General features: G+C 39.2%; 1 long non-coding RNA gene across 1 annotated transcript; it reads right to left on the bottom strand.

Moving 5' to 3' along the window:
* Positions 1–5,662: 5,662 nt before the first annotated feature.
* Positions 5,663–36,849, bottom strand: LOC123478967 (uncharacterized). Its single transcript, XR_008426981.1, has 5 exons — positions 36,711–36,849; positions 26,047–26,148; positions 7,661–7,759; positions 5,921–6,051; positions 5,663–5,811 (listed from the first exon to the last, which is right to left on the bottom strand). It is a non-coding gene; the product is annotated as an uncharacterized lncRNA (long non-coding RNA).
* Between the last annotated feature and the right edge of the window lie 35,240 nt (positions 36,850–72,089).

The raw sequence follows: 72,089 nt of genomic DNA on the forward strand, positions 1-72,089 counted from the left end.
GTGTGTACTCAACCATTTAAAAAAAACTCTCTTACCCTCTTGAACTGCATTCATTTTCTTACCTATTGAAAAAGAAGAATTTCCTACCGTGTTTGAAAAACTGTCACCAAGAATTAGAATGGTGAATTTTTTAATGTTTGAAAAATGGTTATTTCAACCAGCAGGAAGACATAGATGGCATTTGGAAAGTTTCAGTGGCTTTAAAAGGGCGTAATGCTAACCCTGAGAATTAATATGAAGCCCTCTTGTTACCATAGGTAAGTTATTTTTTGGCTTATAGTTTAGTATTTATCCTGTTAGTCTGGGAATAACTAGTTCTCAAACCGACTTCCTACTACCCAACATCAATTTCTGGCATGAAAACCTAATCATATTATACTAATCTGCCTCAATGGAAAAATGTAGTTTAATCAGATAGAAACATAGGCTTCTTGTTTTCCTGAAGATACTCGAGAAGCTATGTGCCATTCAAGATCTTTGAAATAGCATCTTTAATAATTTTTGTTGTTAAACTTACATGTAATTATAAGTTTGCGCCATCTAATCTGTTTTGTGCTGTTGGGTAAATGAAGAAGAGAACAGGCCTTGATTTTTTTACCCCAAGGAATTACATTTGTTCTCCTTGTTTTTGCCCAATACAGTTTCCTGCTCCTGTTTCCAGGAGCCACCAGGAATTAGAACTAGGTAGAGCTCAAGTCTGTGGCGACCTTAGCTTGAGCCAGAGTTGATTCTAAATTTCAATATCAATGAGGGCAGTTGAAATGGAAACACTCACAGAAGCAGTAAGGAAGAGCCATTCCATGTGATGCGCTGGGCAGTTGAAGTTTGAGGAGGGCCTGTCAGGAGATCATCCTCCTTTGGATTGCTTGGAATTTAACCTAGTAGCACCCACAAAAAATGTGGGAGAAGCTTTCAGAAGGAAAGCATTTTAAGTTCAGCTTCCAACACTTAAGCTCCCTTGGTTACAATTTTTAAAAAACCAAGTAGCATTGAAGGAGCACTTTAAATCGCATGTGAATCCAATAAAGGCAAATTAATTCCCAAGACTGGTTGCCTTTCCAGTATAACAGGACTTCAGAAAAAGACTTTAGTAAGATCAAAAGAGGTCAAGCATGAAACAATAGCAGCTTTTTTCCTCCTTGGTCATGAAACAAATATTTGATACTCTAATTTTGGTGGCCATGCAAGTCTTTTGATCCATTAGGACAAGGAAATTGCTCTGTTTAGCATAATCCCAGAGACCACTGTGGGGATTGTATGAACATCTCACAGTTGCCAGCTGAGATTAAGCCAACTCACAGCCGTCCAGGTTAGACCTGCAAGAAGAAAAGCATTCGAGAGGGGGCGCACGAGTGTCTTGGTCAGAAGCGTGTTGCTCACTGAGTGCACCAGCTGAAGACCTGACATCCAAGTACTGGGAGACATGATCACGCTATGCCTTGTGCTGAATTAAAACCTTGTTTTCACACATTTCTGGCACATACATCACTGCATGTAATGTAAAAGTATAATTTTTGCATTTAGAAAGGATTCTTTCTGTTTGATCTTTACATAATAAGAAACGTCATCAGGTAGGAGTATATGTAAATATAAAAGCAATTACTTGAAAACCATTTTAAAACATACATTATGAAGAATTTAGGAATACTAAAGCCAAACACTCTAAAATACTTCCAATTGCAAGAAAACCAACAGTTATATAAGTAAAAAAGTAATGGCCATACACTCACCGAAGAAGCAGGTGTGACAACAGGGTCCAGGCCTCCACCTTGTTTTAGAAGGTAGCTTCCATGTCCTTCCTTTTGCTTCAGGCTGTTTTTTCACACCTACGTGGAATTGAGCCATGAGTCTCCGCCCCTTCCGTCCACTGGGTGTGGCTAGTCAGTGGCAGGAACAAAGATCAAGAAAGGAGAGAGGAGAAGATGCCTGCAGAGGTTCTCCATCATCTGCTGCAGGGATTCAGCTTCACTGAGCATGAGAAGCACCAGGAGCACTTGTTACAGATGCAGATCCCCAGGACCCATGTTTGGGTTGTCATTCAGTAGGTCTGGTTTAGGGGCCAGGATTGGAACTTTACCAGGGATTTCCTCTGCCTTTCTAGCTTCATTTCACACTAGACCACTTCTTTCCCTACATCGTACGTTCTAGCTAACTTGAAGTTGCAAGAATCCAGTGAGCTGCATTATGCCTTTGCTCAAACTTGGAATGGTTTCTGCCCCCTCTCTCCGTCCTCTAACACACACATGTGCACAGTCACTCATACACACCTGTGTGACTGACACACATGCTGAGTCTAAGATAATATCAGATACTAGGTCCACTCTTCAGTCCCCCCTCTCTGTGATTATTCAGCTTGTACTCCCTCTGTTTTGGCACCTGTTATACATATGCTATGTTCTTGCTTACATGTTGTTTCCCTCATTAGATCATGAACTTCTACATGTAAGGACCATGTCTATTCGTCTTTATAGTCTCAGCTATTAAATTCTCAGCATAGCATCTGGTATTTAATAAGTACTAATAAAAATTTTTGAACTAAATCAAATATTTGTTGATGCAAAGAATTATGTATTCCAGTTCATAACTTGTCCTTAAATAACTGAGACTTGACTGAATTAGGTTAGTGATAATTTGCTGAGTTAGAAAAATGTCTTTTCATGAAAAAAAAACTCAGGCAAATATAAAGTTATAGAACAATTGAGAAAGAACTAGTGGATATAATCTTGTTTTCCATATAAGCTCCTAAGTAAAAGGCTGCTTTTTGAAAAATAAAACTGTCCGTTCACTGGAATTTAACATTTAAACTATACTTCTAAGTTTATTTCTGGAGTCAAATTGCTCAGGATCAAAAATAAATAGATTTCATCCTAATTAAAAAAAAAACAACAAAGGCTTGTCGTTTCTCATGTCTTTTTCTCTCAGGGGGTTAGTATGAATCAAACCCCACCTCAAATGCACGATGGTTCATTTTTTCTTTTCTCTTAACCTTAGATATGATTCTTCTTTCTCCCTAGAAGGTTTAATACTGAAAAGTAATTATAAAGAGATAGGGAGAAAAAGGATGTAGTTCTTCTTCCCTCTACTGGAAACAGTAGAAAAAGATAAAAAATGGAAACACTGTGTGTTGATGGGGAAGATGAGACAGCTGTGGGTGAACCAAGACACGGGGTGTGCCACGCCCACGGCCGCAGTGGGGGGCTCTGAGGGGTGAGCATAGACACTTGCTTTGCTGCCTTGCCTACCTCACTGGGTTGTGTGATGGGCATTTAAGAAGAAAAAGGAGGAAACTGGTATGAAGTGGTTTGGGTAACAATGCTACTGTGCTAGACAGCATGGGCCAGATAAACTGAAAAAAATAGTAGTGGAGTGAAGCATCAAGGAGTAAGCTATTTCTAACATTATCTATACATCTGTATAAATATTTTCAGCATTTTGCCAAAGGAGAGAAACTTCTAAATCCATAATAGGATGTTTCTGCAGTCATATTTGGGGACATGGTGATGTATGCATTTGTGATCTTGATTCTATTAGAGACTTTCTATAGATTTGTGTTTGAATGTAACAAAAACAGGCCATCGGATTTGTCTAGATTGTGGCAATTTGTAGTATTTCCCTGAAAACCAGTGTTACTTATTCAAAGCTTGAATTATCTAGGTACCTTCTGAAAATTTGGAAGGATTATCCTTCCTGCTGCAAACTTGACTGTGGACATAGCACATGAGCTTTGGAGAAAGGTAGACATGATGTGATTCTTGTTTCTACCACTTACTAGCTGTGGGCTTTATAGCAAACTTATTTTGTTTACTGGGCCCTCAGTTTCTGCATTGTTAATACTTGTGCATGAGATTGTTAAGAACTAAATATGATAATATTTCTTAGTATAGAATCAGATAGATACTTAATACACTCTAATTTTAATTTTACTACCATCTGCTTTGGTTAATTCAATTATGTTTCCTTTTCTTCAAATTTTCAACCTCTAGATTTTAGAAAAGATACCCAAATTCTACTCTTATTTTTTATGCTTATGTCTTCTTTATTATTTTTCTCCTTCCTAGAAGTTTTTCACATCTACTTCTGTACCTAGCTTGAGTTACTGATTTTTTTTTTTTTATTCATGTACCTGGGTATACTAGGCATAGGTCAAGAAGTGTCTCTGTTTCTACATTATGGGCTTGAGTTTACATGACATTTATGGTTTCTCAGAACTACACGGTGCCTTGAGTTGATATAGCTATATTTATAATTCAGTTTTCTCTTTATGGATATGAGCACTATCATTTGAGACATGTTGTTTAGAAATGATGTCTTCTCTTAGAGTTAAAGTCTAAATTCTGAAACATCTCAGATCTTTGGGTATTTAAACTCACACAGGTACTTGAATAGTACTAATTTTGTCACATATGTTTGTCTTTTGCAGTCCCCTTTTGGAAATTAACTCAAAACAGAGACAGCAAATCTACAAAAGCCAACTGAAAAGGTAGGTGGGTGAGGGTGAGAAGACCTATGAGAACCTAGTTAACACAACTGTCCCCTATATCCTGATTTCTTAGCAGTTGGGGTGTTGACCTGAAGGTTCCCCAGAACAAACTTCTGTCTTTGATTTCAGAGTGGGAGTCACTCTCCACGCAGTAACTTTTGTCAAGTCTGCCTCCTTGTACCTTGTCTTTCTGTTCTTTCAGAACTGGGACTCTGAATCCCCCATGGTGTGAAAGCCAAACATTATTTATTATTTTTGTTGCTTTGTAGGCATTCGGAAAATGTTTGCCTTTGAATTGGTTTCAATAAAATAGTTGGCTGGAGTTTCAAATGAGCCTTTTGGCTGGAATTTTGTTACATACCAGTTTGAAGCTGAATTTTGGTAAAGCTGCCCTGGATGCATCTATCTTTGTCAATGGGTTTGTTTGTTTATTAAGTGCATATTTTCTGAATTTTTGTGGGAAGGGAAGGTCAGACAGAGGAGCATGAGGGTTACAAGGATTACGAATAGAGAAAGGGATTCATGGAGTGTGGTGTCTAGAGATAAGGCGTCCCAAGAAGGGAGTCTGAGTCATACTGTGCATTAGTGGTGTCCAGCCTGAGGCCAAAGCCAGGCTGCCATTGAGCTGAGCTTCCCAATGGCATGTTTTCCACATTCTGAATGGTGGAGACATTCCTGACTAGGTAGTCACAACTCGTGACAGAGCAGAAGTGAAATTGATATAAAGGATGGTTCCCATAAAAAAGGCTTTATCCTTCTCTGTTCAAGTTTTTCCAAAGCCTTAAAAAGAAGCCAGCTCTATTTCCAGAGACATTGTGCGTCCTTTGTAACTAGAGCCAAGTACATGAATAAATAACATTTTCAAGGAAAGCCATTAACAGGTTGGATAATAATATTGATATGATTAACCAAAGAGAAATACATGAAGTAGTCGCTATGACAACAGTCATTAGAGGTTGCTGGTGTGTAACTGACTTACAATCCCTAAAACTTGGTTTACGCCACATTCCCTTTCTTAAAATAAAAGAATATTTTGAGAAATATTATTTTCTCAACAGACATCAGAGACTTAGCACCAAGTAGTTCCCATGACATAAAGCATCGATCATGGCCGACGGGGTTGTCCTTACAGCGGCCGAGTCAGCTTAAACCTACCTTCTTTTGTGAGTACACCTGCAGCAAGAGGAGGAAAGTTTATCCTGGAAATTTTTAGGAGAACGGGTCTAGAATCCCAGACCTCTGAAGATTCTTGCGCTGGAGAATAAACTTCAGTCTGTATGTTTGTCACAGTTTTTTAAGAAGATACTTGGTTTGGGATGATGGAGGAGATGCTAAAAGCAACAAACATAAAACAGTGGAAGATAATCAGGTACTTGAAGCTTGCAAACTTTAAGTCTTAATGACAAAATGTTGGGCAAGGTTGCAACAGGGCTGACTTACCCACTGTCAGCTTCTTGGAGGCAGGGCCCGGTTTGAGATTTCTTCTGTAACTCTCACAGTGCCCAGTGGGGGCCCAGCAGCTTCTTCCTGAGGGGTAGAGTGCCATGCCACAGTCTGGCAGGACGCACATCCTGCAAGAAGGTGGTTATCTCAGAAGAAAATGCCTCCCCATGGTTCATTTAATTAACTAGTGACCCAGCAAAATGGCTTAGCCCTTACAAGTGCGTGGGTTTCTCACTTTAAAATGGTATCCCAATTTCTATTTCCTGGGACTGGTAGGGGCTTAAATAGGCTATTGATGTACAAAGTAGCTGATGATGCCTGAGATAGAAGACTTAATAAATAATAGCTGCTATTTGATTATTCTCTCAACATTATAATAATTTGCATAAGTTAAAATTTTGAGTGGATTCTATTGGCAAACAGATGAACTTAGCTAATCATACTACTGCTAATAATAATAACAGCTGCTATTTAAAGAGTGATTACTATGTGCCCAGCCTTGTACTAAGTACTTGATATAGATTATTTCACTTCAGCTTGACAACAACCCTACTAAGAAGGGTCTTACAGATATCAAACTAAAATGGAAAAATGTTCAATAGCAGTAATTTTTCATGCAGTTACTAAGCAACTTGGGACTCATTTTCTAGAAATATAAATTCCAGAAATACAGTGAGAAAGGAAGGGAAGGAGGAAGAGAGACAAAGAGAGAGAGAGAGAGAGAGAGAGAGAGAGAGAGAAGGAGGCATAGTCATTTTCTAATCCTATGAACCTCTCTTGAAAAGGAACCTGAGAAAGCTACCTAGCCCACACCCGTGAAAAGACACCTAAAGCTTTGTGGGCAGCAGCAAGGGAAGCTAGAGATAGTACTGTGAGAAAAAAGGAAGGAAACACCTTTTACATTGTTTTTGAGATATTAATAAAAGATTGGGACCTATTAGAGAAGATAGGGCCCCATGCTATAGAAGAAAGCCCATGGTGGGGGGAGGGGTAGCCTAAAGAGAGAATATCTGATGAGAGGGAGGCTCTAAAAACAATCTCTTAGGATTGAGGTTGAAGAATGAAAGTCCCTAGGACAAGAAATAAGGGCTCTGGGAGAGGGAGAATAAACATTCACTCCTGAAATCAATTATTCTGTTGTGGGTTTGCATGTGTTTGGGGAGGGGATGTTGAGACTCCATAAATACAAACTTTTACATCATTTTATTGAGGTAAGTACACTTACATAAAAATGCACAAATCATAAGTGTACAGCTTAGTGAATTATCACAAAGTGAACACACCCATGTAACCACCACCCATGTCAAGAGAGAGAACATTACCATCTTTGTAAATACTACACATAGCTTTCACATGATTAGTTTCTTAAATTAATTTGTGTCCTTCTAATATAAATATTTGAAATCAAATGTGGACAGTTAGGATGTATTCTATATAAAGTGAGAGAAGAGAGCTTGTTCTAAAAAATGAGTTGGAGAAAACACTTAAAATTCTGTAAAAGTGAGATATTAAAATATGAATAAATTATAATTAAATCCTGAAAAAAGGGATAATTTAATGCATTTCTAAACCCATTAGGGCATTGAAAATTAAGGTTCAGAGGGGAATCCCCACTAAAAAAGGAATACCTTGTCTTCATTGCCTAGCACCCTAAAGAACATATAGCATTTGGCCCTGTTCCAAGCCCGTGGTGTGCTCTGCAAATAGTTGTCAGTAACAATAATGGTGATAAGTTACCTTTTTTGTAGAATACACGGAGATCCCTGGTTTCCCTAAAGCAATAACCTGCGCACAAAAATAATGAGTTTTTGTTCTTCAGAAGCTCCTGGTTGGGGCCTGAGGGAGAGAGAATAATCTATATGAATGACTGGTGATGTGTTTTATGCATTAGTTGAAATTATTTTGCCTTTCACCTCTTCCCCTTCCACAACCAAACACAGCTTTGAGTTTTGCAGAGATGAGGGAGAGGGAAGAAGGAGGGAAAGAAAATGAGAGGAAAGGTGAGGAACAGGAGTATGGGAAGGGAAAACAAATGTGAGTTACAGCCACTCAGAAAAGGTACCTTTGTACTTTCTTTTAAGTTATTAATATGACAATTTACCATAGCAAGTAACCACAACTTTTATTAGATTGGATTTCATTATGTGCTATGTTACTTTTGCAGATAATCATTTGTAAGCTGAAGGAAGTTCTCCATAGCAGCCACCATGGTGGGTGACCACGAAGACAGAAAATTAAAAGCCATTTATCAAATGGAAAGATGATCTACTTTTTACAGGCTGTAATATCCTTAATGGGCCCTTCAGTTGAAACTTTACAGAAGACAGAGTAGACAAGTGATGTGTAAATATGACCATGAGTAATGAGTTTGGTAACTTTTACCTGTTCTAAGTGCTAATCCAAGCCTGGCTTTACAAAAATCCCCAAATAGTCCCTGCTGTGCTACAAATATATTAATGATTTGTTTTGCCTTGATATTTAGGTTGCCCCGGAAGTTAGGAAAGGATGAGGCACCTATTTTATAAGAATGTATGAATGTGATGGTTTGTTGTGTTCTCAGCTATAGAAAGGTTCAATTTTAGCATTTACTTGTTGTGGGGGGGAGGTTAAAGTATAAATAAATGCAGAATTTATATGAACCTTTCTTCCTTGGTGTCCACTCTAGCCAGTAGATTATAAGTTATCGGTTTTGCTTTTGAGTCAGCCATTTCGGTTATATGACAAACTGAATATTCTTTAAGGTGCTGTTACAGGAATGTAGACTATTCAAGTAAATTATTACAAATAAGTGTCATATGGTTTAAGGAAAACTGAGGTCTCCTTTCAGGTTTATCACTAACAAGTTGTATAACCTGTGACAGATCACTCAACTTCTAGATCCTAAAACTGGATGGTGTTTAAGAAGATGGACTTTGGAATCAAACAGATCTGGTTCAAGACCCTTATTAAACCTCTAGCAGCTTCAGTTTTCTCACGTGCAAAGTGGGGCCATTAATAGTCCCACTTCACAGAAGGTTGTGAGAGGATCCAATGGGACAGTGTGTGTACAATGATGCCCAGCATACAGTCACTGCTCTATAAATAATCGAGCCTGTTTAAGCAGTCACTCTCTTCCTTCGCAGATTTGAAATGTTACGATTCTGTGAATGACAGAGCTTCTGAAGTGCCTGTCAGGAGTGTGTCCATTTAGGAATTTCAGTTTGCTGAGGTGTGGCACATGGTTGCCAAGCTCCACTTGGGCATAGGCCCTTGGGCATTGGTGTACTTCAGTTACACATTTATTGAAAACCCCGTTTGCCTGCTTCAAGGAAGAGCGAGTGGCCTTGGGGTCACCAAGCTGGGACAAAGGAGCATGGCTAGACCTGGGAAGGAGGATGAACAAAGAGAGAAGGCCCATGTCCTTGGGTGGGGCTAATGACAGGGGCAAATTAATCCTTCCATCGGGGTCCTCTCTCTTGCATTTTCCATAGCAGTGAATGCGGTTCTTTTTTGGGGGGAGGGGGAAGGTATAACAGAAGACCAGGCCATCCCTAAAGCTTGCTCATTTCATCCCAAGCTTAATAATGGCATCCTCTATCTTCCCAGTTCTTTAACACTGGTGAGTGCTTTCCCAGCCATGGCAATTAAACAGGAAACTAAACATCTTTGCTTGGTTTAAAGATGAGGAAATTGAGACCCAGGGCGTCTTGGGTAAGGGAATTGAATATTCAAAACACAGGTTTCCTATATTCCATGCTTCTTCCTCCATATCATTTTGTCTCAGATGTATAGTTGAGCAGACTCAGATAATGCCTTTCCTTCCTATTTATATATTTCTGAGCTTTAGTCTCTTCATTCGTAAAATGGAACTAATTGTTAGTAATACCTCCCTTACCCGTTTTGTGCAAGGACTAAATGAGATAAATGTGTATATAGTGTTTCATGCAGTAGTAGCTATTAGTTGTTGCTATCAGATAGTTATAGCTCCCTTACTTCCCGGGAGGATGCTAAATTGCTACAATTACTTTTTATTGTTTCCTCCAATGAAGTCCATGTTTTGAAAGATTTTGTATATCAAATTGCATATATTGGTTAATAATTTTTTTGTTATTATCAAAAGATTTAAGGCTGCCAGTGGAAGCTTCTGGTCAACAATTGCATCAATACTGACTTGATTTAATTGCAATAAAAGCAAAGAAACCTGATATTTAGAGAGGCTCTTCTGAGTAAATATACTTCCTTCAGGTTGTTTGAAGTTTCTGAAACATCTTGCTGATCTCTAGCACTGTCATTGCAGAATCTGGACGTAGTGGAGCTCTCACTTTTCAGCAAAGAAGCCAAATCTTATTATTATAATCTGAGTGAGTTGACATTTTGTGTGTGATCTAATTCAATTTATGAATGTTACAATTTTTTTCCATCACATCATGGGAAATTGGTGTGGTCCAGAAATAATAAAAATAAATTCATTAAGAATGAAACTGAAGATGAATTTATAACATGCTACCAGAAGTTATTAATTAACAAGCATACCAACATTTCAGATACTACTATAGAAGAACTTAATTGTGTATTTTATGCATTGTCACTGAAGGCCAAGTTAAATTATAATTTTTAATAATTTTTATTTTTTAACCCTCCATCCATGCAATTTTTATAATATCAGAGAGGAAAATAAAATGAATTTTTAGTATTATATACAGAAATGAGACCTTTCATTTCCAAATTTAACTGTCAAGAGGGAAAATTATAAAAGGTGTTGAAAAAGACAAATTTATATAAACTCTTATTTTGAGATGATATGTTACATAGAGAACAAGTTGTGAGTTTTTCAAATATTACTGGGTCAGGCTAAAATAATTTCATTGTGAGAGCATTTTCTTTCTCCGTGTGCAGTCTCAGTACATATTTTGTGCTCTTAGGAATAACTTTCCAAAGCTGTGTGAAGAATGTAGCAATAAAATCTAATAAGAATTATGGCTCATGACTTGAATGACGTCAGTGCCCTTTTAATCCTCCCAAACATGAAAACGTTTTCTCCTCCTAAATTAGATTTCTTAACTCTTTGTTTCTGAGGAAATAAGTAAAGCTCTGCAAATCCTTTGGCAAAGTAAGAGTTAAAGGAATAGGTTTCATTTCCTTATTAATTTTTATGCTTATTATTAAGATAATCACTTTAGAAAAGTAATGTATACTAGGCAATGTTTTTCAGAATACATATTATTTTGTCTGATCTCTGAGCTCTGTGTTCCAGCAATAATTTTTTGTATTCTGTAAATCAGTGACTCTTAAATGCGAGTGTAGTCAGAATCACCTGGGAAGCTTGTTAAAACACAGATTGCTGGGGCTCATTCTCAGAGATTCTGATTCGGGAGACCTGGGGTGAGCGTGAGAATCTGCATGTCTAATAGGTTCCCTGGTGATGCTGATGATGCTAAATGGGGATCACCTTGGATAACAACTGCTGTTAGCCATTTTAACCTTCGTATTTTACAATTTAATTTGGCAGGGTTCAATCATTAGGAGGTGCATCTGTCACCTGGGTTTAGACGTTCACTATATTAGCTATAGCTTGGTTATTTGGCCAATCCAGATTTATTTCGAGTCCAAGAACTGCATGCAGAAAAGCATGGCTGATGAAACGGCTCGATGCTGGAAGATGTCAGACTGTAGAATCTCTACGGGTAAGTGTGTGGTTTCTTTAGTGACATCACATTTGCCTGCAGAGATTTTCCAGTCTGCCACTTTGAAGTTGTGTTTAAGATGGAAAAACGCTGTCTTCTTTCTGCAGTGATCTTTCCAGGACTGCTAAGTTTTAAAACCTTATTTATCGAAGGTTAAGACTGAATGGGAAAAAGGAGTTAGAGTTGGAGTTCAGATAGGAGACTCAAAGAATGGATATTCTCTAATTCTGCCACCCATCCCATGGACAATAAAGGAAAAATGGGAAAAGTGAAACTCCCCCAAACCACAACCAATTTCATTTGGAACGGTGAAAGCTTTAGTCAATTCAAATAAATATCCTTGAGTTTCAAGCAATTTCATCTAAATGTCAGACTTTGCAATTGGGTTTCTCAGTTTCTCTCTTATTTTGCAGTTACGCCCAACTAATCACAAGAAAGACGAGTGAGGAGGTGTGCTTGTCCACGCGCCTCTCTTCTACCTAGTTGCTGTCTTATGATATATAACATCACCTGTCACTAATATTTGATGTGCTGGAATAATGAAAAATCAGCATCTTTATTTCAGAAGCTCAAGAATAGTCTAATTCATGAGTATTGTGATATCATTAACTGTATACTGGATTTTTTTTGTTCATTTGCCAGAACATATTTTTTCCCTAGCATTAACTGTAAATTTTTTTCAACATTTGACTACAGCAAAGACTTTGTATATTTTCTTATTTGTGTATTCCAACACAGAGAACAGTTCCTGGTACATAACAGGTGCAGTAAATAACATTTATTTACTGAATGGACATTAATTTACTTAGGATTTATTGTTTTGCAAATGCTTTTTTACCATTAGAATGGCAATATATACACATCGAAGTCACATTTTATTGATATATATTTAATTTAATTAATTTTTTCCTAGCAAATTTCTAGATTAGTTTTTAAATGGTAATATACTACAATTGACATCTGCTAATCCTTAAGCATTACCAAGAAGATTTCTGAAATTTATTTTACAAATAAACTTTATGGATATCAACATAAACACCTCCGAACATTTTAACACTTATTTAGAGTAGATTTTATAACGGGACTATGATAAACTATGGCTAATAGTGGTGACCATTTAATAATAATGATATATATTTAATTTTAGAGAGATAAAAACAAAGTATTTAAATATGAAAAACCCATCTGGTAATGAAGAATATTCGTATATGAAAATACATTGTAATGAGCCCCGGCGGGTGTGGCTCAGTTGGTTGGAGCATCTTCCCATACACCAAAAGTTTGTGGGTTCGATTCGCAGTCAGGTCACATGCCTAGGTTGTGGGTTCGATCTCAGTCTGGGAGCCTAGTCTACGGAGAGGCAGCCAACCGATGATTTTCTCTGGCATCCATACTTCTCTCTCTCTCTCATATTGATGCCTCTCTGTCTCGTCCTTTTCATCTCCCTCTCCCTCTCTCTCTCTCCCACTTCCTCTCTCTCTCTAAAAGCAATGGAAAATGTCCTTGGGTGATGATTAAAAACATAAAGAAGAAGAAAATACATTGTAATGGAACTTTAAAAAATAATTTCCTTATAGTCTTACAGTGTTATATTATGCCTTTCTTGCATGTAGTCTTATTTCAGATGAGGAGTTTTTTAGTCCTGGAATATATCCAAATTTATGTAATAATGAATAACAAAATTAGGTTTGATTATGTTTACACTACACAATACAGTGTCTTGATTATCTGTTAATCTGCCATATACACATCCTTTGACCGCAAGATGACTTTAAAAGCATTCTCTCGATTGCATTCTGACTGTACTACAAATCCAAACTTAGCATTAAATCTCTCATAAGTGTGTGGAGGATATAACAGGTGGCCCTGATCTGATGTGAGTGGAGCTAAATAATGTGTTGAAATAATTGGAGCTTAGAAAGATAGGAAACATCTGGGCTTCAAGGGAGAACATTTTCATCCTTTTTACTGCTTTTTAAATAGACAGCTGCATCATTGTGGGCTACGCAGAAAAAAAGGGCTAGTGTTGGGAACTCCATGATCCTCATTTCGTTCCTCTAAACTCCAAAGGGTGGGACTAGTATACTTTGGTTATGGGAGAAATGAAGGCTTCTTATTCCATTTTTCATTTCCCCCTTTCCAATCGTGATTGTTGTTTTATATGTGCTTTGCAGGCAGGGCTGTGTTAATAGCATTATGTGTTCTTTTGAAGGAAAATTAAACTAGTGATTGAGGGAATCGTATTTGCTACGTCCTTGACTGTTGATACCTTGTTTGTTCCCTTGCTCCATGGGAAGGAATGAATGGAACAGAGCTTTGGAACAGCATTGTCATTTTAGTTCTACGACTAGGCTCTTGTGGACAGCCAGCCTGTAGTACAGGGCTCTTGCTAGTGGAAGCACTTATGTACAGCAGTGACTTTCAACCCTTTTTACCTCATGGCACACACATAAACTAATTATTAAAATTCTGTGGCACACCAAAAAGTATGTTTTTTGCTGATCTGACAAAAATAGGTATAATTTTGATTCATTCATGCTGGATGGCTATTCTGTGTTGGCTGTTGTCATTTTTTTAATTTGACAATCTAAGGGAAGAGAGGTCAGTGCCCCTGACTAAATAGTTAGGCATTGCATGTTTTAAAATTTTATTGCAGCACACCTGTTGAAAATCGCTGGTGTAGAGAGAAAGAGACTCCTTTATAAATATTTGCAAATATTTGATATATAAGTATTATTTGACATTAACATATGAGTACAGATAAATTTATAAGACTGCACAGAAGACAGGAAAGGTCTTAAAAAACTGAACAGTACAGTTACATTTTGAAAGATCCGGAGTCCGAGATCTGCCCAGTCATTCCTGACCCTCCTAGCCACACATCAGAATAATCTTGGAATTGATAGAACAGGTGGGTTCTCTTGCTCCAACCAAGACCTCCTGAATCTGAACTTCCAAGATGTAAATTTTAGAAGTCTCTATTTAAAAAAAATTAATACACTTTATTTTTTTGGAGAAGTTGTAGGTTCACAGCAAAATTGAATTAAAGTGTAGAGAGTTTCCATGTACTGTAAGTCTGCACTTGATGTTGACAGGTTCTGTGACTTTAAGCAGAATGTGTAAGGAAACCAATTTCACCATAGGCTGATTGATGTAAACAAGAGTTAAGTTCCTATGTATCTCATCCACGTTGTATTGAAGCACTGTTGTTGGAGGGACCTGCTGTACTCCCTATTCCTACATCCCCACAATGTCGCCCACTATGGACGTCATGCATCATAGTGATACATTTGTTACATTCTATGAACTTACATTGGCACATCATTACCACTCAAAGTCCATAGTTCACGTCCAGGTTATTCTTAGTGTTGGATGGGTTTGGCAAGTATATGATGACATGCATCTGCCATTGGGGTATTACACAGAAAAGTTTTACTACCCTAAAAATTGTCTGTCCTCCACCTACTCATCCATCCCTCCTCAACCCCTGATCTTTTTACTGTTTTCATAATTTTGTCTTTTCCAAAAAGTCATAAGGTTGTAACCATACAGTATTACTGCCTTTTCAGATTGGCTTCTTTCATTTAGTAATGTGCATTAACATGTTTGTTCATAGCTTAACTCATTTTTTTCTGGCACTGGATAATATTCCACTGTCTGGAGGTACCACAGTTTATTTATCCATTTATCTACTGATAAATGTATATAAATGGATAAATCGTGATTGCTTCCAAGTTTTGGCAATTATGAATAAAGCTGCTATAACCATGTGCAGGATTTTGTATGAACAGAACCTTTTGATTTATTTTGGTAAATATCAAAGAGCATGATTGCTGGATTATATGGTAGGAGCATAGTCAGTTTTCTAAGAAATTGCTAAACTGTCTTCCCAAGTAGATGTACATTTTGCATTCCCTCCAGCAATGAGCAAGAATTTGGGTTGCTATAAATCTTTGCCAGCATTTAGGGTTGTCAGTGTTTTGGATTGTGGTCATTTTAATAGATGTGTAGTGGCCTCCCATTGTTTTAATATGCAACTCCCTAATGTCATATGATGTTGAATATATTTTCATATGCTTACTTGCCATCTGTATCTCTTCTTTGGTGAAGTGTCTTTGATGAGATTAAAACCAGTGCATTCTTTGAAATCCAGACATTTTCTTATTGTTGAGTTTTAGGAGTTCTTTGCATATTTTGGTTATCGGAGCTTTATCAGATGTGTCTTTTGCAAGTATTTTCTCCTGGTCTGTGGCTTGTCTTCTTATTCTTTTGACATTATCTTTTAAAGAGCAGAGGTTTTTAATTTTAATGGAGCTCACTTATTTATTTCATGGATTGTACTTTTGGTATTGTGTCTTAAAAGTCATAGCCAAAGTCATCTAGGCTTTCTCCTGTTACCTTGTAGGAGTTTTTATATTTGTATATTTTACATTTACATCTGTGATTCATTTTCAGTTAGTTTTTGTGAGGGGTGTAGGTTTGTATATAGATTATTTGTTTCATGTGGATGTTGAATTCCAGCATCAGTTGTGCAAATGACTATTTTTGCTCTATTGTATTGCCTTTGCTTCTTTGTTAAAGATCAGTTGACTATATTTATGTGGATCTATTTATGGGCTCTGTGTTTCATTCCATTTTTCTCTTTGTCTTTTCTTTCATCAGTACCACCTGTCTTCATTACTGTAGCTTAATGGTAAGTCAAAGTTGAGTAGTGTTAGTCCGCTGACTTTGTTCTTCTTCAATATTGATTTGGCTATTTTGGGTATTTTGCCTTTACAGATAAACTTTAGAATCTGTCAATATCCATGAAATAACTTGCTGGGATTTTGATTGGGATTACATTAAATCTGTAGATCAAGTTGGTAAGAACTAAAATCTTGACAATATTGAGTCTTTTTATCCTGGAACATGGAACATCTCTCCATTTATTTAGTTCTATCTAGATCTCTTTCATCAGAGCTTTTTAGTTTTCCCCATATAGATCTTGTATGTCTTTTGTTGATTTATACTTAAGTATTTCACTGTTTGGGATTTTATTGTAAGTGGCAATGTGTTTTTAATTTCAAATTCCACTTGGTCATTGCTGGTATATAGGAAAGTGATTGACTTTTGCATGTTAACCTAGTATCCTTCAACCTTGCTATTATTGCTTATTAGTTCCAAAGGTTATTTTGTTTGTTCTTCCAGGCTGCCCACATAGACAGTCAGGGAATGTGAAAACAAAGGCAGCTTTATTTCTCCCCTCCTCTGTAGACTTTCATTTCCTCTCCTTGTCTTACCGCACAACACTCCAACGAGTGGTGAGAGGGGACATCTTTGCCTTGTGTCTGATCTTAGAAGGAAAGCTTCAAGTTTCTCATCAATACGCATGATATTAGCTGTAGATTTTTTAATAGAGTTGGGGGAGTTCCTCTCTATTCCTGTTTGCTAAGTGTTTTTTTATCATGAGTAACTATTAAATTCTTTCAAATGTTTTTCTGCATCAACTGATATGATCATGTGATTTCCCCCCTTAGTCTGTTGATGTGATGAATGACATTAATTGATGTTTTGAATGTTGAACCAGCCTTGAATTCCTGGGGTAAATCTCAGTGATTATCGTGTTTAATTCTTTTTATACATTGTTCATTCAATTTGCTGATGTTTTGATGACTATTTTAGCATCTGTGTTCATGAGAGATATTGGTTTATTGTTTTATTTTCTTGTGAGTCTTTGTCTGCTTTTGGTATTAGGATAATGCTGACCTTGTGGAATAAGTTAGAAAGTATTCCTTCTTCTATTTTCTGGAAGAGATTGTAGAGAATTGGTATAATTCCTTCCTTAGATGTTCTGTAGAATTTACCAGTGAACCTGTCAATGTCTGGTGCATCCTGTTTGGAAAGTTTTTAATTACTGATTTAATTTCTTTAATAGTTATAGGTCATTCAGGTTATCTATTTCCTCTTTTTTAAGTTTTGGAAGTTAAGTCCATTTTGTCTGAGCTATCCAATTTGTGGGCATGGAGTTGTTAAAAACATTCCTTTGGATCTGTAATGATGTCCTTCCTGTCATTTCTGTTATTAGTAATTTGTGTCTTCTTTTTTTGTTCACAAGTCTCACTAGAGGCTTGTTGATTTTATTGATATTTTCAATGAACCAGCTTTTTGGTTTTGTTGATTTTCTGTATTGAGTTCCTGTTTTCAATTTCATTGATTTCTGCTCTAATTTTTATTTCTTTTCTTTTTCCTGCTTACTTTGGATTTATTTTTCTTTATCTAGTTTCCTATGGTGGAAGCTGAGATGACTGGTTTTGGAATTTCTTTGCTAATACAGTTGACTCTTGCACAACATGGGTTTGAACTGTCCCACACTGTTCAAGCGTGGGTTATTCAAGGGGCAACTTAATTTTTGACTTGAGGTTGGGAATTCCCATATGTGAAGGGCCAACTTAGGCTACACTTGGATTTTCAATTGTTTAGGCTGGGGTTAGCACCCTGAGCCCCCTGTTGTTCAAGGGTCAACTGAATATGCATTCAATGCTCTAAGCACTGCTTTCACTGCCTCCTAAAAGTTTTGGTAAGTTGTATTTTCATTTTAAGTTCAAAATATTTTTAGATTTCTTGTGAGATTTCTTCTTTGGCCCATGTGTTATTAAGAAATATGTTATTTCATCTCCATGTATTTTGTGATTTTTCCAATTATCTTTCTGTTATTGATTTCTAGTTTAATTCCATTGTGGTCCAAGAGTACATTTCTATTACTTTATGTTTGATAAGATGTGTTTTATGGCCCACAATGTGGTCTACCTTGGTGAATAATCCATGTGAGCTTGAGAAGAATGTGTGATTTGCTGTTTTTGGATGAAGTGGTATTCAGATGTCAATTATTTACAGTTGATTGGTGGTGATGTTGTGTTCAACTATGCTTACTGATTCTGGCTGCTGAATCTCTCCCTTTCTTATAGAGCATTGATGTCTCCAACTACAATAGTGTAGAGCTCTATTTTCTCCTTGCATTTCTATTAGATTTTCCCTCGTGTATTTTAATGCTTTGTTGTTAGATGTATAGAAATTAAGGATTGTTATGACTTCACCCCTTTGTCCCACTTTACCCATGATAACTTTCTTTGCTCTGAAGTCCACTCTGTCTAAAATTAAAATAACTACTCCTGCTTTCTTTTAATTGGTGTTGGCATGGTATATATCTTTCTCCATCCTTTTACTTTTAATCTATATGTATTTCTATATTTAAAGTGAATTTCTTGTAGACAATATATATTTGGGTCTTATTTATGATACGCTCTGATAGTCTGTCTTTTAATTGATGTATTTAAACTATTTATATTTAAAGTCGTTATCTGTATAGTTGGAATAATATCTACCATATTTGCTATTGTTTTCTTTTTATTTCTTGCCCTTTTTGGTTCCTATTTTTTCTTCTACTCTTTTCCTGCTCTTTGTAGTTTTAATTGAGTATCGTGTATGATCCATTTTCTCTCCTTTATTAGTATATCAATTATACTTCTTTTAAAACTCTTTTTATGGTTCCCCTAGGGTTTGCAATGTATATTTACAACCAATTCAAGTCTACTTTTAAATAATACTGTGCTATCTTAAGGTAATATAAGTACTTTATAATTACAAAATATACCTAATTCCTCCATGCTATCCCTTATATCATTGTTGTAATTCATTTCACTTATACATAAACATACATAATAGTATATCCCTATATAAGACACACACATATATATATCACACATAAGCATATACAATTTAATACATTGTTGCTGTTATTATGTTGAACAACTGTTATCTTTTAGGTTAATTAAGAAAAAATAAAATTTTTATTTTAATTTCACTTATCCATTTTCTGGTGCTCTCCTTTTCTTTATTTAGATCCAAGTTTCCATCTTACACATATGGTAATATCCTTTTCTCTGAAGAAGTTTTAACATCTCTTGGAAACAAAAGCAGTTTGTTTGCAGTAAATTTCCTCAATATTTTTGTCTGAGGAAATCTTATTTCTCCTTAATGGCTGAAGGAAGGATAATTTTACAGGTACAGAATTCTAAGGTTTTTTTTTTCCTCACGACACTTTAAACATTTTACTCCACTCTCTTCTTGCATGTATGGTTTCTGAGAACAAGCCTAATGTAATTATTATCCTTGCTTCTTTACAGGTAAGGAAGTTTTTTCCTTCCTTTTTGGAGATATTCTTCTAATTGATTTTCTGAATTTTGAATATGATATGCCTAGGTATAGTTTTTTGTCTTTCATTTATCCTGCTGGTATTCTCTAAGCTTCTGGTTTTGTGGTGGAATGTCTGACATTAATTTTAGAGAAATACTCCATTATTGATTCAAATATTGCTTTTATTCTTTTCTTTCTTCTACATCTGGTATTCCTATTGCATGTACGTTATACTTTTTGTAGTTATCCCACAGTTCTTGGATATTCTGTTCTGTTTATCTTTTCAGTCATTTTCCTCTTTGCTTTTCATTTTTGGAAATCTCTATTGTCATGCCTTCAAGCTCAGAGATGCTTTCCTCTGCTGTGGCCAGTCACTAATGAACCCAGCAAAGGCTATAGTGGTTTTTTTTAACTCTAGTATTTCTTCTTAATTTTTTTTCTTAAAATTTCCATCTCTCTACTTACATTACCCATATGTTCTTGCATGTTGTCTGTTTTTTCCAGTAAAGCCCTTATCATAGATTATTTGCTTCTTTGTTTTTTAATTCCTGGTCGGACAATTCCAACATTATTGCTATATCTGACTTTTAAGTTTGTTTCATCTCCTCAAACTGTGTATTTTAGTATTTTGCCATTTTTTGTTGCTGCTGTGGAATGGCAGGCATGATGTACTGGGTAAAAGGAACTGGTAAATAGGCCTTTAGTAATATGGCAGTAAGGTGTGGGGAGAGAGACTGTGTTCCGCAGTCTGAACCGAACGGCCTCAGTCATTTGCTGAGCCTGTCTCCCTGGACTGTGAACTTCACCAGCGCTCTTCAGCGGGCTCACTCCTGCACGTTATGTGGGACAGTGGGCTAGAGGGAGCTGGAGCTGAGTATTTCCCTTCCTGCAGTTCAGCTGGGCTTTGATAAAATCCCAGTTGCTTAGACCTCCGGTAAAATAATTTTACGTGAGGGTAGGCCTTGTTAAGAAAAACAGTGCTCTGGAGTATTTGAGAAGTTCCTTCCCCCTGCCTTGCTGGGAGCATGGGGATATTTTTCTCTGATATACACTGTGAAGATCTGGCTGAGCTCCCAGAGGTAAAACTCACAAGTGTGGGGTCCCCTCTACGACTGGAGTTTTTAATTCTCAGACTTGTTCACACTGAGCCTCCAGTGATTCACCCGTTGCAGTTCAGGTTTTCCTCCCCCGGCAGCTTCCTGCGGAGGTTTCTGCTCGTGGGTTTCTATGCTAGTAAGTTGTGGTTCTCCGCATTTGCTGGGCTCTCCAATTTGGGGGCAGTGTCTCATCCCGTGAACTCATTTCTCTGATGAATCCAAGATGAGTTTTCAGTTTATTCATCTTATTACTTATCGTTAAGATGAAATAGTGACCTCTAAGCTCCTTATGTGCCACGTGGGAAACCGGAAGTTTAGAAATCTCTTTATTGAAATGAGTCGGATGATTGGATGGATTTGCAGCTCATCCCCTTTTAAACTTTAAAAAAGCGATACCATCTTGTTTCAAAGAAAAATCTATGAATTTATAAATTACAAAAGAAAATAAAATATAAAATTGGTAAAAGTGGTGTTGTTCTGGTTGAAGTATGTGTGTTGGTAAGGGGGAGACCCAGAGTTTCATCTCAGCTCCAGATTGCCTCCGCGGAGTCCTTCATTAGCGTGGGGCAAACCAATGATCTCTGAAAGCTGTTGGGGTGGGGGAGGGGGAGCTGTGTCCAAATGGCCAATCAAAGCAAGGGGTACTGACTTCAGATATTTGCTCTGTAATCCCAGTGGAAAGTGAAGGGAGCAGGAGGGTGATGCAATTGGAATCCAAGTTAGATTCCTGTTTGCTGCACAAAAAGACCATTTTGCAACTGGCCTCCTTTAAACGATCCTGCTGGTATAGGGTGTTATTCAGTTAACCCAGCCTAAGGGGGATGTTTTAAAGATGCGGGATTGCCCTGGTGATGAACAAATATGAGAAATAAATTTCCAGTGGGGCTGGGTTGCCTGCTGACTGTGATTTCCTGATGATCTATAACAATGGCTATTCACTAACAGCTGGCGTATGTCTCCCTCGGACAAAGCCTGTGGAAGCGCAGGCGCTCAGATTGGTGAACCAGAACCGTTTCCTTGGTAACAGCTAACTAGCACGTGTTTTATTGTTTCCAACTGCTCTTCCTGGGGTGTTTGCAGGTGGTGGGAGATGATTTCTTAAAGAGGGGTCATAACCTCATGAACTTTCAGATGTTGCAACAAATTGGGGAACAAAACATTTTTTCCCTTTCAAATATATTAAGTAAATCTTATTACATAGCATTTTCAAGACAGATGCAGCCCAACCGTTTTCAATTTTGCCATTATTTCCAGATGTTATCAATTTTAAAGTGAGAGCTCCATTCATGATCAGGAGGAAATACTAGTAACATGTATGGCAGAAGAATATTGTTGTGGCCTTTTTGGGAATGTGTTTCAGCTCTCTATTTTGGTATAAACCATGAGATCAAATCATAAAATATGATTATTTTTAATTGGCCCTTTAATGTTTTGTATATTTTGCCTCTTCTTAATTTAGTTCAATGTTTTTGCCTTTGCTGGTAGTTTTTTTCTTGTTTTTGTGTACCAGAAAATTTATAGTGTTGCTATAAAATACAAGACCAAACAAGACAAGACTTGAGATCATATTAGAATTTTCTTCTGTATTTATTTGATATGTATTTGAAAGGATCAGTTAATTTCCAGATGGATAGCTCCCTCTTCTGTCTGGTTTAGAGAATTTGCACCTTCTGAAACCACACATGCGAGGTATAGTTAGTATTATCAACAGAATTCTCTAGCTTGGCTGACGGATGAATGTAGGTAGTTACTGTCTGTCGAATAGCAATTCATGAATTGGAATATGGAGGATGCTTCCATTGTAATAATTTTGTTTAAAATGAAATCACCAACCCTGTTGTAAATTCTGGCTACAAGTAAATGACATTTTTTAAAAGTTAGTATTGTATTTTATCTGGAGATATCACTTAAAAAACGGAGATCTGATTGATTGCTCATCTGAACTCTATCTGAAATACGTGGACTTTGGTTAAGTAAGCATTTGTTTCTTGATTTGCTCAGAATTCCAATAACTCAAGGCTTCTGATTTGCAAGGCCTTTTCTAGTAAGTGTTCTTCGTGAGTTTTCAAACATGCACCTACTTTTAAAAAATTAGAAAAGTGGCATTCAGGTGCCCTTTTTTAGGACCTTAGAATTTTTACAAGGCTCTAAATTTTTTTCTTTAGAAATGCCTTTCCCTTGTTTCCTTGGGTCCGATTTAATCACTACAGCAAGAATTAGGGTTGTGCTCTGCAAATGAACACAGAAAGATCTATAACCTAAACTCATAACCATAGAACCAAAAGAGCCTATGGAACTGCTTATGGTGGTGAAGATACTTATATACAGTCTTTGTTTTGGAGACATGTTGAAGGGATAAATTTTGACCATGAAGAGGGAAACGTGGATTCATTCAGATTCTCCCCTCAGTGGCAGGCTGTTGGGGATTATATGACCCTAATTAGGTGAATATGTATCAAATGAGCACTGTTCACAGTTCTCTACTTTGCTTTTGTTGGGGTAGACACACCTGGGGACCCTCTGAAAGACAAACCTCATACATTGCTGTTGGTACCCTGTCACTGTATTCTTACTTTTTAGTTTCGTGAGAGGGGTACAAGGAACAACTTGGATATAGTGGAATGAGAATCAGAAAACTATTCATTATCAAACCTTAGAGACTTAAGCACATGTTTAAAAATATAAAATTACATCCTTATCTACTAGTAGGTGAAATAATACTCCAAGTAATAAAGTATTACATAGTGAGTCTCATTTGGAATGGAGGGTTGTTGGAAACTGCAGACTACAGGACCCCCTTTCACCTTCCCTTTCACAGCACTGAGCCCAGAGAGAGTAGCTGTCTTGTTAGGTGGTGGTGATAGAAATGCTTTCTCTGGCTCCTACTTGAGTGCTCTTTTGGCCAGGCCATACCCTTTGCAGTGGTCAAGGAGTTCCTCATTGTTTGACTGTGATTTCTTTCCTACTCTAAGTGGACAGACTTTTGCCTCCCATCTCTCAGATTTGCATCCCAGTGACTTGCTAGCTGAGTGACTTTGGACTAGTTAACCAACCACCCTGTGCTTCAGTTTTCAGTTCTATGGAATAAAGATAATGATAGTACATCTTTCAAAGAGTTAATACCACTGATGGGCGTGGCTCAGTGCCTGCCACTTAGTGAGCACCTGGTAAACATTGGATATTGTTTTTATTATTGTAATTTCAGGCTATTTTTTCTCCAGCATGTGCTGCGACCTTCGTTTACTCTGTACCATGCAATAATTACCTTTTCAAACAACCGAAGTTTGTGTCCCTGGGTTCATAGCAGCATTATTTACAATTGCCAAAAGGTGGAAGCAACCCAAGTGCCCATCTGCGGACGCATGGATAAATAAAATGCAATATGTACATATACTGGAATACTATTTAGCCTTAAAAAGAAGGAAATTCTGACACATATCACAACATGGATAAAGCTTGAGGACATTATGCTAAGTGAAATAAGCTGTCACAAAAAAGCAAAGACTGCATGATTTCACTTGTATGGGAGAGCTAGGGTAGTCAAATTCAGAGAGACAGAAGTAGAATGGTGGCTGACAGGGTATGGGGAGGGAGACAGTGGGAGGTTGTGTAATGAGTTCGGAGTTTCAGTCTTGCAAGATGAAAAGAGTTCTGGAGACTGGCTGTCCGATGTTAGGAATGTATGTAACACAACCGACCTGTATGTTTAAAAGGGTTTAGGTGGTAAATTTTAGGCTATGTGTATTTTACCACAATTAAAAACTTTTAAAAGTGAAATAGAAATAACTGAAGGGTCTAGGTAATTAGAGCTTTGCAGTTCCTTAATTAATGCACGTTTTGACTTCTTGGCCCCAGAGTCGTGGGCCAGTGCTGTGGGTTAGAACCCAAGTGGTTTTGATGGGTGGGTAAGGGTACGATATCAGTTCTCAAACATCATGTCTGTTTGAGTTCTGTTTCCTTTCTCTAAGATTGCTGACTTTCTGCCAAGCATGGACTTAATTTCCAGGGCCTTATTGTTTATAAATTCAAATGAAATTACACAAGCATAGTTCCCCCTGAGACACATGAAGAAACCCCGCAGAGACTTCAAAAAATGCAAACACATGAAAAGCAAGTATGATTCAACAAGTCTACCGTTAACAAAAACTCCTTTGGGGAGATCGCGTAGCCTGTTAGAAAGAAGGCTAGAACTTCTTTATGGAACAAAGCAAGCAAAGAGGTAGAGAATGAAAAAGAGAGAAGACAATTTGATCTTGATTTAGTACTTTTCTTTTTTCAAATTTCTGTTTAATTATCATTCTTGTCTACAGAGATGATGAAAAGCATCACACATTTCCAAGGTAAAAAGCACCCTGGAAAAGAGTTCACACTCAATTGGCATTTGATAATTTCTTATAATAATCTGATGGAAAAGTACCCTTTTCTTTCAATTCCAGAATTCTTCTTTTTCAAAATTTAATATCCTATTTATTTCAATTTAGTAACATTTACTGAATATCTGCTATGTAGTGTCTCAGAGAGGAGACTGCTAGGTTGGAATTTTTTTTCAAAAGTTTTAAAAGAAGGTAAAAACTTCAAAACTTAAAAAAAAAACCCTTCAAAGTAACTAACTACACTGGGAATAATAACAAATAGTCGTCCTTTCAAATAACCTTCCCATTATCGCCATGGGGCTTATATAAACTAAGTATTCGAAGAGGAAAATTCTTCAGCTATAGTGAGACAACAGCTGAAGAACGGGGACAGCAAGAATGTCTCCTCTTAGCCATGCTGCGGGGAGCAATCGCCACATGAGTGGACCTGTCTTCTCACGCCAGCATCAAAAAACAGACAGGATAGGTACTTTTATCAGCTTGTCCAACATTGCAACGTATGTGCTTAGTAACAGGCTAAGCTCAAAGTGTGGCCAACTCTCTCCCTTTCAAATGGCCACATTTTAATTTTAGTTTGTTTTTTTTTTTGACATAACAATCAGGAGTTTTTGCTTTAAATGTTATATTACAAGTTAAACATTGAAATATAATTAGTAGCTTAATTGGGGGCATTGCCACTATCCTAATTTTAGCATCATCTTAATAAAAAGCCTGAGTTTATGAATCCACCAAAAGGCCTTTTATTAGAATCCCGGGAGGTCAATTACAATCTTGAAATCACAAAATGTGCATTAAAAAACAAAACAAAACAGACTTACCAAGAAAAATAGCTGTAACCGCACAAGGCAAAAGGCAAGTTTTGGTGACATGACTCAGTTTTCTCTGTTTCAGCATCAGACACTTCTCTGATCATCTGAAGACTTTCAACATAGGTAAAGAAAGGGAGAGGGCGGTGTTAATATTAAGAGCTATGAAAGGGGAAAAACGAGCTCTAACACATCTAAACACATCAATGTATTTCAAATAGAAACACTTTCCTTTTCATTGTCAGTATTTCCAGTTGAATGACCACCCCAAGGATTCTTAATAACAACATTTTGCCCTTTTGAGAAGGAGTCGTCATTAAGTCCCTTTTGAAAGTTTCACATTTAGCTTTTAGCCAAAAGTGAACCTTTGGTGGCTTTTGAATCCTTTTCAAGCTGTGAAATCTTAGAAACTAAAGAGAAAGAAATGGGATCTGAGCCTACCTCTTTCAGCCCTTGAGAATTCCCTTTCCAAGTAGTTTCTTAAATAGTGAGTCTGCATCAGAACTCTCAGTTCTTCTCCTTGCAAGTTATTAAATCAGCAGAAAGACCGACAGTGATGGCACATGAAATCTAAGTTTTGTATAGGAAACAGACGGGCAGTCTACACTTTGTTATTCACTTGATAGACAGAGCCATTTTGACAGCCCTAACCTTGGAAACCACAGGTCCTGCTGAGCTCAGCAGGAGTCAAACGCTGAGTACCATCTGTCAAAGCTTTGCTTCCCCCTCCTTCTCATCCACCCCGTTACTATAAGATGGTGAAAAGAGCGCTGAATGAAAGTCGCTAACTACAGTTAAACTCCTGTGGAACACTAATGTTGGGGTAAGAAATTCACTCTGCGATCTATCAAATATGAGTAAGCTGAGTGAGGTATTCCTGGGTCAACAGAAGAAAGTGTGGGTTGTGGAACTCTATAATTATAATCCAAACAACTCATCCTACAAAATGAGGAAATTGCATGTCATGTGGTACAGTTTTGTCAACTTTACATAGCTAAAATGCTGAATGTTTTGGCAAGTTCTCAACTTCAGAACTTTTTTAAAATGTGGTTTAATTAAACAAATATAAAAACAACAAATTTACCTCTTTCCCCCAAATAGAGATTTTAATGAGTTAAACTCTTGCTTTATAAAAAGAAATCTCATTCAGAACACACTCTTTCTCCCCTCTCTATAGCATAATCAGTTCTAAAAAATGAACAAGCCTAATCATAATAAAATCAATGAAATTAAGTGGAATAGTGAGCTCACTCTGCACTTGTACAGAAGACAGAATATCAATTGGTGATAGAAGGAGCTGGAAATGACATTGCTTTTGAGTAAGTGCTATCAGAATGCTACATGTTTTTAGAAGTATGAATTTATTTTGTGTTACATTTAAACTTTTAGGTATGTATTTAAAATCTTATATTTGAATATGATTTCTAGTATACACAGTTCATTCTGAAACTTAGAAGTTTCATAAACACAGAATTATAATAATAGTTTAGAATTTAAAAGTTGAAAAAAATAAAGCCTCTTATAGTAAAATTATTACAAGTTTTAACTTTCAGTTAAATTTTGTGCTTTTTTCTGACTTATTCTTTATTTTACCTATTTTTTCTCCCAATTTTCCCAAATGCTGAAATATAGTTATTTAAGATACTAGATGTCAAGATAATGCAATATATACTATGTGTACTGAATATACTATATTATAGCATATTATTATTTAATTATAACATTATAATTATTTCTTGTCTAATGGATAATATCATTGTTAAGAAGATACCATAAAGTATTTTAAGTAATTGATGATTTTATTTATGTAACTCTGCTTTTTTACATTTCATTTTGCTAAATGTAAATGTACATTTTGCAGAGATTTGAGAGCCCTCCATGTAAATGCTTAAAATATTTTATGTAAAATAATTTAAATAAATTGTATACCCAGAAGGTGATTTTATTGTTTAAAGTGACCAAGAAATTATTTATTTTTGCAATGTCAATTTGAGTTAATTAATAACAAACAGTTTCTAATATTACAAGAATGTATTGTTGTGCCTTAGTTTTGGGAGAGATTTTAGCCATATAGACTTTTGTGAACATATGCATGAATGAATTTGATTGAACTCAGAAGGGGTAATATTTGAATTGGGGCTTTGCACCTTCTCTGAGCTTCTTGCCTCACCTGCACTTTGTCCTAAGAGGTGCTGATCTCATTTAGAAGCTGAGGAAGGAAGCAGGCTTTGTTGGCAGACAGGGTCCCTGCTCTGCAAACACTTCTTCCACCAGTGTGTTAATGCCTGAAATCTTTTCTCCTAAGGTCAGGAAAGAACGTTCACCACATTGAAAAAGAAGATTCAAAGGCAAATACTCAAGGGAGAAGGAGCACATGGACTTAAATTAACCATGCTGCCAATTATTCAGAGAGCAAAAAGAGGCAGAGGTGAGCAGGAGGGAGGCACCTGCAGATGGAGAAGGGGTGTAGACCAGGGAGACAACCTTGGGTTTCCTCAGGGTTTTACTGAGGGCTGGTCCGCGTCCATGGACTAGACTTGCTTTGCATCGTGCATGTGTAGACTTTCTGGATTTTCAGTGTTATGCTTTCCATTGCCATGACCTCAGAGTCTCAGAGTTTGAGGGATGTTAAGGATTTTTCCTGGATCCTTTCATTAGCGATGAAGAAACTGAGACTCAGACAAGTCTACTCTATAGTTATCCAAACCTTGGTTGAAAAAAAAAAAAGTCATATTTCAATGGGATTTGACTGTGTTTAGATCCTTCCAGAGAATTTAACTTACTAATTTTCTCTATAGTCTGCCAGTAACAATTACACTCTGTATTTTGTATCTTCTGTATATATTTATACTGTAGCTGTTTCTAAAAAGGGTGGAGGTGGATCCTTATATTTACACTGTAATTTAGAATTTACAAAATATTCTTTTGTATTGACTTTCTTACTTTCTTAGTTGATCTGGCATAATAACTTTTCTTTTTTGGGGTGCGGGAAAGGATCTAAATGTCATATTTATTGTTATGTTTGCAGTCAACTCAAGTCCACTGGATTCATTGAGCATCTGCTAGTTACACGGCTCTGTGGTAATCTGGGGATGGGAGAGGGTGGATAGTGTTCATTCAGTCATTCAACAAAGATTTCTCAAGGCCCTGTCATGTGCTAACAATTGGGGAGACTAAAAAAAAGCCCTTGCATTCGTGGAGGCTGCATTTTAGTAGGTTGGGGGACATAACAGAGACATTAGTTGCAGAATCACAGAAATACAAAATTATAACTTCTGTAAGAAGCCTGAGGAATAAAGACATGAAACTATGAAATGTGCGCTTTTCTGCCGGACAGGTCTGCTAGGTGCTCTGGGGAAGTTATGACTGAACTGAGGGGCGCTGGGGAAGGGCAGAGAGGAGAGAGATCCCGGGGCAGAGGGAGTGGCTTGGGCGAAGCCAAAGGGCTCACAGGCTAGTGTGAGGGCCGCGTGCAATGTGCAGTGGAGAGTGACGGGAGGGCCGGACCTTGCAAGGCAGTGAGGACTGTGCGAGGGACAATTGGGCTTTATCCTAAGAGCCTTGAGAAACAAAAGGATTATTTGAAGCAGCACGGTAATGTGGTGACATGATTTAATTGGATTTTGAGATGACCACTTTAGCAGGAATGTGGGAAAAGGATTGGCTGGAAGAGAGTAGCTCCTTGGCTGGGAGGAGCTGACCTGCTCGTTGGGTGAGCAGTACTAACACACGGCCCCTTTATACTGATGGGGCAGCTGAGGCCCGAGAAGTGACAGGATCGGGTCCAGTTTCTACTTCTCCTGGTCCCTAGACCTTCAATGTGACACAGATTTCTCTTGCTTAGCACGTGTGTCCTGAAAAACATACTGCTTCAGGGTTGTTGGGGGGTGCCACCTGAATTTGTACCATTGCGTAAGGCGGGCAGCCTTGTGTGGTGACGGCGTGTAAAGGCCACCATCATCGGGGAGTTGTTTTTGTCCCCATCTTGACAGAAAAGTGGAGTGTCCCCCTGCTCCCCCGCTTTAGTTTCTATCTCTCTTTGTGACCTTTGCATGGAACCATACAGGTGAACAAGCCAATTAAACATAAGAAATTGTTTATTTTTGTTATTATTATCCATGGAATTCAAAGCCAGATTTAATATATATTTGCTATGTTAGGTCTCATGGCTATTACATTTGTTTTAATTTTAGTTTCATAATATTTACTTTTTAAAAATAATTAAAAAATAATAACTATTGAAAGTTTGGAAAACAATCATATATAACCAATTTATCTTGACAGACTATGATTAGTTTTCACAAATGTTTTCTATTTTTTTTTGAGAAGTGTACCTATCTTTACATAGTTGGAATCATAATGTATTATAATTTTGTAACCTGAATTTTCTCTTAACATTATACCAGAATTTTTCATGTTGTTGCCAAGTCTTGATGAATATCATTTAAAATAGCTAAATATTTCATAATTAGCCATATTCTCAGCATAGAGCATTTTGGTTGTTTTTCAGTTTTTCTCTAGTTTACATATAACATCCAATGGTCATTTTTGTGCATACAATATTTTCTTTCTTGGCAGTATTTTCTTAGAATATATTTTCAGAAATTAGATTATAAATTAAATGCAAATTTGAATGTTTTTGTAGTATCATTACTTATTAGTAAACCATGGCCTTGCTTTTCTATTTTTAGTTTACTCACCTTATTTTATAAATATCTTTTGTTTTCTTTGGCTGACAACCTATTTTTTAAAAAAGTTGATGTGTTCAAGGTCATGGGGTGAGCAATGCAGAATGAAGATTGGAAGTTTTCTTTCTACTATACGAATAATGCCGGTGGGAAGAAAAGATCTCACGGCCAGATGTGTAGGAGCCAGCCATTCCTTAGGGACCAACTGAGGCAGCAGAAAGGATAGAGTGTAGGATTCAGGAGTTCTGAGTTTGAGTCCTCCTACCACCAATCATCTGCCGCGTGACTTTGGTGTTCTCAGCTATAATATTGATTCTTGCCCATATTTGGGAGGAGTCTGAAGCTTAGAGAATGCACCCAAATGCTCTCAGAGCAGTGAATCACTTCACTGGTGTAGGGCAGCATCTTCCTCGCTGAACCCTGAGCACGGAGCTGCTGTCAGAAGCAGTAGTGTAGTGCTTCTCAGACTTGAATCTGCATGTGAATCACCTGCGCGGCTCCTTAAATTCTGTGCAGTAGGTCTGGGGTAGACCTGGGATTTTGCATTGTAACAAGCTCCCAGGTGACACCTGCTGCTGCTGGCTCATGGGCCACACTTTGAGAAATAGGCCATAGCAGCCATCTGTGTGGTTGTTCACTTGCACAGGTGACTGTCTCCATGGTGCAGAGTGCCCTGACCACAAAGTGAGTTTAATAAATGAAAAGATTAAGGATTAATAGTAGTGGGCCAGATTTTCCTGACATGGGGTCTAATATGCTGGAGCACGTGACTATTCCTGTCCTGTTTGTGCAGGAAGTGTTATCTGGTACGTCTCTGTCCAGTGCTGGAGATCCCCTGAACTTAGCAATGTCCACTTTCCTGAGCTATGGTAGGAAGTGGAAAGCAGTAACCCAGAATCATGGAGTACCAGGGAAAGGTTCTAGCCTTTCATTATTACCACTGCCCTTATCCGAACAGAAACCAGTGACTAACCTTTTCCATCCTTTTTATATATTGTTGGAGATTCCACCAAAGCCACCAAAAGCTGCCCAAGAAAATTTAGCAGCAGCAACTTAGCAGCCATAATGCATCGTCACAAATCTTTCCAAACCTGTGCTGCATGAAAAGACGCATGATCCTGCAATGGCAGAGGGCAAGAGGGCATCTCTGAAGTGGGATGTTCCAGGGATGCCCCGAGGAAGGCCTTTCTCTGCATGCAGGCTTCCCCTGGGGGGCTCTAGCACCTGTTCTTACATGTTCCTGCTGGCATATGTTGTTTGCAATTGCTGTCAAAGGCTTCCCAGTAGAGAGGGCTGGGACAGGTCTTGTCGGGGAACAAGGAAAGTAGGAGTGTGGCAGTTGGTCTCACAAATGTGACGATGTTCACAGTCCCAGTAGGGACTCCCTTTCTCTTTCACATCACCACAAGCCTCATGTCAAAAAGAAATCCTCTGCATTTAGGTACTGTGGCAGAGAATGGTCCTTTGAAACTCAGGTGACACCGATAACCTAGTTTCATTTTTCTGAAACTGAAAGGTCATGATGAGTACTTGGAGGTACACAGCCTTGGGTCCTGTGATGTGTCTTCAACAAGAAAGAAAAATGAGTCTGGGAGTAGAGAAAAAGTAGTCTGTTTGCTCGTTAGACCTGGGCTTTGAAAAATTAGCATAGCTTTTGAGGAAACATTCAAAAAAATATGATAAATATACTTTTATTATTTATTTTTGATCTGAAGATCTCCTTGGTAGAATTCTGCAGTTATGCCAGTTTAATAGTTTAAGGGGCTCTGTCCTTAAGTGTCATTATGAGCCTGCATTTTCAGATGTGTTAGCATTCTTTGAGTTTATTATAAGCAGTGGGGGGAAGTAGGGTTTCTTTATTTTGTGTCTCAAATTAAAAGTTTTCTTGTTCATTGATCATCAAAGTCTTGGTTTAAAAGTTAAAGTGCAGAAAATAGTTTTTGAAATACAGAGAACTACTTTTTAGGGCATGCTTAGCCAGCAGATCTTTGTGATTAAAAGTTTACTCAGTAAAAGATACACCTTGAATACTAAAATAGTGTTTGCAATTAAAAGCTGCTGCCTTTTTTTTTTTAGCATCCAGTATCTTTAGAATAAAATGAAGTTATGGCCTGAATTTCAGAATATAACTTATTTATCAAAAATGTAAATCCCGAATTTTCTTCCCTCAAAATATTAGTATGATTGATTTAGTTGAGTTTTGACTATGATAAAAGATGTTAAAGCTACTCAGGTTTTTGGAGTCCTTTAAAATCTAAATAGCAGGAGCACAATGATGCGAGCTTTTTACTTCAATGGAATACAACGTACACTTGGGAACTTCAGTCACAGTGCATCTGCTTTAAGCAGGAAGCAAAAGGTCAGTCTTTGAAATATTTGTCCCTTTTCAACCAAGTATAATAATTGGATTTTTGTTAAACTGATATTTATTAATTCCTTTGGTTCATTTACGGTTTTATGTATATTTCAAAATAGAATAATCTCTTTTATAGATAATTATTTTATGAGGAAGCTATAAAATAATATCTTTAACATTAAAATCAGGTCATTTGGCTCTGGCCAGTGTGACTCAGGTGGTTGGAGTGTTGCCCCATCACTGAAAGCTTGTGGGTTCGGTTCCCGGTCAGGGCACATGCCCAGGTTGCCAGTTCGATCCCTGGTCCAGACATGTAAGATCCTGGGTCAGGGCAAGTAGGATCCTTGGCCTAGGCATGTCTGGGAGGCAACCAATCGATGTTTCTCTGTCACATTGATATTTCTCTCTCTCCCTTCCTCTCTCTCCAAAAGCAATGAAAAAATATCATTGGGTAAGGATAAAAAAAATCAGGTCATTTGACTCCCAAATAAATCATTATTTTCCACTGGAATTTTTAATTCTGCTGTATTATTGGAATTATTGTATTTTAATTTAAACCACAAATATATGACTTTACAATGGTTATCAATTACTAATGAATGTAATATGAGTTTAAAAAGTGTTTTTAAAACTGGTATGATTCATCAGTAAGGAAACATGATTTTCAAAATGGCTGGCTTTAGCTGGTAGAATCTGGGATGAATCAGTGTGAAAGATTCATATAATGTAAAATGTCTGAGAGCAAATCTGGTGACCTGACTCAGAGGGAATAGTTGAGTATACTTAGGGTTAAAACTGTCAGCCTAAAGACAAGTATATTTCCACTCTTCTACAGATAGAGCAGTATCTCTGCCAGAGGAAATGGGGTAAGTTCTTCTGCAAGGCCTCCTACAGACAGCATTGTCCTGCTTCAGTCCCCCTACCCCCCATCCTCCTATTCAGTAGGAGACATTTCTGAAAGCTTGGTTCTTACCCTGACAATGATCCTTAGCAGCAAATGGGGGAGCTCTCCATGCTTAGGATAATTGGAGCCCCTGTCAAAGGAGAGGGGGAATACTTCCAATTCTTGTCTGTTCTCATAAAGGGGCCATAAATTGCAAGTCTTTCTTTCAACCTATCAAAGTCCCTCTTCCCCTTTTTAAAAGTTAGCAAGGGAATATTGACTCCACAGAGGGACCTCTCACTCTAGGAAAGGAACTGAGGCTGTGGGATTGTGAACTGTCTCCTACTATCTAGTTTGTCCGGATGTAGGAGCACCAGCAAGCTTCTAGCTGGAAGCCCGTCTCTGGAGGAGAGGTGCCTTTGGGTGTGAAAGTGCTAGCAAAGGGACGGCTCCTTTACACAGAATCCACACAGCCTTCAAATATTAAACTTTTGTTTTAGAGGAGCTCTGAAAAGGAGTAAATCTTTCATTGTAGAAAAAATTGCCTAAATTAGCATGTGACCTGGTCAAACTAAATATTAATTTTTAGGTAAAAGTAAAAATAATTATGACATTGCATTTCCTAAACTTGGATTTTTTGAAACATCCTGAAAGCATACATTTTCATTTGTAAGCTCATGTAATAACTGACCTACAGGAACCTTTGAATATGTTCTGTCAGAGTAAGATGCTGTTTTATGATATTTATTCAGCCAATAGACCAGATTTCACCCACACAATATCCTTCCTGGTTGTGTGTATGCTGTTGTTTATTTGTATATGCTTTATGGGGTTAAGCACTTACTGTATGTTTTTCATGCCAGACAACCTAAGGGAGCTAACAGAGGTATGGAGTGATTAAGTTTATATAGGTCACGAGCTAAATTTACATGGAGAGCCAAGCTTCCAGCTTCAAGCAAATGACTTAACTGTAATTTGATGCAAGCAGAATGACTGACCTTTCAAATGTTTGTTGGGCTTCAAGTGTCCAGAATAATCAATATGTACATTATTGTTTATATTTTATGCTCCTGATCCCATTAATGTGTGCCTACAGAGGGCCGGGACACCATTAGTTTCTGATACTTCTGAAGCTATTGGGTGGCATTTATCAAACAGGAAGGCAGCCTGTATTGACTTGTGACAATTTTTCCATTTCTTGAGCTCAATGTTTCTTGAGCTGCTTATCTAGTTTTGGTAAGCAAGGCTTTTATTGCTCTGAAGCCTTCTCGATTAAATAATAATGAACCAATTTGTTTAAGACGAATCTTTAACTTGCAGACTCATTAATTTCTCTGTTGTGAGTGTCAGAAGATACATTACTGGGCAGAGGAGACAGAGAGGTGTGGCCGAGGAGACTGCTTGCTGGGTGTGGGCGTCCGGAGGATGGCCGACTCTGTTTCTCACTGGCTGTGTGACCCTGGACAGGTCTCTTAATGTCCCTGAGCCTCTGGTTCCCCAAGTGTGAAGAGTGAAGTAGACCAGATCACCACTGAGGTCCCTTCCAGGGAAGACATTCAATGGATAATAGAATATCAATACACAAATATGTGAGCAGGGGTGTAACCTTACCAATAAGTGCAAAACTGAGACATGGGAAAATCTTTTCACCATCCTACCTCCCATCTGAATAAAGAAGTAAGGGAAACTGTGGGTGGTGTCTGGAAGAGAGGCATTTGTGAAGTGAACATACATTATAACAAAATATATATTTATATGTAAGTAAATGTGTAAAATGTATAAAATAAATACAAATATAAGTATAAATAACCCAAATATATAATTATAGACACTTATATATAGGCCCCTCTTTTTTTTTCTCCTTCACTTTCTCTCACTCCACGCAGCTAATCCCCAACCTGCCCTAAAAGTGCTCACAGTTGAAAAGTGCCACCTGTTATTGGGGCAGAAGAGGAACTCTGAGTTCTCATTGAAGAGACAGGGGAGAGCTGCCCAATTCTGTATTAATTAACTCTCTCTTTCTAGGGTTTTATTATTGGAGAGTCTAATGACTTAAAATTAACCATCCATGGTCCAATTAAAAAATCATGAATTGATGAATTGGTTTCTAAATTCCCTGTGTTATCGACAAGTTGCTGCATCACTGAAGCTATAAGACATGTCGTCCATTATTAAATTTGATGGCATTAAAAAAGATAAATTAGCTCTGTTAGGCAGAAAGGAGTTCTCACAAAGGCTGACCTTCTAAAGTGGATATGGTCTCAATTTTCTTTGAATTTCAGCCCAGTTATTTGAGTTTATTCTGGTTTCAGTTGGATTTTTATTGATTATTTAGTAAACATTAAGTGACAAGAGAGGCTTCTTAATATGAGCAGACAATAGATAATCAATGTTTAAGTGATAACATACTTTTGCCAGGAATACAAAATCTTCTGTAGAACTGGAAGTGAAAGCCTTCATTAAAAAATTAAAATTTACAATGAAAAATTTACAAAAGAAACTTACCTTTTCAATGTAAAAAAACTTAAATTTATTCTTAAGACAGCAGCAATAAATAGGAATATAAATAAAACATGCTCTTTCTTAGGCACACTTAAAATAAATACATACATTTTAGGAATAAATTAGCATCCTTTGAACTCTTGTGATTTGTGCTAGGATAAGGACAAAAGTCAAGAAATACAATTGAAAGTAACATTCAGAATTCGAGCTCAATAGTTGATTTATTACAGAGGGAAAACGTTCTTACCTTGGCTTTTGCAAAGTCCTTATTCTTACTATTATTTACTTCTTCAATCTAAAGCAATCTTTTGTTTCATCATCAGAATCTTATTTTTCAGCCTTGTAAGTATGAATTTACCATTAATGGCTTCAGTACCTGCTGCAACACAAGATGTGTTGGAGGAAAAAAATGACTTAGGCAAGTTTTTAATATCTCAAATTGGACCCGCCCTTTATCCCACAATCCCTTTTGTGTGTCTCATTATTGATCAGATTTATGCCGTTCTTTGAAGGCCAGGAATTACCAGGGCAGTGTTTTATTTGACTATTTATCTCTTTAGCAAATTGTTGCCATCTCTGACCTTTCAAAAATGTTTATGACAAGGTGTTTGCTGTTAATTGCACACAGGAAGGAGTACGAAGTCTTCCAGTCAGATCTTGTATTTACCAAAAGGTAAGGTTTTCTTACAAAATTAGGGTCTTAGAGAAAACAGATTTTGGTGGTTATTTTTACTTTTACCTGGCAATATAACTTGAGAAGATCATTATTTTCTAATTAATAGATGCATAAAGAGAATAAAGAAAGAAAGAATATAGCTTTATATAAAGTATGCAGTAACTCTACTGCCCTAGATCTGTTTTCAAATCTAGCAGAAATGCAAGAACAGGGATATACAATCGCAAATTGGAAAGGATCTCTAATTCAATCTGTTTTATTTTGCAGATTGAGAAACGAATGTAGAGAAATGAAGTCACTTGTTTTCCGTTGCTTAACCAGTAGGGACCACAGCAGAGTCCCCTGACCACCGATCTAGGGTTTTATGATCGTTAGTAAGAGGCAGAGCTGTACCCACCTGCTGGTGATTGTGTTATGCTTGGGTTGCCTTCGTGGGGACGGCAGCCTGCTAAAGTCCATTTGGATGAGCAAACTTTTCAGTTACTTACAAAACAAAGAGGCACTCCATGTTTTTATGAGCCCCCACTTGATTGGGCCCTACTCACCACTTTGACTTCATTCCTCGCCACTATCCCCAACCTCCATGACCTGTCACACCGCCCTTTCTTCCAACCCTAGGAACCTCCCAGGCTCTTTCCCATTGTGGCTTTTTTGTCAGTCTGGAATAATCTTCCCCCATATCTTTCCTCCTCTGCTTTCTTACTCACGTTTAGGTTTCAGCTCAAATGCCACCTCCTAGGTCTCTCTCTTCACCACCCAATGTAAGTAATCATGAGAATGGTAATGGAAGTAGTGGACCAGCAGCCAATATTTGCTAAGCTCTCAATACCAGGCACTGTTCTATGCACTTATGGAAAGTGCTTATTAATTTATTTAACCCTCAAAACCACCCTGTGAGGCATGCATTATTATTACTCCCATTTCAAAGGCAAGGAAATTGAGGTGCAAGGAAGTGACACAGCTCCCCTAAGGTCACACACTAATGAGTTGGCATAGCCAGGATATGAACACAGGTGGCCTGGCCCCTGCACTCAAAAGCTCCTTTGTCTTTCATAGCCTTTCCCTTGTCACTGTCTAGCCTAGTACCCTATCTGATTTTCTTTGCAGCATCTTTTGCTACTTGATAAATGCTCCTGTTCATTTTTTTTTCCTCACTCACTTATATCTATTTATCTCACCTCCCCCCCATTAGACTCTAAATTCCACAGGGGCTGGGACTTGCCTCTCTTGTTCACTGTTGTTTCCATCCAGGTCTAGGATAACGCCTGCATCTAGTGGTGTCTCAGTAATGCTGCGTGAATAATGAGTTTGAGAAAAGGCAACAGGGCCAGTGATTGTGAAAGAGGTTGTTGAGCTGGGGGTTGCTTCCCTACTAACTGTGGTATGAGAATCCCCCCAGCAGCAGAAGCCAGTCTGATGGGAGTGGGAATAATAGAGGTGGGGGTGCTTCAAGAGTGGGCTTGGTGTTCAAGAAGATTGGCACATTGGGGGATGACATCCAGCAATTGTAGTTTCATACTTTCACCAGAAAACCTAATAGGAACCTTCCATCCCTGTAACTAAGAACGCTCCCTTGTAGCTCTATAAGGATCACAGGTATGTGAAGATCTATCTCTGTCTCATTTTCCCAGTTATTTGACCTGCTGAAAAACTGAAATAAGGGTTTGGTCACAGGATTATTGTCCATCTTCATGCGTGTCACCAAAGGTGTATTCCTGGGCAGGCATTTCCCAGGATTATCCTTGGGGAAGCAGATCTTCCCTTACCACTTTCTGTGAAGTCAGGAAGTCTGTGTGAAGAACCACTAACTTGCCTTTCAATCCCAGGGAACACATCATATATCCTCTTCCACACAATCTTTGAAGCTTCCAAGAGTATTACAATTATAATTTCTTTTTTTTCTGGATTTCATACCAGGAGAGAAATCATAGAAATAGTGAGTGTCAATGTGAGTGGCTCTGAACCATTCCCATGGTGGTCTGTACCCTGCGCCATCAATGAGAAGCATTCGCATTGCATTGTTCTGGGTCCCGGTGGATGCAAGAAGTAGCCCCTTGTCTCTGCCACAGAACTCACTACCATCCAAAGAAGGGCAACACCCCAAATTTCGCCTGTAAATCTGACCTGTTTAAAGGTGGTTTTGGATAGCTCTCCCCCCGGTTTCTCTAATGAAGGGCTGGTATGAAACTGTAGTGGGAAGAACATCTTGTTTTTACAAAGACTCTCTTTGCTATGAAACCAGATACTGCTCTCTCAGGGAAGAAAATAGTGCCCTTGTTTCGAATGTAGTAAAACGTGTTGTCTCTTTCTCAGCATCAGTTACAAATAAAGGTCTGCAGAATTATTTTCTTTGTGTGTGGGTCCTCTTGTTGTTAGCAATATAGAAGGGTTAATAATTCCTGTATCGCCAGCCTTATAAATCAGACAGTAAAAACGGAGGTTACAGTGCAAATGTTGCAGCATGACATGACCTGGCCAAGAGTGTCTAAAGGAGGTGCTGTGGGCGTTTCGGGGCAGACAAGTCTTCCTTGTGAGCAACTTCCCCAGGCTCTGCAGGATGTGGAGCACGTACTGAGTCCCGAGTCACGACTTCCAGCAGCACCTGCAGTTACGGTGACCACCCAAACACCCCCACACGTTTGTGGTTGACATGTAGGAGTAGGCAGTCTGTCCCTTGCTCATGACCTAGCTCAGGAATCATATGCACAAATGCCCGGTGTGTCAGAGGCTAGTCAGATAACATAAATGTGTCCATCTGGCTACGTGTAAGGCGTTAGGGAGTGCTGTGGCCTGTGATTGCTAGGGAGATGTGCAGTGATTTGCTTAGAAATATTCCAAAACCAAGTTTAATAGACTTCAACTCCTTGCAGCTCCCTCAGTGAGTGTTTCAGGATTGCCCGTTCCATCTTCTGGCCTTTGCTCTCCTATCTGCCCCCTCTTCATTTCCATCACCCTGACCCTTTCCTTTAACCACAGTGTGCCCATTACACAACATTGTAGTGAATTAATGCCATGGTTTTTCCCTCTGCACAGCTGTGAGCTCTTTGAAGGCAAAGATCCCTGTCTTATTTTTTCCTGCGTCTCTAAGCACCTAATATATTGCTTGACACATTGTAGGCCTGCCTTAAATACCAGTTGAATGAATGCATGAATAAAATTATTCCAGGCCTTTAGCCAATTTCTGAGGAATTTATAAGAGGGAGGTTGATAGTTTAAATTTCCCAAGTTCACATATGCTGTGGGTCCTTAGAAGACATCTCTGAGCACATGGACTGGGGCTTATTTTTATGTCCCTTCACCTGTTCTTTTTGCTTAGTAGTGCATTGGTTTTGCTGCACAGTTGGAATAATTTTTACCTGATATTGTAAAAACTTGTTCCATGAATTGTTATCCCTGTGCTTTGTCCAGGATTACATGTTGCTTTCTCAGAGCTGTCAGGGTGCAGGGGCTTGTGATTCTTCTATACCAACAATGTGTTCAATTTCTTTTTCCAGTTCATGGCAGGGGACGGGGGATTGCCTCGGCCCCAGTGAGATCTGGCCTCATTGGTGTTGGGTGCAGAGTTTAGTGGACCAAAAACCCCTCCCATTCCAAAGTTAAGACTTCCCAGAGCGTGTCCTAGATGCCCCTTCCCTCTTTCTTTCCTTCTTTCCACCCTCCCTTCTTCCCTCCCTCCCTTTCCAGCTCCATCCCTCCCTCTCTCTCTCCCACCCTTTCTCCCTCTCCCAATCCCCTCTTAATTTTAACCTGTTTTTTTTGGGTTAGAATTATCTACAAGAAATCAATCCTGCTAATTCTATACCTTCTCCTTGCCATATTATTTGGTTATATAGCCCCTAAAGAGAGCAGAAAATGTAGAATTCAAAGGTATCAGAGTTAACTTCCCTGTCTCCCAGAGCCTTAAGCAAGTGGACCACCAAAATTTTATGTAGGAAATCTTTTTAATAGTGGGTTGAAAATTCCCAGGCGCTAATAACATACCTCCTCTTTTTCCATTCATACTACTATTTCTTGAGAATGTTTTTAAACATAAAGAGATATTGTTAATTCACACACTCCCTTTTCTCCTTTCCCCACTGATGGTGTGCATTTTGGGGTTTGGTTGGTTTTTAAAGAGAGCACACGTTTGACCAGCTGTTTGGTTTCCCACAGCAACGTACACACGCCCAGGGCACTCCCCTGTGATTTTCAAGGCCTGGCTTTCTTCTGATAAGGTCAGCAGCACACACAGCTTGTCCACATCTGCTGTGTTCCTTGAGGTCAATCAAAGTATTCTTCCTTCTGGGACTAATGGGAATCTCCCAGAGAGAAACAATTATTGCACATGAAAAATCTATTGATCTATATTGTATGGTTCACCTGGTATTTGGGGTTCGGGGATACTTTTTGAACCTGGGAGATCAAGTCTGGGGCTTCGGAATGATAAGATACCACTGAATACATTCATGTTATACATTTCTGAGTATTTGCGGCTACGCTATTAGAGTAGCAGAATGCTGAATTTAGTCGCTGCTGAACATTAACAGTGTAGGTCATCTGGCTTTATTGACCTCATGGTTGCATTATAAATTCATAATAATAGTGTCGGGCACAGTCACCAATTAAAAATGATCAATGGATCATGAGTGTTCCTGTTGGTGTGATTTCTCATTTTCCCCTTTTCTTTGCTTAAATTTGAGGCACTTTTTTTTTTAATGTTTCCTAATGCTGATCTGAATGGAAATATGAGGAGCAGATGACTGTGTGGCTGAAAGCAAGAGCAATGGGCTGCCAACTCCTAGAATTCACTTCTCATGTGGTCTGTGTTGGAATTTTCAAAAGAAGCTGGGACCTCAACAACACTCTGTGTCTTGCCATCCAGACCCAGGAGTTGAATAAATAATTTAAAAAGCCTTCAGTAAACTATCCACCCTTTGGCTCCTCATTTCAATATATTTTTGTTGAAAATATGTTTCCCCCCTCATTTGCTAAGGATTCCAAGTCTCTTACCCTCCTCTTGGAATAAGAAAACCTTTATCTAACTCCCAGTCACAACCTCCTCCTTTGGTTGTTTATATCTTTGCTGTGGCTTTATACCTGCAGTGTATGAAAGATACTTTCTCAGTTATACTGTAAAAGTTAAATGAAATATCTAGCACAATGTCTGGCATATAGTTGGTCCTTTAGACATAAGTCTAATTTGTATCTCTACTTTCTAAAGAGTCTAATGAGCCGTGAAATGACCTAAATGCTAAAGGAGATACTGACTAAGTTCCAGGGTGATAGAATTGAAATTTCATAGGAAACTTCTGGGTTATGAACTTTTGTTCCTTATGAAGATATTTTCGGAGGCTTTAAGAGGTGAAACTTTAAATTGTTTTTCCACTGAGGTTTAGGACTAAAACAACTTTCTGAAGATTTTGTGTTGGGATACTTATTGCTGTTACACTCTCATATCTATAGAAGAAGTTGGTGGAATGTTCTTGAGTTGGTAGCTTCAGTCTTTTCATCTATGAAATAGGGTTAGTGATTGTGAGAAGCTCATAGACTTTGGTGAGGACTGAATGAGATACGGTACACAAAGAGCTTTGCGTACCATCTGGCACATAGTAACTGCTCAAGAAATACTTGATTAATAGTATTATCAGTATCAATAAAGGTCCTACCGTAAAGGTTGCAGCTTTTCCATAGGGAGGTTAAGAAGGATGAAACAGATGCTCTCTAAGCTCATTCTAACTACTAAATGTTCAGTTTTCTAACTTTTATAGATATAACTAAATATCAGAATGGTGTTGAATGCTTTATTTTTTTGGACTTGGATAATTCTAAATGAATCTCTCATATATGGAAATCCACATTTTTATCTCAAAATGTTGAAAAGCCCCAAGACAAACACTAAGTAGCATCTAGACATCTCTCCCCTTCAAATGGGCCCAATTTAATGACAAGTCATCTTTTCTACTTGCAGAGATCTTCAAATCTGTTTTAAAAGTTGTTCTCCTTTTTCCTTGACATGTAGTAAAAGCAAGTGGAAATAAACCAGTGTGTATGAATTTTCCCTTCTCATTAGACAACATGATGGCTTTAGCTCTTTGCAGTGAAAAACTGCTGATGCAGGAAGGTCTAATTGATTAGAAAAATATATGGACGGCTTTTATGCCTTAGGTCAAATCCTTGGGAAATTTACATTGCTTATGCAAAATTAAATGTGTTGCAAGCGTCTTCCCTGGTAATGCCATTTTTTTTTCTTTTGCTCATCTGGCTCTGAGTTGGGCTTGTGAGGATGAATCACGGGTAGCACTGCCACATAGATTCAGTCGCTGTTTGTAGACAGCAATTAAGTTCTGACTGTTATTCTCCTTGCTATTTTTGTATTTTGTTAATGTCTCCTTTTGCTGTTAGAACAGCTCAACATTTTCATTCTTTTACTTTGTAGTCTGCAGATTGTGGTTTGGTCCTATTATGGGACAGATTTTGGTCTCTTCTTTCCCTCTGAGGGATTCACACTTTTCATCACTGTCTGAGTGACACACATTTTCATCACTGTCTGAGTGACACACGTTTTCATCACTGTCTGAGTGACACACGTTTTCATCATGGGCTCCCTGGTGGGTGGGGAGTGGGACTATGACGAATCTGCTCGTACATTATCAGGGCGCTCAGAGAGGTTAGGGGTACCTTCACTCCAAGTGGGAAGCTTCTCATTGTTGCTGCTCTTCCCTGTGGTTCTGTGTCCTTGCAGCTGACTACATTGGGTTGGGCTGTTTAGATGTGACCTGGGGTGGGGATAGCAGAGCCTTTGTTTCCTCCTTCAGGTCTGTACCTTCCAGAATCTAGGCTACTTCATTGTTTATGGACACTTCCTGATCTAGAATTGATGAGACATGCCAAGTAGGTGGATGTGAAGTTAAGGGAGAGAGAGAAATTGAAAATAACTCTCAGGTGTATAGATTGAGCTACTGAGTAGATAGGGTTTGCAATACTAAGATAAAGAATGAAGAAGTAGGTTTGGTTGGAAAATAATAAGTTCAGTTTTGGACAGAGTTTGCTCTGCCTTGAAATCATCCTTCCAGTGAAAATGTCCAAACAGGCCACTGGAAAGATCTGTAGCTCAGATACACAAGAGGCTGGCGGCTCAGCGAGAGAATCTGTGCCCAAGTCACTTAAAAATATGAGCACATTTTTTATTTATGTGAAATCAGTAATAGGTTATATAAAATGTGTGGGCAGCCCCTCCTACAAGAATTCCCTGACTCCCAAATGTCTCCTCTGACAAAAGGTGTTTTTTTTTCTTTTTTATTGTGGAAAATTTCAAACATATACAAACGAGAGAGAATAGCGTGAAGAATCCACACTTACCATCACCTTACTTTACCAATTTTCAACTCACCCCCAACCTTGTGATGCCTAAACCACTCCCACACATTTCTCCTCTGTTCCAGGATTATTTTGAAACAAACTCAGATGTAATATTATTGAATCCATAAATATTTTAGCATGTATCTCTAAAGGATAAAACATTATTAATAAAACATAAGCACAATGTCACTATCCCATCTAAAAATTAACAGTAATTCCTTAATATCATTAAATATCCAGATAACATTTAAATTTCCTTGCCTCATAATTTTTTAAAAATTATAATTAATTGAAATTGGTATGGAACTAAGGTGCATGCAATCTGTTGGTATGTTTCTCAAAGTTTCTTTTAATGTATAGGCTTCTCTTCCCCCCTCTTCTTCTTCCAATATGTTTATTGGGAAAAACAGGATAAAGTCGTTGGCTTTAACATTTCAACACTGAAATACATTTAACTCTCAAAAACCGCTGGTGCTGTTGAATAAGCTAATGTCTCAAGATTTCAAAGAGTGGAAGTTTAGGAAACACATTCCTACACTCGGCTGCACAATTGTGTGCCCCAGTCCTGTGGTGGTGGGGAGCGCCAGCAGGATGGGATGTTTCCCAAATGCAGGACAGTCTAGGTGGATGGGAGTCAGTTCTCACACAGAGCCAGTCACTTCCCTCAACTCCTTTCACTCAGATCAAGGTTAAACACAACATACATCTTAGTAGTAGTTGAACTGTAGCATTAGTTATCTTAATCACCACCAACAAACATTTACTAAGCTTCTACTCTTGGATACTCAGGTGTATAACTATACTGGGTTACCAATAGAGGTCTTTAGCTGTGGGGGTTTAAGGATGATTTTTCTCAGAAAATCTCATTTCCTCACCTCAAGAAAGGATAAATGGATATTTTGGTGTGGGTTGCTATGTTAAGAAAAATTTTTAAAAAGAAGTTTTTAAAACTGATGTTGTATGTGGTCTTCATTACTCATCTTTATCTTTAGGCAGAGGTCATAGACCTTGGGATTTTATAATCTCTGTAAAACTCCCTACCATACCTCCGGTTAAAAGCAGGCAAAGCTAAAGCTCGCAGATTCAGGGGTGACTAATGACTGGGTTACATTCTCTCGAATCTGTAGGGATCAGTGGGGAGCCTAGAACTGGCGCATTGCAGTGAACTCTTTGGGGCATTAAAGAGTAACAGAAGGATGCTGGAGGAACTTGGTAATGCTGGCATTCACGTTTTTGAAATTATATTGGGATGGACTTTGAGATATCCTCCTGGTGCCCCCTCCTTTGGCAACCTAATCAGTACTATTCTCATTGTACGTATGAGGGACTGAATCCTAGAGAGCTCCAGAGGGCTCTCCAGTGACCTGGCCAGAGTCACACAGCACTGAAACTGCATGGAGGGCCAGTGGAATGCTGGTGTGTTGGTACCTTGCTTTTGTAATGGGGTGCAGAGAAAGGGCCCCCTAAATTCCCCACAGCCTATGGTTGGGGGTTGGGGAATGGAGGAAGAGGATGATACAGCTTGAGATACTTTGCATAACAAAAGACAAGCCAATAGCTGTGCTATAGCCCCAGGCCAAAGGTGTCTAGTGACTCTGAGAGCATTCAGGGACTCATGACGTAGCCAGGGGAGGTGAATGACTTCTCCAGAAGCCCCTGTGTAGCAGGAACTCTTGCCCGGACTAAAGATGGCTGCCAAGAGAAGGTAGAAGACACGGGAAACTGGCAAATGTAGCACATTGTGGGAAAAGCCAGATAGGAGGTCACATAGGAAACTCTGGGTCTGGATTTAAACTAAGGGCTAGCAGAGAGAGAGAGAGAGAGAGAGAGAGAGAGAGAAGTTGGTCCGCCATGAGGGCAGTGAGAGTGGGTAGCAGCCTTGCTGGTCTGCCAGGGCAGCCATGTGAGAGATTCTGCTATGCCACCTATAGCGAGGGAGGAGCTATGTCTGCTCCTCTGAACAGGCAGACATCAGGAAGGAGCCATCAGGGATTTGGCCCTGAGGTCTGAGAGAGAAAGCCGCAAGCAGCTATGCAGTCTGTAGTCAGGTTTCTACCATGCGGCCAGGTGTTGTAAGGAAAAGGCAGCTATGAGAAGATGCAGCCACGTGGGCAGCAGTGTAGGAAGCAGACATGCCAATCTGTAGTGAGTAGGAGCTGGAGTAAGAAAGAGGAGACCTACTGGGAAACCTGCCTGGAGAACATGGAGGCAAAGGTGATGAAGTTGGAAATTGTGGGGACCTGCCTAACCAAGCATGGATTAGTGGGAGATGCCTGGAAGTCTGACCTGTGGCTGGGAATGCTTAGACGGCAGACTTTTGCTTCCCTGAAGGACGTACAGAGAAGCCACTTTCTTGGGACTTGTGCCTTCCCATACTTCACCATGATCCAGTGCAACACGGCCCATGTTTTTTTGGACTATTACATGGAGGCTGAGGACAATGTGCTTGGTTACACTTTCACCTCTACGAGAACTAATACCATTGTCAGGAAAAGGAGAACATGCTCTTCCTTAGTTCTTGGTAAATTTTTAAGCTCCTGGAGGGTTAGGCACCTGCAACATTTCAGAAAGACTGTATTCTTCCTTATTCTGGCCCCATTTCAGGTCCAGCAAGAGAGACAGCAGTGGACACTGGTTAAGAACTCAGACACTGGAGGCAGACCATCCTGGCTTCAATGCCTTCTCTGCCATTTAACTGGTTTATGATCTTGGGCAAGATGCTTAATGTCTCTAACCCTGTTTCCATATCAGTAAGGTGAGGATAGTGGCATCTACTCAATTTAATTGTCAGGATTAAATGTGTGGTAATTCCTGTAAAGTATACAGCACAGAGCTAGTCATAGTAGTGCCCAGAAACATTGACTGCTGAGGTTGTCATCAGCTCACCAGTACCGTGACATCAAAGGGCTTCACCTTACTCATCCGACTTGTTCCTGACAACATTGAAGTGTTCACAGACATCTTCTTTCCAAGTCCCCAGCAATATGCACTGTGAAGGAGGCAAAACTTTCTGTTGTCTTTTCACCTTCTATTTCTTCTCTCTTCTCTGCCCCTTTTAGAGGTGCTCTGATGTGAGGGGGAGGGCTCACACTCACTTCTGGGTCTCTGACACCATCCCATCTCTGCCTACCCTTTTCTTCCTTTTCAGCCCTTAGGCGCCCTGTCTCTGAGAGGATGTAGGTTTCTCGACAGGTTGGATCTAGAAGTATTTCCTCAGAAGTATTTTCTTTGGTTGGCATAGTTTTTAATTTTTTGAAAAAAAAAGTTACTAAGTTTTAACAATCAGGAAATTTCACATAAAATCCAGAAAATGGTATATGTCTTTGTACCTACCCTTCTTAATGGCAGTCACCAGCTGTCCTCTTCAGGGAGGTAAGTGCTGCCATAGTTCACTGTAGTCTGCACCCATCCCTAAAGCCTTACACTTAATCTGCCTTATTATTTGCATTCTTGCCTGGGATTTATAGTCATTTGCTTTTGTAACCTAGCAAATTTAAATCCCAGAGGGAGTAACTGGTAGAGTGGCTTAATGAAGTACATAACTTTTCCATGTTTGCCGTATGTTAAACATCAATATATATGAACTGCATTTTTTATGTTCAGTCAAGATGATGAACAACATTTCAAGCTGGTGCACTGCCAATTTAGATTTGGGAGTGTTACTATTTTTTTCTATGTCAGTATTTATGTGATATATGACAATTTGTATAATGTTTACTACTTCTATGTAAAATGTTATAAAATGAGTGGAAACAATGAAAGTGCTACTGTTGATGTTATAAAGTTTGAAATCATTCCGTGCAATACTTGTTAAGCTTATTCAGCTACTCATTGGGATTTAAGGTGGAAACTTAAAGAGAATGTGTCCAATGTAGGAAAGATATCATCAAAGACCAGGTCTACAAGAAGAAGTATATTTTCTAATATTCTAGTTTTCTGAAAATGGAAAAGCTCTTCGATCACAAAAGTTTGTTCCACCTTTCCAAATTCAAATCTGGTAGGAGTTTTCAGAAGCATTGAATGCTTATAATATATATTGCCTGTATTTTGTTTGTTTGTTTTTCAGAGTACTGTTAGAGACACAAAGTCTTACCCAAAGGGAACAAATTTCATTGGCAGATTACTTTAGGGCCTGATACAGACCAGTGGAGATTTTTTTGGAACACTTAGTAGGCGTCAAGCCTTCCTGAACTGCCACAGGAGTTCGGAAAGTAGGCGGTGTTCCTATTCAGTAAGGCGACACAGTGTCTCAATTGGCCTAGGTCTATTTTCTGTCTCCCCCACTGACTTGCTCCTGACTTTTCAGCAAGGAACATAATTTATAAAGCCTCACTTTTTATCACCTGTATAATGGTTTGTTGTTTTACACTAGGTCAGGGGTGTCAAACTCATTTTCACCGGGGGCCACATTAGCCTCACGGTTTCCTTCAAAGGGCTGAGTGTAATTTTAGGACTGTATAAATGTAACTACTCCTTAACTCGGAAAAATGAGCTCGGTGCTGCTGACAGGTAGAAACAAGGTGCCTGGCCAGATAAAACAAGGTGGAGGGCCAGATTCTGCCCTGGGTCTTGTGTTTGCCACCTGTGCACTAGGTAATAGGTGTAAGTAAGCACAGTGAGTGCAATTTGTGGCACAGAATAAGCACTCAACAAATGTTGGCTATTGTTATTTAGAATAGGTCTTGAAATCCTTCCATTCTGAATAGCAGCCTACTCTTCCTCCAGGCAGGACTGCTCCTGGCCTCCCCAAAGCAGAGGTGGGTACTTCCTGTATTCAGGTGGGAAAGTGGCTCTCTTCCCACTTCAAAGACCATCTGAAGAAATTGGTTGGAAATGCAGATAAGCCTTTTTGCCACTCTGGCTGCCTTTATCACCCTAACCTTCTGCAAAGATTGACTTCCCATCTACTGACCCCTCCTTGCTTAAAATGAAATGAATTCCCCCTCCGGCACTCTTCTCCTCAGCTGCCTACCTGCTATTTCCACATAAAGTTCAAATGATTTCAGTGTTTCGGTGAACTTTTTAAGGTGAAAAAGGGGAAACTGATTGTCTTTAGCCTGGCCAGCATTGTTAATTAGAGTGACTGTGTAGTGTTCTATTAATTAAATGAGAAGTTATTTTTAGATATGTGTGTTCATTAGTCCTCCTAAGTCCTCCTCTTTCTTCAGATTTGTGAAAAAGCAGGTTAATTTATGACTTGGTTAGAAGGCATTAACTCTTTAAATTCACCTTCTTTGGCAAAATCACTCATGTGGCTTCTCCGTTGCTAGAAAATGTGAGTGGGGGCAGGCGGACATTGCACTTGGGGAGCAAAGCTGCCTTTCTTCCTGTAGTGGATTCTCTCCAGTGATACCGCTCGAGGACAGCACTCTCGGCTGTGTGGAGATTTGCTCCAAATACTCTGACATTACTGCCTTTTGAGCTTTATTATAGGATTCAGTTCTCAGAGCTACTGAGCCATTTTTAAAGCAGAGAACTTTGCTGTCTGTTGGGGAGAGATTCGCGCTTCAGTCCATACTGGCAATTCTATCTCCAGGGCTGTCTCTAATGTCTCATAGGACTTTGAATCAAATTGAACTTAAAAATACTTTTTATAAATTTTGAGGCAAGATTATACCAAGTAAATATATGTATATGATTTTATATGTGTGTGTGTATACACACATATATATGCCATATATGTACTTTAAAACATAGTTTAAACAAATCCACAAACAAATGTTGGAGAGGATGTGGGGAAAAGGGAACCCTAGTGCACTGTTGGTGGGAATGCAGACTGGTGAGGCCACTGTGGAAAACAGTATGGAATTTCCTCACAAAACTAAAAATGGAACTGCCCTTTGACCCAGCAATTCTGCTGCTGGGATTATACCCTAAGAACCCTGAAACACCAATCCAAAAGAACCTGTGCACCCCAATGTTCATAGCAGCACAATTTACAATAGCCAAGTACTGGAAGCAACCTAAGTGCCCATCAGCAAACGAGTGGATCCAAAAACTATGGTATATTTACACAATGGAATTCTACGCAGCAGAGAGAAAGAAGGAGCTTATACCCTTTGCAACAGCATGGATGGAACTGGAGAGCATTATGTTAAGTGAAATAAGCCAGACGGTGAGGGACAAATACCATATGATCTCACCTTTAACTGGAACATAATAAATAGAAGAAAAAAGCAAACAAAATATAACCAGAGACATTGAAGTTAAGAACAATGTAACAATGGGCAGGGGCGAGTGGGGAGGGGACAGTGAGGAGAGGGGATTACAGGAACTACTATAAAGGACACATGGACAAAATCAAGGGGGCGGGTGGAGGTGGGGGAGGGAGGGGGGTTGAGCTGGGGTGGGGTGGAGGGATGGGGAGAAAAGGTACACAACTGTAATTGAATAACAATACAAAATTAAAATTAAAAAAAGAAAAAAGAAAAAAAAACATAGTTGACTCTTAAAAAAAACCGATATCTCCTATCTGATTCCATTTATATAGCTCTCAAAATGACAACATTATAGAGATGGAGACCAGATCACTGGCTGCCAGCTGTTAGGGACGGGGTGTGACTATGAAGGGGTGGACAAGTAATACTTTGTGGTTCTATATCTTGATGGTGGTGGTAGTTACATAAATCTTTACTTGTAAGAAAATTTCATGGGACTAAACACATGGCCACAAAGAAAGTAAAAAAGGAAAACAATCCTAGCAAGATAATTATATGCTATAACATGTATTAGGTCAAATATGCATGACTACAAGAAAAAAAGTAGAAAGCAAATAAAACACATATTGCTAAGATTTAGAGTAGACGTACTAGCTGTAGCCTGGACAAACAGTTAACATAGTCATTTGATTAAGTCATATTTATACTCAATGTCAGTTATAGTGGGTGCAGGAAACCTTCTACTTCATTATAGTTTTAATACCTACTAATGAATAATAAGGCATTTGAATTCCCTACAATTATGTTTTGATTTCAGTACCTTGCATTCTGCTTTGGGTTTAGTCAATAATTTCATGTGGCTCATTCTAGGATCAAAGCATAAAAATCTTAAGTTAACAAAGGGTTATTTTTGCATTAGAGCAGAACAGCTTTAATGCATGATTTTATAAATGCTTGTTCCTGTTGTGGACATTAGCCTCTGTGTGGTCAGTCATCAATAACGTAGAATTTATGGGAAATATCTCTTTTTTCTCTATCTCCTTATCACATTCATCCCACTTCGATAAGACTATCGACTCTGATTGATTTTTAGGAGTGTGGGGGTAACTAAGAAGATCACCTTTCTCTCTGTTTCCAACTCTTGATTTTCTTGGAAACATTAACTCCTTACGCACACCCAGTCTGGATGGGTGGCAAGGAGTTTAAGCTTAGTTTGTGGATTCCCTCCACTTTGTGCATATTGTTCCCTCACACGATCCCTCATGTGAAGCTCCCGGTGCCTTCGTGGAGCTGGAGTCTTATTTCTTGTGGAAAGTGCTCTGATAAATAACTTGACAACATGTTAAATTATCTACAGGTAATTCCATTTTAGATGAGATTACCAGGAAAAAAATAAAATCAATCTGTTGTAGTAATTATTTAAGTGATTTTTATATTTAAAATGCCAGCATGTACATATGCCCAGGAAAATTAAAAAATAACCCATTGGTATTGGGAGGTAATTGGGGAAAATGTTGACCTAAAGAAATGAGTTTCTACAATAGAGTGGAATTTTTGTCCCTGTGGCACCTGGGAAGGAAAGATAAAATCTTTGGCAGGGTGCAGCGCATGCAATTGTCTTTTTTCATACTGTTAAAGTTATGATAATCAAGTAACTGCTTAACTCAAGCATAAAATTTTTCTTCTCTCTGTTCAATATATTACAATTTTTAAATGTAAAATAGAATTTAAGGAATATGTTTGAAAATCTTAGCATCTCTACCATATTTTAAGTTCTTTGGGAACAGGGAAATGTCTTTGTAACTTTGTGTCTTAATAAGCTTAATATATTTAACAGTGGATATTTAATAAAGGTTAGCAGGTTAAATGTATATATGGATTTCATCAAAAAATTTAGATGCGAACATACTATTGTGCAGGTGGGAACAGTCACTGATTGCTGTATTTATGTTCTCAGGTCTCTGACTCTCCTTAACTAGTATCACATTCAGCAACAATATAACATTAATTGCACCATATTTTTGTCTTGATATTCTTTTAGACATCATTTGGGATATTAATGTTAAATTTATGTATGGGTATAAAAAATTCTACTTTTTTTCTATTTCTGAAACATGCCTCCTTGGTAAAGAAGAGAACATCTATGCTTTGGGAAAATGCCAGTCTGTTCTATAATGGGCTTATACGGTTATTGATCAAAGAGAAAACTTAATACTGCTTTTCAATAAAAATAACAGATGGCTGATATATAAGCCATATCATTATCAATAAAGTTTTTTCTACATTTCTGGATTTCTATTTCTAAATTTCATTCCCAGGAGTAGAAAAGCAATCATATATATTCTGCTCTAAAAATAATCCTAGAATCTGAATTCTAAATCTGTAGAAGCAAAAGGTTTCAACTGTTCCCCCATTTTTATTTTTAAAAACTCCATGTCACAAAACAAGAGTTCAACAAATCTTTCTGTAAGGGGCCAGCCAGTAATTATTTTTGGCTTTGCAAGTCAGTTTCTGTTTTAACTACTCAACACTGCTGTTGTAGGGGAAACAGCCCTACGTAATAGGGAAGCAAATGAGGGTGACTAGATTTAGCCCACAGGCCTTAGGTTGCTTGCCCTGTCATACACACTATTAAGGGAATGCCAACCAAACAACAACAATGATTTGTTTTTGTTTTATTTTGTGGAGAAAGCCAGTGTTAAGAAGGAGCTTCACCTGCAAGCACTATTGAGATCTCAATATGTTGGCAGTAAGGAATGTTTAGGAGATTAATAATAAACCTGTGGAATCTGCAGTGACTGCTATATAGAGTTGGCATGAGCTTCAAACAGGAAAACCCGGGCCTCTGGCGCACAGGTAAAAGGAGAATGACTCCGTTGTAGTGCTATCAGTTGGTAAATGTCCACTGGCTCTCTCCCAAGGTGATGTGTGCAGAACAGATGGTTAGCCACTAGCACGAGCCAAAGGCTGAGAGGTTGTAGTTCGGTTACTCATTGCTACTTCAATACCAAACTGGGTATCAAATGAGTATCTAAGTGGGTGCCATGGACACTGAATTAGTATATTAGATAAAGGAAAAAATTATAATCCATTGTTCTTCCATTTAGACCAATCTAAATTGATTATCCTCATCTCCCATTTACCTTGCCATGTGTCTCTCTTAAACCGTAATTTCAGGAGTGAAATTATTTATACATTTTTGCTGAGTTCAAGGATTTAATGTGCTGAACAATATATCATTCAAGTAGCTGACCAGCAATTTTCTGATTGATAATGGAAAAGTTAATGTATTATTAGCCTTCTTATTTTTGGCCTAAAGTGAGCTAATAACTGGAATCATTTTCTTATGCCTATAAAGTGTGCAGGCAAAAGAGAAGGTGCAGAAGTTGAGGTCTATTTTTCAAGTTAATCATAAAATTGAAAAAATGAATTAGGTGGAAGGAAAAACCCAGTTTATACCATTTGTCTGTTAAAAGGGGCAATGGAATAACCAGCTCCTGAAACCTACAATTTTATTCTTTGGATAAATTTCTTGCAGAAAGTTTTACCCATTAGTCCATGTTTTGTGCCTGTTAGTGTAACACTTGCTACTGCGGAGCCTAGGATTTTACTGAAACATCACTCCCCTGTCAGTCTCTCTGCCTGGATGCCCTCACATTGCCGTGGCAGGCACCATGGGCCTTGTAGCTCTGTGCCCACGAGGCTCAAACTGAGTCTAAGGGAGAGTGAGAGAAAAAGGAAGCCCAGGGGTGGTACCTAGGAAGTGTGCTATTGCTTCTCACGCCACAAGACAGGTCTGTGACATGCATTCTTAAGGGAAGGGTATCAACCCTTGATCACCCCATCCTTGGGCTATGGGGGCTGGGATCAGTGTTTGAGGGACACACAATTCTGAGGCATTACAGCGGCTGTGGCATCCAAAGAGTCACGGTACACAGATATACGGTGTATCTGCAGCATCACATTGTCAGGGAGGAGCAATCAGGAAAAAAGTTTAAAAAGACTTCTTAGAGGAGCCGTAATGAAAAAAGGGTTGAGAAACACTACTCTGTGAGAAAGAAGGATGGCTCCTTTTGCTTTGTTTCTCAACTTTTTCAAAGCACCTGATTCGATTGAGTGAACAATACACACCCACCCATTTGCTGGTGGATGGTGTCCAAGTCCCAGAGGTCCTCTGGGCCTGCCTTGATGTGGGCAGGTAGACAGGCCTGGGTGACTCTCTTTTCCACCAAACCTAATCCCCAAAGCACTGGTCTATACATAGTGTCTAGTTCTGGTTCTCCAGATCCGTGTGCTGGATCAAATGCTAGTCGCCGTGTTTTGAGCTACCACATAGAACGGCATACATAGAATTATTTGTAAAAAGAGACTCTTGAAAAACCTTGGGAGCATTTTTATGCTGGCCAGTTTTACTGTCTTTAGAAGAAAGGATTGGGTTTTTCTTTCCCACCAGAAAATAATTTAAATTTAAGCTCTTTGCAAAGGTCAACATTCCAAATAACAGTCCCCCTTCTCTAATATGTGTGACTATAAAGTGTGTGGGGTGGGAGGGGCGGGAAAGGAGAATGAAACATATCAGCTAGTCTTTCCTTGGTCTCACCTTCTCCCGCTGCAAAGATGATGAGCTTAAGTGAAAATTGAGTTCCCTGAAACAGCAAGGACATTTTCCTGATCCTGTCGCACTTGCTTACATCATCCCCAGCTCTCCATTTCTGGGGCGAAACAGCAGCTGTGCTGTGTGGACCTTGAGCAGCTGAAGGTCCAATTAACAGAGTCTCGGACTGACACGTTCACACTCAGAAACCTCTTTGGAGACAGGCTGCGTGGCAGTTACTGAAAGGATGTTCTCACCTCTGGGGCTGAGCTCTGTCCATCAGGAATTGATAAAAAAAACCCCAAAACAATTGGTGAAATTTGGGAAAGACATTAGGGTCTAATGAACCCTTTTCTCTGCCATATATTTTTGCAGAGGAAATCCTTCTATGGAATGAGAGAAGATTAATTTAAGGTCAAGAAGATCTTTATCAGGGCCAGGCACTGCTCCTGGCATTCCCAACGAGTAAAAAGCAGCCTGAGTGTGAAGGAGATGAGAAAGTATAACCCCAACTGCAGTAAAAAGGCAGAAGCTGAGTGTGTCATAAGAGAGGCACGAGAAGTACTGTGGGTGATCAAAGGAAAAGAGATCACATCTGGAGGCTGCCTGGAAGAGGTGACATGTGAGGTAAGTCTGCACACATGGGTAGGATCTGAAGAAAGAATGGTGGGGCACATGTTCCAGGGGGAGGGGAAGGTCTGATCAGAAGCTCAATGCTGGGAAAGCACCAGGTGTGTTAAGGGAACAAGCAGCTGCTTTGTAAACCAGCAGGTTACAGGTGATGTTTGAGAGTGCAGTTTCCTCTAGGCGAGGACAGAAGCTGCCTTGTGAACATGGGGGAAGGAGGAGCAGAAGCTGTCAGCTTAGATGGCTCTTTAAAAGGCCTGGAATGGAGTTCAAGGCCAGAGCAGCTCATTCTGCAGTGACCCTCATATGCATCTGAATTTTGAAGGGTTGTGTGAGCTGACTCCCTTCATTGCAGGGACAGATATCTTGGTGTCTTTGTGAGAGTCCCAGCAACGGAGGGGCACACAGCAGAGCCTCAGAAGAATGTGCACCTTTGTCCGTCATTGCTTGGAATTCAGTGGGTCTCCCTAAATCAAGAGAAAGCCCCAGAGGAAATGTGTGATTCAAGTTGGAGGCCTCCTGTCTTGCTTGAGAAGTAAGACTCATCTGGTTTTGCTGAGAGCCACAATTAAGTCCTGACCTCTCTGGGCTTCCTTTTTCTGGCCTGGAGCATAGTGCTTTTTTACCTTTCCTGGGTCTGCAAGATCCAATGAGGGCCTAAGGTGATCGTATCTGTGAAAGCACTTTGAACATTTTTATTTCTAATGTAGTATGAGCTGGCACTTTTGATTCATAGGCCATAGATTTTTTTATAAGCTCTTTGTTCCACTGGTCTAAAATATAGAATCTGACCCTTTTGGGGGCCATCTTAAACTCAGAGATCAATAGGATGTAAACATTAAAAGGGGCTTTAGGACCTACTGAAAGGCAGCTCTTCATAGTGGTCACGAGTGCCGATGCCAGAAATAGATTGAGCGTGTCTAAATCCCATCCCTGCTATGTACTAGTTACATGACTTTGAATAAGACTGTTTAAAAAATCTCTCCGCGCCTCAGTTTCCTCATCTGTAAAATAGGGATGAAAAATGCTCTTGTCTCCTCTGTATCACAGAGTCGAGAGAATTAACTGAATCAATATGCGCAGAGCCCCGAGAATCGGCACATAGTGAGTACTACCAGCGCTGTATGGCTTGTTCAGCTGACTCATCTTTCAGACGAAGGGACCGAGGCCTGGAGAGGCACAGTGACTTGTGTGAGGCATTTCTTTGCCTGGTGGCAGGGCCGAGACTAGAACATGTTTACAGGACCCCAGGCTAATGTCTTTCCTTGTCCTCCCACTGTCCTATGTTTATTAAGTCACCTAGATTTGCTTTTGATGAAAATATTAGAAATCTGCCAAAGTCTTTCAGATATTTTTAAGGGTAAAAAAATCATGTATCTTCAGGGAGAAGAAAGAGCCCGTCAGAAAGAATTATGCAAAAGCTGTCCTTGCACGTGGATTAACACCACATACATCTCCTGACAGCCCTTCGCACTGAACCTCTCCCTGTGGCTGCCATTTCTGGTGCACCTGAGGCACTTACCTCACACCTGCTGGTCTGAGTCTGTGGCATATTGAATGAAAATTACACAAGGTTCTCCCTGGGCTGTTGCAAGAAATAAATTGTAGACTGGTGCCTTGAGATAGAGTCTATATTTCTTCATACTCGTATTCTAGGCACTAAGCACAGCATCTAATAGGGATTCAGTAAATGTCCATAGAATTGACATGGAACAAAATAGTGTTCTGCTTGTGATGCTGGACAAAGTTCTGCTCAAGCAGACTTCTTGTCGACTAGAGTCATTCACTTCTTATTGTTTTTCCCTTGTCCTGGGACTCAAATAGGACATAGTTAGGGACTCATTTCTGGGTCCCTGTGGATAGCCTCTTGAGACCTTGGTTTATGTATCCATGCAAGGGGAATAATAATAAGCACAACATCCTGCAGATAAATTAGCACCTCTCTGCAAAATGCTTCACTAACAGAGTTGAGACATGCTGGGAGCGATGGGAGATTTTGGGAAACAATAGAAAAGAAGCAAAGCAGCATCTAGCAGCATGCCCCCGGTTGGGCAAGGACACCAGTCCTGTCCACCCTGGACACTGCACAACTGCAGAGAAGAGGGGCTTCACCCTTCCACTCCCTCAGGAAGGGCAGGTGGCCGAGGGGTCTAGGACTTGGAAGAAGCATATCCCTGTCCTGCTTACCTATGCGAAGAAACAGTACGAAAACACTCTAGACTGCAGGTGAGGCCCGCTCCAAGACAATGTAAAGAAAGGAGATCACATTCACATTTGCAGGCTACTTGGCATTCTGTGGTGACATAGTTCATGTTAATGGTAAAATAAGAAGACAACACAGTGTGTGTGTGTATGAGGGAGACTTTTTTCTCTTGACTTATTAATGACAAAGTATCTTGTCTTTCATAAAATGACAGTGTTGATAAATGGTAGTTAAAACAAAAATAAAAACCTATTCACTGGGAAAAATGTTGGTGCTCCATTTTAAGCCCCATCATGAAAAAATACATATATAAGTTTACTGGTGAGTGAAATCCAAAAGTCTGGACCCATCTATGGAAATGACTTGGCTAGGCTTCCATGAACACAGAAATTAAGTAGTGGTGTCACTTTAATTGGAGCTGAAAGCTATAGAAAGCTCTTTCAGAGCCTGGAGTTCAAAGTCAAAGGCAGGACTTAGATTCTGACCCTAATTGGATAAAGGAAAATATGTTAAATAATACCACTATTTGCAGTAGTCATTGGTTATCTCCCAAACAGTGCTTTGGGAAGTTTAAATATCTTCTTGTTGTTTTAAGCCTCATAACAATCCTCGGGGCAGGGGCTGGTGGTGGATGAATTATCCCCATTTAGAAATGAAGAAACTGAAGCTCAAAGATATATTAGTTTGTCCAAAATTACCTAACAAGAAAGCTGCTGAGCAGAGATGTTAAAGCTGGTACTACCTGTTCATAATGTGGGCGTTCTACAAATAACAGCTAGCTAGCATTTATGCAGGTCTTACTGTGTTCCAGGTACCATGCCTAAACTCTTTATATTCATTATATTATTCAAATAATGTCATACCTCATGAGGTATATATTATTATTCCCATTCTGTAGAAAAGTAAAAAAAGGCTAAGTAAGGCTAAATTATTTGTCTGGGGTCACAGCTAATGAAAGGCACAGTTGGGACCTGAATTGAACATGTCTGAGTGCAGCTGGGGCCCATGCACTCACTTCTCAATGATACTAAGTGGCCACCCAACAGTGCAACCTTCCTGGGAAAGGGACTGTGTCTCCTGGTATGGCTTGGCAATCTCATAGCTCACCTACAGTTTAGAAGAGGAAGGATCCCCTAAAGATTGATAAAGAGGTAAGGAAACGGGTTCTCTGGATCCAGAAGATTGGTGAAGAACAAGAATGTTTTCCTGCCTCAGCAGGAAACTGGAGTTGCCTTGCAGTTGAATAAAAATAGGAAAAGTGGTATTCTGTTTTTATTTTTTTATCCTCATCTGAGGACTTTTTTTTCATTGCTTTTTAGAGAGAGGAAGGGAGACAGAGAAACATCCTGGCCCAGGATCATCTGTACCCAGACTAGGGATTGAATTCACAACCCAGGTATGTGCCCTGGCCAGAAATCGAATCCACAACCTTTATGATTATGGGACTCAGCTCCAACCAACTGAGTCACACAGGCCGGGGCAGAAAAGTGCTATTCTTAAGGGCCCAAATAATCCATAAAAACTAAAGAGCTATGCCAAAATGAAGTGAAAACAAAAAAAGAGAGGCAAGAAAATAAAAAAAGTGGTATCTAGAAATCACAAGTATTTCTGAACAGGTGAGAAACCCTTTGACCAATGTAAAGATGGTGGTGCATTCTAGAAGCATGATGAGTGAAATCCAGACAAAAGAAATCTAGCACAGTACGTACTACTCCATGTGGGGTACATAGCTGGGAAGCTATAGGCACCACCACCTGATGCAAGCCTACTGAATCAGCATTTCAAGAAGTGAGGTTTGTGCCCTTGCTGGTGTGTGACTCAATAGATTGAGTGCTGGCCTATGAACCAAAAGGTTGCTGGTTCGATTCCCAGTGAGGGCACATACCTGGGTTGTGGCCAGTCCCCCAGATAGGGACATGTGAGAGGCAACCAACTGATGTATCTCTCACATGTTGGATGTTTCTTTCCCTTTCTTCCTCCTTTCCCCTCTCTCTAAAAATAAATAAATAAAATCTTTAAAATAAAAGAAAAAAGAAGTGAGATCTAGAAATTAGTTTCTTATGTATGTTAAAATTCAAGCAGCACTGTGACATAGTCTTCTTCCAGCTCCCAGTTCATGTCAGCCCTGGAAGTGCTCCCAGCTCTAGGATACCATGCCACTCCAGGTGCCAGGTGGTCAATGCTGGAAACCTGAGTGCGCATCACTCCTTTGGCACCGAGGCCCGATGCTCTGGACCGTGGCACAGCCCTACCACTCTGTATCTACTCAACAGCAGCCAGAGAATGTGTGCTGCGGGTTCCATAGGGACAGCCTTACGTCCTCACTTGTGGAGACACCGATCAGAAGAGATGGCAAGTCACATCTATCTCTGGCACATGAAGAATCGATCGTGATTGTGAAATTTTCTCTACCTCAAACCTTTTAGTAACACTTTCTCTTCAAAATGGGAGAGAGAAGCCTACTATAGGACAGAGAACCCAATGGCTCTGTATTTCTAACAAAAATAAAAGAGTTTTAAGGAAGCGTAAGAAGCTAGAGGCAAATGCTTGAATTTCTTGCTGAAAGAGGAAGAATGTTCATGTCCATTTTGGAATGAATGAGTGTGTGACCTGTTGTGTTGCCCGAAGCTTCTACCTAATACATCTCAGGTACATTGCTTTCAATTTGTCACTGCCCCAGAGAGCACTCAAAGGGTGATCTGGCAGGGTCTGGGAAGGTGATACATCTAAATATCTTCCTTATCAAAAAAATCCAAAATGCCTAAAATGTCTTTATTAGAGATGCATTGTTTATGGCTATTTCAGCCAGGTACCTTTCTTAACAAATCTGTTGAAAGTATGGTGTACTGATGTTAACCCCCCAGTGGGATAGTGTTCTGTGGAGCTCTGGCATCTGCAGATGGTGGGGAAGGAATCAGAAAGGGGAGAAATTATGCGGAAAGGAAAAGAATAACTTTCCTAAGGTTTGTGTTCTGTGAACCCATCACTCCCCCTAACACTTCCTTAAACCCCAGCTAATCAACGAGAGCCAGCTTTAGGACTTGACGGCTTTGCCTTCTTAACATTCCTTTGGTCAGGAAGCCCTGATGCGAGAACGCAGTCGGTCATGTTGGCTGTAGTCTGTAGTTGAGAAAGGGCACTTTCCTGTACCAGAGAGAGAGAGGCTCTGTGTCAACCAGCTGTCCACAGTGCTAGATCTTTCTCTCCTTTCCCTCACCTGGTTACACGCAGCCAGGTCACATGCCAGACCCCGCCACTGTCTCCGGAGGTTTCTCATCTCCTTTTCCAAATGCTGTCTCTACCACTGACCATTCCACATCCAGAACTGTGCTCTATGCATCGTGAAGACTTTAGGAATCCCTTCCAAAGTAAAATATCCCTGGGAGTGGTTATACTTTGTTTTACTTCCCATTATTTCCTTAATTATCAATTAGCACATTTTAGTTCATGGTCATCGAAAATAGGAAGGACATTATGTTGGGAGATTGTGATATGATACCAAAGTGTTACTCTCTCAAGAATGATAGCCATGAGGACTTTGTAGAGATGGAGCAAGGACAATGGAAAGTATAGTGAAAAAACAAAAAGAACTTGCCAAGAAAAATACTGATGACAACTATATAATAAATTGTCTCATGTAAAACAGTAGTGTTGTAAGAGGCCCCAGAATTTGTAAATGGGGGTAATTGAAGGCTTTGTGTTTTTTAAAAGTTGCTAATTATTCAGATTTGATATTTAGAGCATTTTCTACACTTCATTGTGCAATTATGTATGTAATATGTTATAGATAATGGATAATACAATATAGAATATATATTTCATTAAATGAATTTATGTAATTTATTTAAATGTAAGAGAGGATAAAACATGCAGTGATTCCTGAAGGGACTAAATTTTAAACCAAACTTTCAAAGAAGCAGACACTGGAAGAGAGGATTGGCATTTAGGGAAGGTGGCGTAAGCCCCTGGGGGGAGGAGTCGCACACGAGAGGCCGCAGACTGCTCAACTAAGCCCGAGTAGCTTATCAGGAAAGGATGAGAGGTTAGGTTCAAGCCAAATGGAGGGAGCAATCTGTTATAGTTGATGAAGCACTCTGGATTGGTATCTTTGGGAGGTGGATCTGGAGTGTGAGGGAGGAGCTGGAGAGGCAGCAAGGTCCGTGCTGTCTCGTGAGACAGAGGACTGGGAGAAAAGAAAGCGTCTGGGTGCTCTTAGATTGCAGGGTTAATCTGAGAAATGGGCGGAAACAATGTCACCTCTCGGGGTTCTATTCTCAGATCCCCTTATGCTCCTCTCATCAAGATAACTTCTGGGACAAAGACGATGAGACACAGCAGGATGGTTCTTTCTGGCTAAGGCTGCAGAATGGGTCATGCGGCCCTTTCAAATAATCTTAGTCCCTCCCGCAAGAACGGGCTCATACTCCGTTCAGTACATCTATTGAGAGGAACCACAAGCAAAGCTGTCATGTCCAGGGAGCTAAAAGTCCCTTTCCTGTGGTAGAAAATAGCAAATGTATCTACCGGGCTGGTGGCTGGCTCTGTTTTTGAAGCCTATAATGATCATTTAAAAAAAAATTCCAGGTTGAGATAAAGAGCTGAAATCTCAAAATGGTTCTTCAAATGACTGGGAAAGTGTTTTAAGTATTCAGTTTCAAAAGGTCCCCTCTCTCCTCATCTTTCTTTGGGAACAGAGAAGCAAAGAGAGCAAACTAATTTTAATCTGACTTAACTCAGTCAGTTCAGAGGGCCAAGGCCACAATTTGTGTTTGAAGGGGGAAAAAGAGAGCCCCAGATGTTTCATGGAGACAGGAAAGCTTCCATTTTCTTGGTCTTAGAGACCACACTCTCAGGAAAATGACTTAAGCCTGGGGAATTATGAATATCAGATTAACTGAATAAGAAAACCACTACATGGCTGCAACTTTCTGCCATTTTTTTTCCTATTTAAAGGATAGGAAGCCCTGTATACATCGGGGTTTGCAATTGATTCCAAGAGCATATTATGTTAATAGATAGTAGCTTTACAAAATAAAAAGGCGTTTGGTTTTCTATTCTGAATTTCAGGCATGTGGGTGCATTGCCACTGTTATATCATACTTATTCACTCTGGTGAAAGGAAAGAAGATTGAACATTAAAAACTGAAGGTCATCCATACAGTTGTCCCAATAGCAATCTGTGTACCTTTAACCCTGTGGAGAAAAAGTAATTACCCTTTGGCTTCTAGTGACCTCAACTAACCTTTGTTGAAGGGCCAGAGAAAATAAAGGCTGACCATCAGCCTGCCCTGGCTGCCCTGGGCTTAACCTGCTGTGTGAATGAAGAACAACCCAACAATAGGATGAGAGGGTGTTGCCATGGAAATAGCCCTGGACGAAGGAGCAAAAATCAGAAATTTATCACAATTAATTGTTGTATTAAGAACCTCCTATCTTTTGTATTATTCCCTGGGGAGTGGGGAATATACGCTCTCATTTAGATCTTACGAGAGAAAAATTCTGCTTGAATACATGAAGCAGCCCAGATAGTAAAACCATGTAAGTTGTATCTAGAACTAGGCAGCCTTTTGAGAGACAAAAGGATGTGCATCTCCATATAATCTATAAAGAGGCAAATACAAACAGCCAGGACAGGGGCCTGGAAACCTCACGCTACCAGGCGAATCGATCGAGGTGCGAGTTTGGGCATCCATCTTTTACTATTTTCAGAAGACTGTTGCCTGTGCTTCTCTGCCTTGGTAAGGTCTAGAAAGTATAGGGAATCGTAATAAACAGTGTATCAGTGGACAGAAATACAATGTCACATTTTGTTGTCCTTCTTTAACTTTTCTGTTAAATAGAATCCAAGTTCTACTAAGAGAAGCTCGTTTAGATTAGAAAATAGAAACTTGCTGTCCAGTTATGTTCCCATTAGTCTACACTCATCCGAGGTGCTCTGGCTGCTGTAAGACTAATGGAAGGAAAAAGAAATGAAGTGCACGAGAAAGAGTTCTTTTATGGAAAGCTTGCAAGTTATCTCTTAGGTACAAGCAGACATATTTAGAAGTAATAATATTTATTTTTAACAGTAGAATGCTTTAATTTATATTAATTTTATTTTATACTAGTGCAAGAATGAAATTAGAATTTAGGAAGTAAACATGTAGATGTTTTTATGAGTTCTTTCATTTATTTTTACTAAGTGGACGAATGAATTGTTAAGTAAATGAGAACTTTATCTCTTTTTCTTTTGGTGGATGCTAGACTAGCAATGTGAAGCACTAACTTGTTGTATTTCCTAAGTAGTGAGTTATTTATGTTAATCAGTTTTTAAAATAATTTGAGGTACTAAAACAAAGCAGGTGGTTAAGCTCAGATAATGACTTTCTCTTTAATGGTGAAATTGTAACCACCAGTGAAAAAGAATAAACCTTAGCAGGTGTTCACCGAAGACCCTGTTCTCAATGAGAAGATTTGCTTTTTGTCACAGCACAAGATGCCAACATGAGTTTCATTTATGCATTTTACCTCCAGATGTTTAGAGGAAATTTATCTCATATTGGGGAAAGGATTATTTAGCTTTCATTAGAACTTGGAAAGTTATGTTTCATAGACATAAACTTTTTAAACAAAAGAGTGCTGTTGGCAGTCTGTTAACTAACAATGAAATCTCGTTCTGGGGCCTCTTGTTTATTCATTTCCTGCCTGCAGTTAGTTTATCACTCATTTGGTGTGTTTCTCCTATTGTTAGAAACAGGGTTCTGTTTGCTAACACGCCAGGTACCCGTAGTCATAAAACCCATCTCAAATAATGTAACAGATGCAGCTAGACTCATTAAACACTATCTGTGGCCTTTGGCATGCTTTTAATCTTTTTCTCGGCTACAGGTAACAGTTTTTCGTAAGTGGCAGCAACGCATCTCTAAAAATAAACTGCAGAAATACCTTATAGTTTAGGAGCACCTTGCTTGTGATCATACTTCTTCATTTCCATGTGCTTTAGGTTTTTGGTGAGCCCATACCTGCTTGTAGTGTGCTAAGAGTGTGCCTTCTGGCTGAGGGACCTTCAGGATCGAGCGTGGTCTTCATGGTCCTCCCTATATTTGGACCATCTCCAGGTTTTCTGTGTTTATTAACTCTCAGTAGGACAGCTTCTCTGAGGCAGCAGAACCAAAAGTGAAGATGGTAATGGGTTTCTGTTGTTTTACCTGTCTGGGCCAATAGAAGAGCGGGAGGGAGAATGACATCAAGATCAAAATGTAAAAAACAAGACTCATCTGTCCATAAATGGAGGTAGCAGATTGGTCTTCTCTCGTCAAAATGAATATTCATAGTTTCTGCTGGTTTGGGTAATCAGTTCTGTATTACAGTTACTGAAAGATGTTTCACTACATATAGTTTACTTGTGAAGTACATTTTTATTAACTCTAGTTTTGGTTAGAGGAAAGACATTGTATGTGTTTATTTAGTTTATAGAGAAATATTCCCAAAATAATTTTGCAAGGAGTAGGGTCGATCAGTCTCTCAATGACTAGATATTTAAATGAAGACATGAAAACATTTAATAATTTATAACAAATAGTGCTTCAAATTAACTGCCCTTCAATAACTCCCATAAAAATATACTAAATTATGAAATCATTTAAAAAATGAGGACTGCTGAGAATAGCTCTTTATATTTTTCTAGTTATCTACTTTTTACTTCTAATCCTTCATCCTATGTATGCACACTTAACTACGAAATAAACACACGATCTATGCAATGTACATAAGGAGCTAAATACAATATTTTAGAAACAAAAAGGATAATTATGTACCAAATGAACAACAACAACAAAATATATATATATATATATATATATGTGGAAAAATGCTAAAAATTGCCACCTAGCACACTTTAAATCTTAGTATTTAAAAACCAACATGGAATTTTGTTAAGAGAATTTAAGATAATTTCATAGGGTTGACATACATATTTAAAAACAATATGACATTTTGTCAGGAGAGTTTAACATACTTTGTATAAGGTAAACATACATATTTTTAAAACAACATGGTATTTATAAGGTGAGTTTATAGTAATGTTGAGTTGAATGGAGACTTTCTACTGAAGGGGGGAAAGGCTATTTTAATAGCTTATGGGGGTTAACACTACCAGTTCCAAACACAGCATTCATTAATGTGGCATTATTTTCCCACACTCAGTATTTAAAATATCTTTCTATGGATTATGCGCAGTGCAATGAGTCCCATAGAACACAGGATATTTTAGGGGAACACCTAACTGTGTCACGAGCCCTGGAGTTGGCTTAAAGGATGCAAAACATAAAAAATTACATGGCATCAATGTTCTTCATAAAAGGACCTAATTCAGTCTTCTTTAACAGACTGATGGGCACGTAATGCTGTCAAGCTTCCTGGAGTTTCAAGCACAATGTAGGATAAGGTAACTTACAAAAATAAATTTAGATCTATTTAAATACAGCTCTAAAAGGGAAAGATAGTCTAAAGAAATGGTCAAATTTGCCTTCCACAAAGTCTGACAGAGTTCACCTGATTTTGAAGCAGGAAGTAGGAATTTTTGTCATTTAAAAATATATATTATGTCATTCTCAAGCAAATGATTAGCCCAGTTTAAAGTCACAAGCACCAGAATTCAATATACAATAGTACCACGTCTCCAGCCATGAAGTAGCTGGATTTGGTGCTATTTGCACCTTCACGCCACAAGCACATAACTACAGTCAATATCTGAGCTTTGAGCAAGAGTCTCGGCTCCCCTGAAAGTTACCTTCAAGATTAAATACCTTGAAATGCTGCAGCGCCCTGGATTTCCAGTTAACCAAACTATAGTTCCAGCAGAAACTCCTGAGGTGTAGAGTAGTTCTCGTCTGCAAGCCCTTCCCGCGGGTCTTCTTATGAAGCGGTGCTGGAACATTTTTCTAATCCTGTTGATAATTTGACTCTCTGTCACCTAGAGCTTGTCGACCCATCACTAGCCTCTCTTAGGGTGGAGATGACTGGAAGGTTGAAGGACTGCAAGCCATACATCATTTTCTCCTTCTCAGTGTGCCTTAATATGAGCATGGCATCATGACTCTGAGGAAAGGAGGGAGAGCTGAGCCATCAGATATTCCGCAAATTGCAGGCTTTCCCTATGTCCTGCAGTGCTGGAGAAAGGGATCACTACTGCAGAAAAAAAAAAATCTGGTCACACTGTAGAAATAATCTCCGCAGTTCGGCTTGCCCCCCCCCCCCCCCCCCCGCGTGTTCTCTCTCCCTCTCTCTCTCTTCCTCTGTCTCTCCCTCTCTCTCTTTCTCGCTCTCTGTGTGAGGCCCCAGCTGATTCAGGCTGCATCCATCCATACATAAATCATTCCCCTTATTCTATTGGTTACATGGTACATGGCAAGTATTGATTTTTTCCGTTGCCTCATTGCTGGAGAACACTTGGTTTTTGTGAGACAGAAAAAGAAAAAAAAAAAACAAACCCCTAAACCACACAAAAATATCCTTACCAGAGTTTTGTCTAGAATAAAAATAATCAAGTAGATTTATAACATGCTAAGGGTAAGAGTGTTTGAGAAAGAGCCCACTTTGGGGAGGTCCTTTACTGTCTCTTAGTATACCCTGTCTCAAAATAAAGAATCGCTCACAGCTCTGAAGAAGAGCTGTAGGTTCAGGAAGTAGAAATGAGATACGGTGAGAGAGATGCTCTCTAATTGTTCAGGGCAAGGAGACACTGCTTAACTCCAGAAAAAAGACAAAGTTTAGTTAAAACACAACTTGCTCAAAAAACTAGAATAAGGAAGCAAAGATAATACCTCATGGCTCAATACCATGTACAGGATAGAAAGAAAGAAACCTTTATCTATGTTTATTTTGCGTGGTGGTAAAATGTGCAAGTGTGCCTTGTTTGTGTGAAGTATAAATACAGACTGTGCCTCAGCTGTTAAGGTATTGTGGCTTTTAATACTCAGCGACAGGACACAGCAAAAAAGTGAGTATGTGTTAGTTTCAGATTCTGGCATTTGAGCATCAGAGACAGAATGCTCTTCAGAACCTACCTTAAAACACACAAGAGTCTTAATATATGACTTGTCACAAAGACCAATTTGTTTTAAAGTGGTAGTGGCTCTTGGGCTCTATCCAAAGGAGTTCTATTCCTGAAATATCAAAGTGACTGCTTTGTGAGGGAGTGCTATTCAAGGGATGGTCCCAATATATAAGGAGATTGTTACAGTGAGTAAATTATTATAAGAAGGCTATAGTGCAAATATAAGACACAAAAAGACTGTAAAAAGCCCTTTATAATTTTTGTTTAACCCTATGTGACAGTGATTATCAATGAAACAAAGGGTGAAGTTTGGGAACAAAACCAATTCAGCATATTGTATGGGTGACGGGATATTTTCATTTGGGTTCTACACAGAGCCATCAACTAACAAATTTACCACACACAACTTACAGATGAGGAGAGTAATGGCTTCTTTAACCTGCTGAAAGAGGTTAAACCTGCTGAAAGAGTGTAATGGCTGAAAGAGTTTCTTTTAACCCAAAACATATACATTACAAGAATCTATTAGGTTAAACTGTCACCAGCCTCGGAGTCCGACTAGGATTTCTCATCTTTTGCCTCGCAAAAACTGTGCTGGGGAATTTTTTGTCCTTTTCCTCTGTCAGCTTACATTGTGGCCCTTGGTCCTTGGTCCACGTTGGTATTAGGGTCTGTCCAACAGAAGATTCTGTGGCGCAGAGCTGCAAGGGGCATGTCCATGTGCAGTCTGGCAAGCCCACCTGGATGTTTGGCCCTTCTGGGCACAGAGTAATAACTTCTCTCTCTTTGTATTGTTAAGATCCTTTTACTGAAAGTCTCTGAGCACCTTTTTTTTGCATGACATATTGGTTGATCTAAATTGCCACTTCAAGGGAAGCTCTGTGAAGACATGGGAGGAGGACTGCACGGAAGTTTGTCCAAATTAATGTTTTATCATTTAGTACTTTTTATGTGGTGGTTACAGTTTTGGGCTCCAGCCCAGTTGCGTGTTGTCTCAATAACCTTACATCCATTTCCTGGGGATAGTGAGAGGCCTCTCTACCTGCCCATATGGTGAAGGAGTCCATAAAGGACTTGGAGCATTTTAGGTTTAAAAGCGAAATAGACAAGAACACAACAGCAAAAGCTGTAGGAAACCCTTTGAACCTGACCTCTTCCTTTTCTCTGCCTATTCCTTTCCTGACTCAACACCTTGAGCAAATGTTTATCGACCGTGTACTGGGGCTGTTGATTTAATGTGGTGAGGGGAAGTGGCAAAGCTGAATGCTGGTGCCCTCTCCCAGCGCCGGGAGCTTGCTGAGCAAGCTCAGGTGTCCACGCTGCCGCCCGAGCTGAGCAGTGTCACGTGGTGAGGCTTCTGCCATGTCGATCCTTCATGCTCTAAAAAGTCATATGATTTCATTAAGTGATGAATACCCAAAGAAGTGTTTGTTTTAACGTTTTGCCTTCACGAATTGTATCTAGATGTGGAACGACCAGCTCAGAGCCCCAACGGGCCTTCGTTAGTGTTAGTTTGAGACAGTGCGGCACCGGGGAGAGGTCATTGCAACCAAAGCCGACTATTACTGTGTGGTGACAGGGTTACATGATTATTTCATGTAATTCTCACAACAACCTGTTTTTAAATAAAACATATTTCTATGCCCATTTAAAAGATGAAAACATTGAGGTGGGGAGAGGTCACGTAACTTGCCCAAGGCTGTCCAGCTCATAAATGGGGAAATTGGGTTTTGGGTTCCTATTGCTCTTAACCGTCGCCCAGCGGGGAGTGGACACAGCAGCTGCCAGAGGCCCTCTATTTCCAGCTGGTAGTCTTGAGAGGGGACATCACTATGGAAATGGCTTCTACACTGTTCCTGAACTGTGTTGTAACCCATGATTTCTGTACCCTCTGGGTTTACTTTGGTTCACTATTAAAAAAATAGAAGAGATGTATTTTAAAGCTATTAATGGATATTGCTCTTGGGAGGAATTTTCTGTGAACCCTTCTGAATAAGAACATAACTTTGGGAAAAGAGACATTTACCTACTAAATTGTCTGTTAGGATAGGAGGTCTGGGTGTTCATGAATGGGGCACGTCGAAGGGAAGGTTCACAGTGGAAGCGACAGTGACAGGCCCCGCAGATGAGGACTTCAGGCAGGGCACAAATGCTGCCTTTGAGGACAGGTGACTTTCAGCAGCAAGTGGCAAGTTTGCTCAGTTGAATTCGTTGGTTTTGTTTTAATTAAATTTATTAAGGTGGTATTGGTTAATAACATTAGATCAATTTAGGTTGTACGACATTATAATTCTATATCTATATATTCCATCATGTGCTTACCATCAAAAGTCTAGTTTCCATCTGTGACCATATGTCTGACCCCTTTACCCAGGGGGTTGGGATCTTTACCAACCCCCTCACCCTGGTAAACACCATTCTGTTGGTCTGTACGTATGAGTTTGTTTTTGTTTTTGTTTTGTTTTGTTTGTTACCTTGTTGTTTTACATTCCCCATATGAGTAAAATCAGAGGTATTTGTCTTTTGCTGTCTAACTTAATTCACTTCCCATAATACCCTCGAATTCATAGGTGTTTAAGGAAACCAAAACACCACTTCCTTATTTCTCTTCAAACACCGCCAGGTGAGATAATAAAAATAGTGAGTGGAATTTACCTGACATATTCACCTGTAACATGATTTCCTGACCTCCTCAAAAATTTGAGCTAGGGACAGGTATTGTTGTGGAGGGGGTGGTTATCTTGTTTGCCATCAACCTTTCAGGGGCAGACGCTGGTTCAAACCTGTCCTAGAGGGACCGAGTGAGATTTTCCTGCCTGAGTCCCTCCTCCTCAGTGTGCTTGCTCGTTTAAAACAACAACAAAAACATTCATGTAAGTATTGAGGGCAAGAAGGTATTTTAAAATGCAAAAAATAATAACAATAGCAATCGCAACATAGTCGATATAAATCATCAGGCGTACACTTTCCTTTAAATCTCTGTCCTTGTTTTCGATCTTCTCTGTGCCCATCTGACTGAAATATTGGCCAGTCACAAAACCACGATCTGCAAGGTACAGAACGTACATGATGCCAGCGGCAACCTGTGAGCGCCCCCCAATGAAGCCTGCTTCCTGCCGTCTGCCTGCACCCGGCCTGCAGCAGTAGTGGACTAGCCCCAGCAACCCAGGGCTGTCCAAGTGATCAGCACTCATTTCATGGCCTGGGCAGAAAAACAAGAGAGGTGCGGGCGGCCTGTCAGGGAGACAGCCCAACCTACATCCTGTGTTTTAAAACTGGACAGGTGAGAACTAGGGAAATGTTATTTTACCTGATCTTATAGCTTAGCAACAAAGACTGTAGAGAATGGTATTCTATGGGTTATCAAGTAACTGGCTGTGACAATTACCAAAGAGCTGGCCAACTAATCTGCATAGCCTTTAACCCCAGCCAGCTGAACAAGGGACTGTGGACAGCTCACAGACAATAGGCACGCATCTAATATTTTATTTAAGAGCTGACAGAAGCCACAGCTGTATGGGTCCTACAGACACGTGGATTTAACTGTTATGATTTGGACATTCGGCTGTCCAGGATCTGCTGTGCTGAAAGGGTTGTTGAAACAGAGAAGACACCAAAAATAATTTCTACCAGAAGGCTACCCTGTGGAGCTCCTGGGGAAAATATTTCTTGTAATGGAACACAAAGTGCAAGGTTTTGTTGGGACTGAAGAACCCGCAAAGACCATCATTTGAGAAAGGCAAAACAAAATCTGGTGCTTCACAATTTTGTATTGACAAATGCTGAGTTGGCTTGGCTGTAGAATTTACCATATATATTTGGTTGGCCAAAAAGTTCAATTAGTTTTTTCTGCACAAAGGCTCTAGTAGTGCTTAGTTGTCTTTAATTTCATTCAAAACAATTTTGTTAGATTGTATTGTGACAGTTATCATGTCAGTGTGCATTTTTAAAAAACTTATCAAAATCAGTGAATTTTTGTGTAGCCATTTTAATA

Source organism: Desmodus rotundus, chromosome 5, assembly GCF_022682495.2.
Source record: "Desmodus rotundus isolate HL8 chromosome 5, HLdesRot8A.1, whole genome shotgun sequence".
In the NCBI taxonomy this organism is placed as follows: Eukaryota; Metazoa; Chordata; class Mammalia; order Chiroptera; family Phyllostomidae; genus Desmodus; species Desmodus rotundus.